This window comes from Capricornis sumatraensis, chromosome 15 (assembly GCF_032405125.1).
Source record: "Capricornis sumatraensis isolate serow.1 chromosome 15, serow.2, whole genome shotgun sequence".
NCBI classification, from domain to species: Eukaryota; Metazoa; Chordata; class Mammalia; order Artiodactyla; family Bovidae; genus Capricornis; species Capricornis sumatraensis.
In genome coordinates, this window is record NC_091083.1 from 35,280,961 (window position 1) to 35,335,745 (window position 54,785).

At 40.0% G+C, this 54,785-nt stretch overlaps 1 protein-coding gene across 1 annotated transcript; it reads left to right on the top strand.

Annotated features, from left to right (window-relative positions):
* Nucleotides 1-6,547: 6,547 nt before the first annotated feature.
* TMEM236 (transmembrane protein 236) lies at nucleotides 6,548-44,872 on the top strand. Its single transcript, XM_068986680.1, has 4 exons — nucleotides 6,548-6,804; nucleotides 17,582-17,654; nucleotides 24,297-24,438; nucleotides 44,292-44,872. The coding sequence occupies exons 1-4, from the start codon at nucleotides 6,548-6,550 to the stop codon at nucleotides 44,870-44,872; spliced, it is 1,053 nt and encodes a 350-aa protein (XP_068842781.1).
* The last annotated feature ends 9,913 nt before the right edge of the window (nucleotides 44,873-54,785 follow it).

Genomic DNA, 54,785 nt, shown 5'->3' on the forward strand with positions numbered 1-54,785 from the left:
CTCAAATCCTTAAGAATATAGGTTAAATTATTCTTGTGAATTTGGGGATGTACTGTAATGAATTAGGGCTGCATCTTCTCTTAAATGGATTTTATTTCTTTGCTTAAATTTGTCATTTTGGAATGCTGAAAGGCTAACTAGATTATTGCAGTCCCTTAAAAAGTAAAATCTGAGAATTATTGTAAAGAATGAAGTGACTTTCTGTTTTCTTTAATGTTCTAATTCTTAACTCCCATTTATATATCACTATGCACATTTGTGTGATGATTATATAGTGCAGTGGAAAAGTGAAAGTGAAATTCACTCAGTCGTGTCCGACTCTTTGCAACCTCATGGACTATACAGTCCATGGAATTCTCCAGACCAGAATACTGGAGTGGGTAGCCTTTCCCTTCTCCAGGGGATCTTCCCAATCCAGGGATCAAACCCTGGTCTCCTGCATTGCAGGTGGATTCTTTACCAGCTGAGCCACAAGGGAAGCCCAGTGGAGTGGGAAGGTTTTTTTTTGTTGGTTGGTATGTTTGTTTTTGCAGTGCCAAGTAGCATGTGAGATCTTAGTTCCCTGACCAGGGATCGAACCCAAGCCCCCTACCTTGGAAGCATAGAGTCTAAAGCACCGGACTGCCAGGTAAGTCCTGGAGTGGCAAGTTTTCTTTCTTCCTTTCTTTCCTGCTTTTTTTTGAGATCTGGTACCATTATTTTAAAAAAGTAGGGACATTCTATACATTTTGTTACTTTGAAGAACAGAGTCACTAGATACCAGATAGGTATTCAAAGGGTTACAAGAGTGGATATGCTGTGGTTTTTACTCTGACAAAGTTGCTTGTTTATAAATAGCCAGAGAGCTGAAATTAATCCTTTCCCTATAATATGAATTCAGTATAGTCTGGACTATGACAGCCTAACATTAGTAAGAAGGAGTTTATATCACGTGGGGCATAATCTTAGTGAGTTTACTTCAAGTTATTTATTTGGTGACCTCTTCTTGTTAGGATCAGTAATGTATTTTGGAAATACTCTTTGGAAATGATAAATAATCAGTAAATTGGGCGGGGACACTCTTTTGCCTCTTGTCTGGGCTCCTCGCAGATCCCACTTGATCCCGGAGCAGTCTCACTGCCACCAGAGCCTGCCTTGCTGCATATCAACACCACAGATCACAGGAAACCAGCCATGGACATGCCAGAACATTCCTGGCAGCTTGTACATTTTGTTTCACAGAACAAAACGCCGAAAACAATGAGAAAACCTTGAGATTACAAATGATCTTGCTAACAATTTAAGAAACTTTCAATTTTTGACTTCCTGCCTGCAGGAAGGAAATGACAGTTGGAAGTGTGGAGAACAGGTGTCACCCTGGACAGCATGATATCTTCTGCTTACTAAAATAAAAACCCCTGCATCAACACTCCTACATGGAAGTGAGTTCTAACCACAAGACTCAGTCTTTCCACCACAGACCCCGCTTCAGAAAACCAAATCTGTTTCCTACCAGGAAGTTGTTAAACCCAGCATTCAAGAGCAGACTCAGGGGCAGAATTCCTCGAATCAATCTGTCATAATTCCAAGTTAAGAATTAAGGTGGTTTGAAAATGTCCCCCTCCGTGTCCTTCCAGTGACTGGCAGTACAGTTGCATGGCGGACTCGCCAGGGGACTTAGAAGGGACAGAATTAGGACTGACAGAAACTGGTCCCAGCTGAGGGGGAGGGGGGGGTAGGGATCCCAAACCCTTTCTTATATCCCTTTGTGTTTGTCAGGGGTGTGGCATTGTTTTTTACCCGTAGCTTCACACTGGCATCGAAGCTTTCTATTTTCCCTTTGACAAACAAGCTAGTTACTCTATCCCTCACGAAGGAGATTTCCATGCCTCTCAGTCTGTTGCAGAAAATTTGGACAAATGATACTTAAGAGGGACTGAGGACCCTGAAATGATTGAAGACTATGCCTTGGCCCAGATGGTTACCAGACAGTCCTCTCCAACCACCTTTGTTAACAATGCAAATCCATCATGGGATATGCCTTCTTGAGGGCACATGTGTTGGAAAATGTTGGGAAAGACATTTTAACCTTGGGATGTGGAAAGTCTTTGTGAATGCTTGCAAGGGAGATAGTTTTGTTTTTCCAAACATGCGTTGTGGGTTTAAGAAGCTTTGTAATCCCCAGGGTCTTTGACTTTGAAGCCATGGCTAGTGAGGAAGGAGACATGGCCGCTGTCATTGGGGCCACTCAAGGACAGTGAACCTCATGGGCTGAGTGAACAGATTGTATGGGAGCTCATAGTATGTCATTTCTCCCCCTGCAAAGTCAGTTTAGAAACAGCGTTCCCCTGAAATAAAAACAAGGCAGCCATTTTCACAATCCAGCACATTCTCCCTGCTGCCCGCCACTTCTCTTACATGTCATCTGTCCCTTCCTTCCTTCCCCAAATGTACACTAAGGGCTGATTATGTACTGAGTGTTGTGCCAAGAGATGATGGTACAAAGACAAAAGCACAAGCTGTCTGCCTTCAAGGAACTTTCAGTTTCATAGGAACCCAATGTGCAGACATCTTAGGGAGACAAGTAAGAGTATTCAAAAGGTGTTTTATATGTAGCTTTAATCTGTTGGTCTTTTTGTTTTTTGGCTGAGTTATGCGGCATCCAGGATCTTAGTTCTGACCAGGAATAGAACCCAGGCCCCCTGCAGTGGACATGCAGAGTCCTAACCACTGGACGGCCAAGGAAATCCCCTCAAAAAGTGTTTTACACCCAAGAGGAATTACTCGCTTCTACTTGAAGAAGGAGAGTAAAAGATTTCTGAGAGATGGAAATCCTTAATCTGGAGCTGAGGGGTGAAGATGGCACTTATTCACATTCTCCTGTGAGATCAGGAGAAAATATCTGAATTCAACCCCAACTGCTAGCCAGAAAACAATCCTTCACAGCCTCCCTCCACTGCCCCATCTCCTGCTTGCCTCTTAGCTACGTCCCTGCTTAGTTCAGCCACTGTGGGGGTAGGCAAAAGTAAAATTTGTTCATTCTGCTTCTGCTTGGAAGTAGGGGGGAAAATTGTATAGGGAAGATTTTAAAAGAGCACAACATTTTAAATAAGTTTAAATTTCTTTGTTCAGTTGACTATTTACTAAAGTTGATTTCTAATTTTTATGCTTTTGAAATATTCCAACTATGCAAATATTTAAAAATGCAAAAACCCTCTCTGCCCCACCTCACCCATTCCCCAGGGATAATGCTGTTAACAGTTTGATTGCTATCTTCCTGGATTTTAAATTTACGTTTAAATCTACAACTACAATATTTCAAAACCAAAATCCATTGTTTTTCTCTGCCACCCCTCTCCCCAACTCTGAATCATGAAAATTCTTAGAACTATTTTTCAAATAAGATATACCATAAAGAGAAAATTGCTGTAACAATATAGAGATATTATCATGCATCAATTTATAAATGAATACGGGCCAAAATTCACCTTCTCTAGTCAACTTGACTTCAATGTTTTCAATCCTGTCCTCTGAATCATCCAGTAATTTTACATATTGTTTCTGTATATTTGGCCCCTGATCATAAATACCTTTTTCCCTCCTTATACTTAAGCCTTTTGGTTGCAAAGAACAAAGGCCCCCTTTTGTGAGAATATAGGTGAGCTGGAGAGTCAAGCAACTAGGGGGCTGGTCTTCCTTGGTGTGCTTGCATAGCCCCATAGATCTGTCCTGACTGTTACTGTCTGGATTGGCCTCCCTGCGCTGCTCACTCTTCTCTCACCATTTGGCTTCCATTTGTTCATTCATTCAACCAATTACAGAATTCAACCACAAGCCAGAGATGGTTCTGGCACATACAGTTTGAGTTGCTCTGATTCTGACTCAAAAATCATGGCCTCCTCTAACTCCACTTGTCAATTTCTCCACATGTGTTTTAGTTCAAATTCCTAAGGATGAGAAAGTGATTGGCCCAGGTCATGCCAGGCTACTCTTGGACGGCTGGACATTTTGTGGCCAGAATGTTCATCCAGACGTGTCTGGTGGAGTGGGTGGAGGCCTGGGCAGGGTAGGGCTGTCCAGCTCACTCCACACACCTTCTTGGGTCCTACCTGTGCATCTGGTCATCTCCCCAGTCACAGGGTCAGTCCGTCGCTATGCCTCTACCATGACCTGTGGTCTGTTACAAGGGTAACCCAAGCAGTCTTCCCTTTACATGGAGTTGGGCTCCTTGTGAACAGAGGACAACAGCCATAAACTCTCCTGCTCAAGAGAAGCACAGCTAGTTATCAGGGCGTTCCCTGTGGTGGAGAACAGTAGGTCCCATCCCATGAATGTAACACCGCTTAGTGTTATCTTTGAAGCTAAAGTTAGAGAACAGGAACTGGAGGAAGATGATAGGTGAGAAATATAAAGTGAGTGTCAGTTTTCAATTCCCATATATATGGAAATAAATGGAATTCCAGTCCAGGTAAGAGCCAGACTGTTTTTATTCAACTATCTTCAAATTCTCAGATCACAATTCCAGTTAGTAACAAAATTTGTGGAAGAAATTATAATACATTGTAGTGCTAGATGACCCAAGACCCAGGGTTAGGAGGTTAAAATCTAGTCTGTATCCAGTATCATTTAAATAGAACATTTTTCAGGGATGATAACAGAGAATTGATGTCAGTGGTATGCTGTCAGAAACAGTTGCCAACACAACTGCTGCTTAGATGGTTTACTGCTCCATCCTTTTTTATTTTTGCCGCCTTTCTTCCAGGTGTCTTTTTTCATATAGAGGACTTCTGCTGCACTTTATTATTATTGTTGTTGGTGGTGCTGTGCAGCATGTGGGATCCCAGTTCCCCAACCAGGGATCTAACCTGTGCCCCCTGCAGTGGAAGCGTGGCGTCTTAACCACTGGACCACCACGGAAGTCCTCTGCTACACTTCAGTGGCTGTGAGCTCAAAGAGAATCACCTGGCAGCTCAAGGAACCTTGTATCTGATTATCCTGCTGTGGGAGGGCAGGAGGTGTGAATCCTCAGAGCCACCCCCCCAGAATCCTAGGTGCATCCCAAGAACCAGGCAACTATGGGATCCCTTCTGAAAAGGGCCTTGAGACACAGAAGCCAAGAGAAATACGACGTGTCTCAGACACAGGCGCGGGGGAGCCATCTGATGAAGCCAGCAGACGGGAGGGATTGGACCAGCCCGTGTGGGTGCATTGCCCCCGAACCACTTGTGGTAGCCAAGGCTCTGTCTTGCGGAGGCTCCTCTGTGGCTCCCAGGTGGCTTCCCCATCTCTAGGTCCACACCACTCTAGCCCTGCCTTCACATCAGCACTGTCCCTCCTTTCCAAGTAGTCAGCTGATTCCCCTGCTTAGAAAATGCCTTTTCACACACACATTTACATGTGCACACACACACACATCCTTCTTGGGGTGTGGGTATTCTGAGTCCAGGTGATTTTCCTAGCATCACCTCCCCTGTGTCCTGCCATGCCACACCAGACTTCATCATCATGCCTCTCTCCCAGTTGTTTTTTCTTTCTGAAATGTCACTGACACCCCAACACCCACCATCTGCTCACATCATCATTATCTTTCCCTCCCCTTCCCAAAACCAAAGAGGAAGCTCTCCTCTGTTGTATCATGGCATTTAGGTTATACTTCTGACTCCAGTTATTTTTTGTTGCCCGTAGGTTTGTTTCCTCTATGGATTGTGAGGGTTTGCAGGGAAGGACCCTTTGTCACACGCATATTGAACCACCCCACACCCAGTGGAATGCTGATCGCAGCTGCTCAAAAGTGGCTTGTGCGAAGGAAAGATATTCATGGGGACAATTGTCTTTTAAATATTGGATATGCTTTTAGACTAGATATAGATAACTCTACATGTATTGATCCTGATAACAGGTTTCTCATATCATCGTTAGTTTCCTGACCTGCAAAATAAAAATAACGTTAATCTGTGTTGCATAGCAATTAATGTGCAAGAACAAATAAATACTTCAAGTACCAGGAAGAAGTCTGGTTGGGAAATTGGCAAAGTGAATCCAAACTCCCTTTTCATGCACTTTGAAGAGAAATGAGAAGTCACTCTCTTAGACAAATACTCAAGCTTTGAGTATTTCTCTTTGCCTGGATCTGCTCAGTTATAAAAATAAGGGGTTGGATTATGTCTTTTCTTCTTTTTAAACTAAAGTTGTATTATTGCAATGGTTCTACTTAACAAGTGTTAAATATTAAATAAATGTTTTCTTGTGCTCAAATTCACAATAAAGACTACATTAAAAGACCCCACTTTTACTGATGCTCTGAAGCATATTGTGAAATTCATTTGACTTCTAGTAACAGATCTGCAAACACATTAAGTGATCACTTCCATGACGGCTCTGTTTCTTTAAGAGACCTCGGTTGTTAAGTTGGAAGATCACTGAACCATACGAGGGTCAATAAAAGAATAAAGTCACTGGTGAGTGATTCGAGTACAAGGAACTTGACTCCAGTTCAGTATCTGTGCGTCCATATGCTGTTCACAGTCAGAGGAGGAGAGTGTGGTCCCCGGGTGCTCGGCCTTCCAGGATGGCTTCGGGAAAACTAATCAAGCTGCTGGTGTTTGAGCTGCTTGAGTTTACTGCTTTCTGTGTCCCCACGTTGGTGATAATGGAACAGTTTGCTGTTGCCTATTCCACCACGAGGCGTCCGCCTGACAAAACACGTTATTGGCTGATTGTTTCCTGTTCAATTGCCTATGTAGCTTCAGTGACTCTCTTGATTTGGATTCCTGTGAAAGTTCTCTTGTACAAGAAACGTTATCTTTACCAAAAAATCAAAGGATGGTGAGTAAAAAGAATTCTTTCGCAGGGACCCCCTGGGATGCTTTCAAAGAGATTGTCTCATGTTCTCTGGGCAAGGATGCTAGCATAACACACAGGTGTGTAATGTTAGATTAAGGAGAAGTAATAACCACTGTTTCAATCAATGTATTCATAGTTGTTTAAACTATGGAAGTATCTTCCATATTTTTTAAAAATATTTTTTTGATGTGGAATATTTTTTTAAAGTCTTTTCTGAGTTTTCTGTAATATTGCTTCTGTTTTATATTTTGGCCATGAGATATGGGATCTTAGCTCCCTGACCAGGAATTGAACCCACACCCCCTGCATTTGAAGGCAAAGTCTTAACCATTGGACCACCAGCGAAGTCTCCTTCCATATTTTTTTTTAAAAAGAGTCATTTTTTTGCTGACTGATAATTGCAATTTACATGTATTCCTAAGACTCTGATACTCTGAGTAGTGATTGTTTTTGTACTAAATCCTCTGTACACTAAAGTGCACAAAGTTATCATAGTTAATTTACAGAAATCATAATCATGATTCTAATATAGAATTTTTCTGTTGTATAAAGCTGAAAGTAATGTCTAAAGCTGAAAGTAATGTCTAAATGTTTACCTTGCAATGTTTTGTAACTCTAAGGCATCCTTTGATCATTAACCAACTAAGATTTTTAAGCAAACTGGTTCCTTTATTTAGATTAAAAAAAAATACTTTGATTGTGTTGATAAATTCTGTTACCTTGGTGGTGAGAAGGGTAAGTATTCGAATAATAATACAGAAATATTTTAAATAAATCATGGCTTAATAAGGATTGAACTCATAGGTTAATGACTATATTGATCCATGTAAAGGTATTGAGAACAAATAATCTCTGGTCCTAATGTATTTTTCCTTTTAAATCTTCAGATCTGGTTCTTGTCATCTGAGATACATAGAAACATTTGAAAAACAAGGAACTGGGAATTTTAATTCAAGCAAGTACAGAAATGTAAAAATAATAGATAGAGCTATACAGCTGTATAGTGAGAAACACTGTAGGGAGAGTATGGCCAGGGAGGGTGGGGCCCAGGACCTACTTGTTAGCGCCTGATACTTGATGTCATCCCCTAACCCACTAGGAGACTTTCAGTTCCTGGAGGACAGATGTCCTGAGTGGTTTCTGAAAATAAATCCTGTGGTTGGCAGTGCTTTCATCAGTGGGGTTTAGGTGTTTTCCAACCCTTGACCCAAATCCTCAAGATCAACTAAGCTGAGCTGGGCCCTCCACCCCTCATATCTGCTAGGAGTTGCTTCAACTGTTCAAGACTCCTGACCAGGCCAGGAAGTGTTTGAGGGGATAAGGAGGGTCTAAATGACAACATGAGTAAACCAGTAGGAAGCTGGCCACACCAGCCCAGGAAGGTGCTCTCTGATCTTTTTCTGCATTGGCTTAATCCCTAGGACCTTTTAGGTCTGAATATCATTTAGGCGGGAAACCTTCCCATATTGCTTATTATTATTATGTGGGAGCTAAGATCCCACATGCCTCATGGTCAAAAAGCCAAAACATAAAACAGAAGCAATATGGTAACAAATTCAATAAAGACATTGAAAATGGTCCACCTAAAAAACTTGAAAAAATATTATTATTTTAAAATAATGTATTTAATATATATTATTATTGCTATAACTACTTCTTTACTGATTACTTATTATGTACTATAAAATGAACTTATCAGTTTCATTTCATTGCATACCATCTTGTGAAGTATGTTGTTTTTTGAGTTTATTATTCCCAAGAGAAAACTGAAGATTGGAGAGGTTAAGAAACTTCTATGGTCAGCTGACAAGTGAGTGGAAGGACTGTACTTTGGACCCAGGTCCGTCTGATTCTGTGGTTGGTCCTTCTAACCACTGCCCTAAACTGCTTCTTTGAAGGGTGAGGTCCCAGTCTCTGGGGGCCACTGAAAGGAAAGAAGGAGCAGTCTTTCTACTCCTTAGGGTCTGTGTTTTTGTTTGTTTGTTGTTTTTGTGTGTACATCTGGTCCAGCTACTTCCTTTGTGCTAAGTGGTCTTGGGCTGTCACAATAATTACATCTTTCAGTGATTCCTTTTGGAAAATACTCTTCCAGTTTTTTATTTCTGTTTGTAGGTGTGGTTGGTCATAAGTATTCTAAATAGTTTTAGGTGGATGGCATGTTATCTATGATTTCAGTGAAACTGTTCCCTCCATGACCTCTTTTACGAGCCATTGTTATCGCTTACTGGCCTAGAAAAGAAGAAATTGTTACTGAGTACTATTCAAGGAACCTTACACATTCCATACTGTTAGACTTTATGCCAGTGAGGTATCCACTAATAGTCTTGTTGTATAGATGAAGAAATGGAAACTTGAAGAAGTGATTAACTTTGGCTAGTGATATAAGTTTATAACTGGTGGAGCTGGAATTTGTGAGGCCAGTGTGGTCTGATTCTCTGCTGTTTCTTCCACCTTATGCAACTTTTAAAATGTTCTTTCTGACTTTGAATGCTAAGTATGTTTAAAAAAAATGCAGTTTTTCTAGTGTCATTACGATACATCTTCCCTAAAGATATATATTTGGATATTATATGTGATCCCCAAAAATGTGTATAGAATATTTTAATATATGTGGTAATACAGTGTGTGTCATATAACTTGATTTCTAGAGGAAGATGATGCAAAAATAATTGCTATTACAGAAAGTAGGAATTGAAAGTATGAGTTATTTTTGAAGAATACTTAAATAGGTGTTTATGTGAGATCTCATAGATTCTTAGCTTTCACAGCTACATTGTTGATGGGCCTATTTGAGAATCTCTCTGTACATCCACACTGGTGCCATGGGTCCTGTGTGGCTGGTATTCAGGAGAGAGTGAGTCATCCAGCTAGTGAATTCCTGACATTGTGGCTGAGGGGTGCAGACCTGAATTGAAATTCCAGCATCGGCCCTGATTGTGAGATCATCCTTTAAATTCTTTAAGTTTTAGTTTTCCTATGAGCAAAATGGGGACATCCTGGTTTCTTTATTGGGTTGTTTTAAGAAATTGAGTAAGATTATGCATGAAAACTTCTGAGCACAATGCCTAGCACATGGTAAGGACTTGGTGAATGTTAGTGTTATTATCTCAGGCTGAATTTAGTATCCATTGAAAACATGATCTGGTTTAACCCTCCGAATGACTCTGAGAAGTGATGATAAAACTGAAGAAAATTCTAGAAGTGATACTCTGTGTATCCAGAGAATCTTCTCAGTTTCTTTTATCCTTTGAGAGTAGTGAAGGTCAATAGAGTGAAATGATGAATATCTTATATTTTGTGATTCTATTCTATACATAGCGTGATTCCATTTATTTTTTAGAATTGAAGAATGGTGGCTCAGATGGTAAAGAATCTGCCTGCAATGCAGAAGACCTGGGTTTGATCTCTGGGTCAGGAAGACTCCCTGGAGAAGGGAATGACTATCCACTCCAGTATTCTTGCCTGGAGAATTCCATGGACAGAAGAGCCTGGGGGGCTAAAGTCCATAGGGTTGCAAAGAGTTGGACATGACTGAGTGACTAACATTTTCACTTTTCATGGTTGATTTATAATATTGTGTTAATTTCTGTTGTACAGCAAAGTGATTCAATTATATGTGTATATATATATATATACACACACATATTTTTATATTGTTTTCCATTATGGTTTGTTTCAGGATATATATTTTATTTAATTTGGCTCTGCCAGGTCTTAGTTCTGGCATGTGAAATCTTTCTATTATTGCAGCATGCAGGATCTAGTTTCCTGTCCAGGGATCCAACCTGGGCCCCCTGCACTGAGAGTGTGGCGTCTTAGCCACTGGACCACTAGGGAAGTCTCTGTCTCAGGATATTGAATACAGTTCCTTGTGGCATACAGCAGGACCTTGTTGTTTGTGCATACTGTATACGGCAGTTTGCAGCTGCTAATGCCATGTTCCCGATTCAGTCCTCCCCCAGTCCTCCCCTTCTTGGCAACCACCAGACTGTTCTATACTAGGGTGTGATTTTACATTTCATGTTCTCATTTGGCCTGCACTCAGTGTTGTAAAGTTGAGGGAATGGATATAATTGTCATTTTATAAGGGAGGAAACAAGGTCAGAAAGTTTAGGACACACTCTTAACCGACAGAAGTCTGAACTTTAATCCAGTGTTCTTCCTTTTACTCTTGTTAAACACTTCCTCATTCTTTTGGAGTGACTGTTCTTTTTAGGGATGCCTGTCATAATTTATAATAAACTAGAGACATGGTTTGAGGAAAAGAAGAAAAACTATTTATATCCACCCCAAATTTTATATCCCAGTAAATAAGAGGAAACTTTGCCTAGGATATCACAGAATGGGTGAAACCATTGAGCTATAGACCAATCAGTGAATGGGTGAAACCGTTGAGCTACAAACTAACCTGGAACTGAAGTAGATTTCCTCGGAGAGGGTACCTTGGGGAAGGATAATCCTAGAAGACTTTTGGGGGTTCCCAGACTGGATTGGGTGATATTTTAGGAATTTATCGAGTCTTGCAGAGTATATGATTCCTTTAGTCAGCCATCCCCAACCTTTGTGGCACCAGGGACCGGTTTCATGGAAGACAATTTTTCCATAGACTAGCATGGTGGGGTATGGTTTTGTGATGACTCAAGCACATTACATTTATTGTACACTTTATTTCTATTATTATATCAGCTCCACCTCAGATCATCAGACATTAGATCCTGGAGGTTGGGGACCCCTGCCTCAGACCATGACATGTCGACCATCCTGGGCAGTGCCAAGTTGGAAAGACTCCAATTGGAACATTTTCCTTTGTTGAGATCCTTAACTTACACTGCAAAATTTGATGTTGATTTATTTCTGGTGGCAGTGGGAGTCATAGCAGCAATAGTTCTAGCTGTCATCACAGTAAAATAAGAGTAAATATTGATTGAACAATTACTATGTACCAAGAAGAGTTGTAAACACACTGCCTGTGTTATTTTAGTTAATTCTCTTTTATGAAGAAGAACCTTTACAGTGTTCATTTTATGAGTGAGGAAATTGGGGCACAGAGGTTAAAAGACCACCTGGCCAGTGAGTAGGGAGTCAAGACCGACCCCATTTGTCTCGAGTCTGAGCGCCTTAATGGTGCGCAGCAACACACACGAGTGACCAGCTCACCCAAGGAGGCAGAGCTCACTCTTTCCAGCACCTCCGAGAAGGTCATGGGTGAATTGCCAGGAGATAGCAAGTGGTATTTAACAGTTACTTCTTCCCAGAGAACCCTCTTTCTCTCAGTCTGTCTGTCATCTTCTGAAAACCTCAAGACTGATCACTTTCTTGTCCTTGACCACAGGCTTTCTCTGCTTGTCCCACCTCCAGTCAGTCAGCAGGAGTGGATTCACTTTTGCTTTTCTCTCCTGCATATGCAGTCAGTCACCAGATTCCATGAGTTCTTCCTCTTTCATCTCTATCGACTCAGCATCTTGTTCTCATGACTGTTTTCCTCACCCCAGTCAGGCACTGATTTCCAGGGCCACTGTGCACTTGAGTCTCTGGCATGGCTCACCAACTTTTGATCTATTCACGTCCAGCGTCAGATCCCTTGTTCTGATCGCTTTTGCTCAAGGAGGCACAGAGAGAGTTTTATGAAACTCCTGGGGCTCTGGAGACCTTCACCAACAGCTGTCCTTGCCTTTTGCCTCTCTGTCCCTCTCATGCCCTCCATGTCCTTGTTGACAGAGTAATAACCTTGAAAAATGTTGCCTGCATTTCAGTTCCACCTCTAAAACTCTACTCTTCCCCTTGCTTTTAGAATTCAGTGTTGGAATCATCTGAAAGCTGAAGACACCTTAGTGTCCATCTATCACCTATTTCTCACAATACAGACAGTCTGCCTCTGATTTTAAAGGAGCTTCATGACTTTTTCTGTCTCTAATTATGAGAATGTGTTGTGTTGTGCTCACTCGCTCAGTTGTATCCAACTCTTTGGGCCCCATAGACTGTATCCCACCAGGCTCCACTGCTCTTGGAATTTTCCAGGCAATAATACTAAAGTAGGTTGCTATTTCCTTCTCCTGAGGATCTTCCTGACCCAAGGATTGAACCCACATCTCTTGCATCTCCTGCATTGGCAGGCATATTCTTTACCATTAGTGGCACCTGGGAAGCAATTATGAGAATAGTCTTCCTTATGTCCTTGTATTGAAATAAACTTTGCATGTGTAGCTTCCGTCCCATCTTCTTTGTAGATGTCACATCCTATGCCTTGCCTTAGATGCCAATGAATTTGGCCATGGCTGGGAGTCCTAACCATTGCCCCCTGATTTTCTCTTTTTATTGCTTTTCTTTTTTATATGTCAAGCATTTTAATTTGGAGGTTGCATATTTTAATTTGAATAGAAAAGTTTGGCTTCTGGGATACCCTGTCCAGTGGTTTGGACTCCATGCTGTAACCACAGGGAGCCCATATTCATATTCAATCCCTGGTTGGGGAACTAATATCCCAGATGCTGCATGGTGGGGCTAAAAGATTTTTTAAAAAGAAGAAGAAAAAGAAAATTTTTGCTTCAATCAGTCAATCAGCCAATTTTCAGTGATTCAACACTCACCAATTTCAGAGTACTGTCCTTGTAATGAAATTATGCTGGCATGGCTACCAGCAATGAATTAGCCACATGTAATGGTCACTCTCAGTAGCATGACACTTTTTTCTTCCTTTTTTTTTTAAAAAAAATTATTGGAGTATAGTTGATTTACAGTGTTCTGTTAATTTTCAGGTGTATAGCGAAGTGATTCAGCTATACGAATACATATGTCCCCTTTTATTGCTTTTCAAGCTCTCTCGTCGGCTCTCATAAACTGTCACTTGTGTGATAACAGCTCTCCACATTGTGTCTCTGAGGGTGACTTCCTGTCTGAGCTCACTGTGTCTATACTGAAGCTTTTCAAATATTTGAAGATGGAATCATCACAGCTATTTCAACCACATCCCATTTAGTCTGCTAAGAAGTTTTCTCCAGTGTCCAAGTCCCATCAGTTATTCTCTGCGTCCTGTGCTTTCTGGACCTTTTACTCTCTGTGATGTCTCCTTGGGATGCTAGCTGACTTGTTAATGTCTGAGTGTACTCTCCATGATACTACAGACCTTCAATTTATTACAGAGCACAGTAATGCGAAATGCAGCGAAACATGTATGTTGGTTTTAGAAAGCAGTTCTAAGGGTTAAGGCTTGAAAACCAACCTGTGTGTGTGGACGCTCTGTCTTCTGGACCTATCAGAGTAAGGGTTCCACCCTCTGGGCCACGGGTAGCAGGCCTGCTCTCTGCATCTGAGGAGGGAACCCCTGGGCCCATGGTAGAAGTGGAAGCTTCCCTGGCCTCTGTGGCATCATCAGAGTCATTCTTCCCTTTTCTTAATGATGGTACATCTTTGCAGCCAGATGGCTCTGTACTGGGCTTACCAGATGGCTCAGTGGTAAAGAATCCACCTGCTGATGCAGGCGATGTGGATTCAATCCCTGGGTCAGTAAGATCCCCTGGAGAAGGGAAGGGCAACCCACTCCAGTATTCTTGCCTGGGAAATCTCATGGTCAGAGGACTGGGTGGGCTACAGTCTGTGGGGTCTCAAGGAACTGAACAGAACTGAGCATGCACGCATGGCACGGCACGGCTCTGTATTCGTCCATTTCCTGCCTATCGTATCCTGGAAGTCTCACAGCCTTTCTTCATTTTGTCCTGTCTCTGTCGCCCTTCAGTGCAATCTGTTAGTGTTTCTGCTGAGATTGTTGATTGGATTCACAAGCCACAACCTAATTGTTTTCTCAAGAATGTGCTCTCTCATCTTTTCTGCATCTTTAGCAATATGAATATGAGTATGTCAAAGAAAATAAGACAATATGTTCTTCAGTTCAGTTCAGTTCAGTCGTGTCCGACTCTTTGCGACCCCATGAATCGCAGCATGCCAGGCCTCCTTGTCCATCACCAACTCCCAGAGTTCACCCAAACTCATGTGCATCGAGTCAGTGATGCCATCCAGCCATCTCATCCTCTGTCGTCCCCCTCTCCTCCTGCCCCCAATCCTTCCCAGCATCAAGGTCTTTTCTAATGAGTCAACTCTTCACATGAGGTACCCAAAGTATTGGAGTTTCAGCCTCAGCATCAGTCCTTCCAATGAACACCCAGTACTAGTCTCCTTTAGGATGGACTGGTTGAATCTCCTTGCAGTCCATGGGACTCTCAAGAGTCTTCTCCAACACCACAGTTCAGAAGCATCAATTCTTCAGCGCTCAGCTTTCTTCACAGTCCAAATCTCACATCCATGCATGACCACTGGAAAAACCATAGCCTTGACCAGATGGACCTTTGTTGGCAAAGTAATGTCTTTGCTTTTTAATATGCTGTCTAGGTTGGTCATAACTTTCCTTCCAAGGAGTCAGCGTTAGCTAGGTGTGTATATTGCCTGTGTGCTCAGTTGCTTAGTTGTGTCTGACTCTTTGCAGCCCCATGGACTATAGCCTGCCAGGCTCCTCTGTCCATGGAATTTTCCAGAAAAGAATACTGGAGCGGGTTGCCGTTTCCTACCCTGAGGTCTGTAAATTACTAAATCAAAATTTTAAAAGATTGTGGATAACTGTCTTTCAGCCTCATTACTTTGTTGTAGAAGTCTATGTATTTTATGCACTTGAAAATTCTGAGAAGGGTCCATAGGATTCACAAGATTGCCAGAAAGTTTACTGTATAAAAATGGTTTGGAAATATTGTTCTAAATGCTGGAGATAAAGTAATGAACAACTCAGATAAGGTACCTTTTCCCACGGAACTTACCTTGGAGTTAGACATGAAAGATCTATGATCTAGACTAGGTCTATCATCCAGAGACTCCCTGTCAGAAAAGAATAACCAGTGTAAATCTGGCAGATGGGGCAAGGTTGGTATGATCGCAGAATAACAAAATGTTATTAGTATGTTATTAGTATAGGTACGTGGATGTTGGGGAAGGGGCAGATCATTCTAAGTGAAGAGAGTAAAAGAAATAAGAGAAACCACCTCATGGAGAACATGTAGACAGTGGTGCTAGGTTTCCATTTGATTTTAATTACTTATCCACTGGAGATTTTTAGAAAATTCATTAAATCCACAAATAAATATATTTTGTGGTAAAATACACCTATCATAAAACTTACCATCTTAATGATTTTTAAATGTAGAGCTAGCTCATGGGCATTAAGTACATCCACACTGGTGTTGCTACCCATCCATCCACAGAAACTTCTTCATCTGGAAAAACTGAAGCTCTATAGCCATTAAACATTAACTCCCCATTCCCCACTCCTCCCAGCCCTGGTGATTTTGAGCTGAGTATTAAGATGTGTGTTACATTTACAAAATTAGACGTTTGCTTTATGGGAAAAATATTGCTTGGCAAGAATAGAAACACTAACAGGAAACTGGTTACGAAGCACTGCAGATAAGAGATGACAGTGGGTGAGCTACTGTGTTAGTGGACGATGATTTGAAATGCACTTTGGCAGTAAATCATGCAGGATTGGATGATGACTGGAATGAGTATGGGTTCCTTTTCAGGCCTGTTAAGCCTGAGTTGTCTATTAGACATCCAATGGAGGTAACAAATAGATAGGTGGGTGTCCAACTCCAGAGGTCAGGACAGAGGCCATAGTATATATTCTAGAATCTGTTTGCAAGTCCTGGGCGAGTGGGTGATGTTTAAATGATGGGATTGGCCGAGATAGTCAAGGCAAATACACAGATAAAGAAGAGGTGCTGGAATAATTCCTGAGGTACTCTGAAAGGTGAAGCTGAGAAGAGGACTCTGTGAATGCCCTTGCCAGCCTCAGAGAGCTGAGTGCTTCAGGAATCTCCATCTGGGCTCAGAGAAAGAGGCAAAGCTACCAATTTTAAAATTTCATCATACCTCTGGTTTTAGCAGGTTGATCTGGGTCTGTCTATAAGAGTTGGGCTATCTCACCCCTACCTTATGTCTATACCTAGAAAGTCTAGGATGAGGCTGGAGTAGAGGGACATAGCAGGCAGAAATTCTTAGTCTTCTGAAAGACTCCAATACTGTGTGCTTAAACAGACACTATCCTATAAACGTAATTAGTATATATTTAACTAAGGAGAGAGGAGGTAAATAGTTCATTATAGAAAAATTTGAGTGTATTTTACAGTATCTTCCTGTAAATTGATAATGCTAAATATATGTGTTAATTCTCTGTCATAAAATATTTATATGTTATATCTCAATAACTGTTTGATTGCTTGATCATGCAAGGCTTAAAAAGTGAAAGTGTTAGTCACTCAGTTGTGTCCGACTGTTTGTGACCACATGATCTGTCCATGGAATTCTCCAGGCAAGGCTTAAAAGGGGGTCCAAAAACAAATATGAAAAACGATGTATCCCTAGAGAGAGTCATGCTGTTCTTTTATTTTCAACTGGTCACGAGAGCCTGACGTGTTGGACAGGATTCTAATGAATGAATTATGAAAATACTGAACGTCATTTGTCTTGCACTGTGATGCTTTTAGCCATTGATGGTTTGTTAGTTATTTGGAAACCTTTCACCCTCTTGTTCTAAAAAAACATCCTGGCTTTTTGTGTGTTCCCCTTTGCCATACTCAAACATTTGGGAAATGGAAATAGGGAAGCAGTGGCTTCTTAGAAAAACTATAAAGGAGTGCAAGAACTGCACAATTGGCAAAATGTAACAGGAACTGTTGATCTTGTACATTATTGCTTTTGCTTATTTTTTCTCCTTTGCTAGGAGACCTGTTATGATGATGTGTGTAGTACTCACCACGCTTCCCAGCTTCAGCTTTTCTATAGCAGTGACTGAGGTATGGAATTTTGATTTCTTCTGCCTGTAAGATTTTGAGATTTTAGAATGTCCCCCTGTTCTTAAAATTTCACAGAATGGTATGCCCAACAAGTTTCTTAAAGTTGATTTTCTCCAGTCTTAGATCATTGTTATCTCTGTGATTGTGGAGGAAGGTCTAAGCCAATTTTTAAAAAGCTACTGTGTTTGTGTAGAGGGGTGGGGAGAAAGGAATATCACTTGAAAATAATAAATAAGCAAGGAATTTGAGAGAAGATCCACATTTTGTTTCTTCTAACCTGATGTTTTTCATGAGTGTTCTTGGTTCTAAAGAGAATAAAACAGTATCTCAGCGAACAGCCACTCACATAAGACCTTTGATAAGATATCTGTTGCCAAATAATTTGCATGTGATGTTTATTTGAAAATAAATTTGAATTTATTTCACCCAAAGGCAGCTCCCAAGAGACTCTGATGGATGGGTGTCTGCAGAATAGGAATATTATAGATACAACTTTCAGGCCGTGAGAACTCTTATTACCCAGATACTAATTCAAAGCAGAATGCCCTCAGGATGGGGAACACGTGTACACCCGTGGTGGATCCATATTGATGTATGGCAAAACCAATACAATATTGTAAAGTAATTAGCCTCCAATTAAAATAAATAAATTTATATTTTAAAAAAAGCAGAATGCCCTGCTGATCTTATTATTTATAAGGTGCTTAAAAGATGTAATTTTTTAATTTATTAATAAAATTTTTATTTACATGTTGAGTAGATTGTCACTAAGTGCATATTACATGAAATTAGATCCTGAGGATAGAGCACTCAGAAAATTTGACAGTCTCTAGCCTTCAGTGCGGAGAAGGCAATGGCACCCCACTCTAGTACTCTTGCCTGGAAAATCCCATGGATGGAGGAGCCTGGTGGGCTGTAGTCCATGGCGTTGCTGAGAGTTGGACACGACTCAGTGACTTCACTTCCACTTTTCACTAACATGCATTGGAGAAGGAAATGGCAACCCACTCCAGTGTTCTTGCCTGGAGAATCCCAGGGACGGCGGAGCCTGGTGGGCTGCCGTCTGTGGGGTTGCACAGAGTCGGACATGACTGAAGCGACTTAGCAGCAGCAGCCTTCAGTGAGCTTCCCTGGTGGCTCAGCAGTAAAGAATCTGCCTGCAATGCAGAAGCCTCAGGAGACGTGGGTTCGATCTCTGGGTCAGGTAGATCCCCTGGAGAAGGGAATGGTAACCCACTCCAGTATTCTTGCCTGGAGAATTCCATGGGCAGAGGAGCCTGGTGGGCTACAGTCCATGGGGTCACAAAGAGTTGGACACAACTGAAGCGACAGCACACCCGCGCAGCCCTCAGTAATTTTTTAACTGATGGTAGAAAGCAAAAAAACAGGCAGTAAGAGTAGGTCTGCTTAGTGCTATGAGAGAGATGTATACCAGGTAATGGATGGCATCATTAGAAATTACATGACTTTGGAACGTGTCCTAGATGCACCATTAGGACAATATATGAACACACAGAATATCCTCAGAAGGCTACAGAGATGGACTTTGCGTCAAACGGCAACACGTAAATATTTTAATCTTGATTTGTCATTTTATCTTCCTTCCCCACCACTGACCTTGTAAAGCACTTGGGAGGTTCCTATGAGCTTCAGAAATTCAGGGTATGACCTTTCAAGGAACACTACTGTCACAGTGATGCACTATCTATGGTTTCCTCTTTTGGGCCAACTTTCCCATTATGTTTCACCCATTGTTGCATACTTTTGTTTACTTTTTTCTTATTTTTCACTGAGGTGTAACACACAAACAGAAAAATTAACACAATATAGAAAATATTAATGGAATACTACAAAGTAGTATGGAAACATTCAGTTCAGTTTAGTCGCTCAGTCGTGTCCGACTCTTTGCGACCCCATGAATCGCAGCACGCCAGGCCTCCTTGTCCATCACCAACTCCCAGAGCTCACTCAGATTCACGTCCATCGAGTCAGTGATGCCATCCAGTCATCTCACCCTCTGTCGTCCCCTTCTCCTCCTGCCCCCAATCCCTCCCAGCATCAGAGTCTTTTCCAATGAGTCAACTCTTCACATGAGGTGGCCAAAGTACTGGAGTTTCAGCTTTAGTATCACTCCTTCCAAAGTAATCCCGGGGTTGATCTCCTTCAGAATGGACAGGTTGAATCTCCTTGCAGTCCAAGGGACTCTCAAGAGTCTTCTCCAACACCACAGCTCAAAAGCATCAATTCTTCGGCGCTCAGCCTTCTTCACAGTCCAACTCTCACATCCATACATGACCACAGGAAAAACCATAGCCTTGACTAGACGGAGCTTAGTTGGCAAAGTAATGTCTCTGCTTTTGAATATGCTGTCTAGGTTGGTCGTAACTTTTCTTCCAAGGAGTAAGCATCTTTTAATTTCATGGCTGCAATCACCACCTGCAGTGATTTTGGAGCCCCCCAAAATAAAGTCTGCCACGGTTTCTACTGTTTCCCCATCTATTTCCCATGAAGTGATGGGACCGGATGCCATGATCTTTGTTTTCTGAATGTTGAGCTTTAAGCCAACTTTTTCACTCTCCTCCTTCACTTTCATCAAGAGGCTTTTTAGTTCCTATTCACCTTCTGCCATAAGGGTGGTGTCATCTGCATATCTGAGGCTATTGATATTTCTCCTGGCAATCTTGATTCCAGCTTGTGTTTCTTCCAGTCCAGCATTTCTCATGATGTACTCTGCATAGAAGTTAAATAAGCAGGGTGACAATATACAGCCTTGACGTACTCCTTTTCCTATTTGGAACCAGTCTGTTGTTCCATGTCCAGTTCTAACTGTTGCTTCCTGACCTGGATACAGATTTCTCAAGAGGCAGGTCAGGTGGTCTGGTATTCCCATCTCTCTCAGAATTTTCCACAGTTTATTGTGATCCACACAGTCAAAGGCTTTGGCATAGTCAATAAAGCAGAAATAGATGTTTTTCTGGAACTCCCTTGCTTTTTCCATGATCCAGCGGATGTTGGCAATTTGATCTCTGGTTCCTCTGCCTTTTCTAAAACCAGCTTGAACATCAGGAAGTTCACGGTTCACGTATTGCTGAAGCCTGGCTTGGAGAATTTTGAGCATGACTTTACTAGCATGTGAGATGAGTGCAATTGTTCAGTAGTTTCAGCATTCTTTGGCATTGCCTTTCTTTGGGATTGGAATGAAAACTGACCTTTTCCAGTCCTGTGGCCACTGCTGAGTTTTCCAAATTTGCTGGCATATTGAGTGCAGCACTTTCACAGCATCATCTTCCAGGATTTGAAAGAGCTCAACTGGAATTCCATCACCTCCACTAGCTTTGTTCATAGTGATATTTTCTAAGGCCCACTTGACTTCACATTCCAGGATGTCTGGCTCTAGATGAGTGATCACACCATCGTGATTATCCAGGTCGTGAAGATCTTTTTTGTGCAGTTCTTCTGTGTATTCTTGCCACCTCTTCTTAATATCTTCTGCTTCTGTTAGGTCCATACCATTTCCGTCCTTTATCGAGCCCATCTTTGCATGAAATGTTCCCTTGGTATCTCTAATTTTCTTGAAGAGATGGCTAGTCTTTCCCATTCTGTTGTTTTCCTCTATTTCTTTGCATTGATCGCTGAAGAAGGCTTTCTTATTTCTCCTTCCTATTCTTTGGAACTCTGCATTCAGATGCTTATATCTTTCCTTTTCTCCTTACTCAGTTCAAAAAAAAAAAAAAAGACTTTGCCAGCCCCCTACAGGCCATCTCTGTTGGCTACCTTTCCTTTATCCCAAAGGTCACTTCTGCCTTACCTCTGATATCACAGGTTAGCTTATCTGTTTTTGAAACCTTTATAAAAGGAAATCAAATTGTTGTCTATCTATCTATGATCTTTCTGTCTTTGCATCTTTTATTCAAAATATGGGCTATTCTTGTTTTTCTGTTTAGATGTAGTTCATTCATATTCATTTTTTATTCCTGTACAGTATTTCATTTTACAAATATATCACACTCTTTCAGTTCAACTCTATGTTATTTTATTTTCTGGCCATGCCAACTGGCTGGTGGGATCTTGGTTCCCTGCCCAGGGACTGAACCTGCACTGTAGCAGTGAAAGTCTGAAATCCTAACCACTTGGCTACCAGGGAACTCCCATCAGTTATACTTTTGATGGTCATTTCAGTTTCCAGTTTTTGCTGCTGTGAACATCCTTAAAGATGTGTCTTTTTGCCATATATAAGCGTTCGGGTTGGTTAAATGTGCAGGAGTAGAATTGATGGATCACAAGATGTTCAAGTACTTAATTATAACTAACAGTGTCAGTTTTTCAAAGAGATTACATTAATTTAGACTTCCACTAGTAGAGAATGAGCAATCTTTGTGTTCCCCATCCTCAGTAGCACTTGCGTTGTCAGCCTTTTTATTTTAACCATTCTGGTGAGAATATTCTTGAATTTCATTATAGTTTTCAATTTCATTTCCCCAATAATTAATGAGATTGAGCATATTTTTCATTCCATTTTTCCCCTAGTGTGTTGCTTATCTTTTAAAAATTGATTTGGAGGAATTATTTATATATTCAGATTTCAGGCTCTTTGTTGATTTTATGCATTGCAGACATCTTCTCATTCTGTGACTTCATGCTCTTAATTGTATATTTTGATGGAGAAGAGCTTTTAATTTTAAAATAGTCCACTGCGTCACTTTATTTGCTGTATTTTCTTTTGGTTACTTGTTTGAAACAATTTTGTCATATTGTGAATCTGAACCTTAAAGTCCTAAAAACAGTGTCCTATATAACATTTTGAAATTCTCTTTGAACTTCACAATCTACCCATAACTAATCTTTGTGTGTGTTGTGCAGTAAGGGATTGTTTTTTTTTCCCCAAATAATAGCTAATAGACTGAGCACCATTTATTAAAATGTCTGTCCTTGTCACATTTCTCTGTAGTTAATAAATCAGATGTGTGTGTCCATAGTCTATTCTGAGTTTTCTGTTCTGTTCCATGGCCTACTCTTCTATTCAATTCTTACATGTTTATAATAGCTCTTTGTATCCAGAAGAGTAAACCTTCCTGTTTTCCTTTTCTTCTAGAATGTCTTGCTCTTTGTATTTTCTTTTTTTCCCCACTTTTTAAAATTGAAAGATAATTTCTTTACAGAACTTTGTTGTTTTCTGCCAAATATCAACATGAATCAGCCACAGGTATACATATGTCCCCTCCCTTTTGAACCTCCTTTCCATCTTCCTCCCCATCCCACCCCTCTAGGTTGTTACAGAGTCCCTGTTTGAGTTCCTTGAGTCATACAGCAATCCCATTGACTATCTATTTTACATATGGTAATATAAGTTTCCGTATTATTCTCTCCATACATCCCATCCTCTCCTTATTCCTCTCCCCGCCATGTCCATAAGTCATGGACATGTTCTCTATGTTTCTCCATTGCTGCCCTGAAAATAAATTCATCAGTACCATCTTTCTAGATTTCATATATATATATGTTAGTATACAATATTTATCTTTCTCTTTCTGATTTACTTCACTCTGTAATAGGCAGTAGGTTCATCCACCTCATTAGAACTTACTCAAAAGCATACCTTTTTCTGGCTGAATAATATTCCACTGTGTATATGTCCCTCAGCTGCTTTATCCAGTCACGTGTTGATGGACATCTAGGTTGCTTCCATGTTCTAGCTATTGTCAGTAGTGCTGCAGTGAACATTGGGGTACATGTATCTTTTTCAATTTTGGTTTCCTCAGGGTATATGCCTAGGAGTGGGATTGCTGGGTCATATGGTGGTTTTATTCCTAGTTTTTGAAGGAATCTCCATGTTCATTTTAGAATCAGCTTATCATTTTCCACAGAAAAGTTGGAATTTTATTGAGGTTGTAACAAATTGTATCACTTTTTAAAAATCTTATTTTATAACTTCTGTTTTGGGCATGAGGAAATAATTTATACTTTTGGGGGAGATTTGTCCATTTATAATCATATAGTCTATGAATAATGTCATTTTGCTTCTCTTTTTTCCTAATACTTAAACACCGTTTCTTTCTCTCGCTTCATTATACTGGCTAGGACTTCAGTACAGTCTTGAATAGAAATGGTAATGGTGTAACCTTTGGTTTATTCTTGTCCTCAGAGGTATTAAAAATTCTTAATGTACTGTGGTTAACTTGATATTGCCATAGGTTTTTTGTGGATACCTTAAACTGATGAAGCAAGTACTCCAAAGCCTAGCTGGGTTTACCCAGCTCTCTCTTCTTACAAGACCCTACACTCTAATATTTGTCTCCCTACATCTTTGAGCTAGGACTCTCAGAGGCTCTGTATAGCTGTTGGATTGGGAGAGATTCCTTGTTCCACTATTTCAGGAGCCTACTGTTAAATTTTAATGCACATTTACTTAACTCTGTCTTTAACTGATAGAGTTCTCTCTTCCATTAATATGGATCCTAATGACATCTTTAGAAATGGTTCAAAACTTTGTGGGACTGAATACCTAAAAAGCTGAAAACCATGCTTCTAATCTTTTAGCAAATGTATGTATAATTAATTTAGCACTTCTTTCAGACTCCTCAAAGAACTGTGAACAAAGAAAGTGCAAAAATTTAATGCTTCTTAATGGTCTTCTGAAAACAGGTTCAAAGGAATATTAATGGTTCCACTGATATGTTGCCGGATATGTTACCTGACCTGCCAGTCTCCCTAGTTCTGACTTGCTTGATTGTGGTTGATATTATTGAAAAACTCAGGATATATCCTCTTAGAGGGAGGCAAAAGAGTAAGTATTCTTTTATTTTATTTTATTTTCAATGCCATTCTCCCAAATCATCCCACCCTCTCCCTCTCCCACAGAGTCCAAAAGACTGTTCTGTACATCTGTGTCTCTTTTGCTGTCTCGCATACAGGGTTATCGTTACTATCTTTCTAAATTCCATATATATGCATTAGTATACTGTATTGGTGTTTTTCTTTCAGGCTTACTTTACTCTGTATAATAGGTTCCAGTTTTATCCACCTCATTAGAACTGATTCAAATGTATTCTTTTTTTTTTTTACATTTGAATCAGTATTCTTTTAAATACAAATATTTTTTAAAAGTTTAACATATAATTCAACTTTCTCCCTTTCTGTTATCTGTTGACATGTTTCATGATATTTTTTAAGAGCTAACATTGTAGTTAGAAGATTACAAATGAAGATATCTAAATATCATTATTTTTAAACCTACTTTGATAGCTATACAGTTCTTTTCTTTTTTGATTTTGATAGTACTTATAAATGAATAAACTTACTAAATATTGACTACTAAATCTTTAATGTTTACTCTAACAGGAAAATTACCTAAGTAAATTATTATACATTTGTATTTTAGGAACTCTCTCAAAACCTGAAGTTTAGATGAATATATAAGAAGTTTAGTTTGGACACAACTGAGTGACTAATACACTTTTTAGTCTGGATACTTTGATATGGGAATTAATATGACTACTGCAGATATTTCCTGGAGATTTATGTATTTTTTTAAATTTAGTTGCTTCATAGTTGTGAATTGTCAAAATACTGAAGATTACCAAGATATGCCGCATTTTTCCAAAGGGAACAGTTGAAACAAAATATCAATTGCCCTTTTTAAAAAAGTATTTTGTTAACTGAATATTTTGTTTGGTCAAATCATAAGTCCCCTCCACTTTTGTTTTACGTGATAGTATCTGTGTTCAATGTACAATATTTGCATGGTGTGGTTATTGGATGGCAAAGATTTTGCATTTAAAATTGGTACATTTTGTTCATCACTTCCTGACTGATGGGGTGGATGAGGGTAAATTGAGTGAGTCATAGGAGAATGCTTTGGGGTAATAAGGTGACTACTACAACCAGGAAGGAAAACACTAGACAGTCATTTCTTATGACTGAGGGGTGAGCCACCACCCCTTCCTTATGGAAGAGTGAGCCACCACCGCTCTAGCCACTCTTGCTCCTCAGTTTGAAAAGCAGAACTGAATTGGAGGCCACCATGAAATCTGAGACTCTGAGCTTCATATTTTGCACTTTGTCCTTTGGTGGGGGCCGAGAGGCTGTTAAACGTTTAAAATGACACAGGTGATAAGGCGGAGAAGATAACAGTGGCAGCCAGTGAGTCTGGAGGAAAAGGTACTCCCAAGGCACACCTGCCTTCCAGAGCTGAGTGTTTTGTCTTAAACTGAGGTGGTTTGAGAACTGTCAAACCCTTGACTACTTTTCTAGACTCCTTAATGACACAAGCCTACTTTGAAATTGGACTGTTTTTAATGAGTCTGTATTTTCCATGTGAATGTGATCTAAGTTTTTAGTGAAAATTCTTTTTTTTTAATGCACATGTATATTTTTGACCATAAGTTATTGGTATTTTATATTTTAAGTGATGAACTGGTTTTTTAAAGGGAAATTTTCCTTGTATTCAGAAGTAATGCTGAAAAAAGAATCAAAATAAGAGAACCCCAAGGAAGAAGTCAGTCCTGGGGAGAAGACTCTAGGACATCTTGTCCAATTGCTGCTTCTTGAAGTATAGGTGATCTACAATGTTGTGTTAATTTCTGCTGTACAGCAAAATGATTAAGTTGTACATCCATAAACATTCTTTTTTATATATTCTTTTCCATGATGGTTTATCACAAGATATTGAATATAGCCCCATGTGCTATACGTAGGACCTTGGTGTTAGCCATTCTATATATACTAGTTTGCATCTGCGAACCCCACACTCCCATTCTATCCCTTCCCTCCTCCCCAGCTGTCTTAACTCTTTAATTCCAAGCCACCAAAATTTGATCATCATTTAGCTTTTCTTTTTGTAAGTTTAAAAAATAATAAAAGCTCTATATTTGATATATGGTTAAACCAGTCTTCAATGGCCCAAGGGATCCTTTCTGCTAACTTCCTATTACCAGTTGAAATGCCAGAGTATCAAGTAATTACCACGTTATAATGTCTAAGTGAGTCATTTCCCATAGACTGTGGCTCAGTTGGGAATATCTTCTGGAACACAGATCTCCAAGGCATGTAATGTCACAGGTGCCCATAGCACCTAATAGTGTCAAGTCCTAGTCATGTGAGCAAACAATAAGAATACGAGATAGAGCCTGCATGTCTCCTCCTCTTACTAATGTTGGTCACTCAGTCATGTCTGACTCTTTGTGACCCCATTGACTGTAGCCCACCAGGCTCCTCTGTCCATGTAGCCATTCCTTTCTTCAGGGGATCTTCCAGACCCAGGGATCAAACGCAGGTCTCCTGTGGGGCAGGCAGATTTTTACTGTTTGAGCCACCAGGGAGTGGCTCTTACTAATATGTGAGTACAAATGAGCACACTTTAACATTTCCATCTGAATTTTGCTAGCTTGGTCCCAACCTCTTAGTGACTGGACTTCACCTCTCTTCTTCCTTCCGTGTTATTCTCTCTCCCATTTTTAAACTAGACCCAAGATGTATCTCCCATGTTCTCATTTGTTGGTCTAGACTGTTGACTATCCTCTGGAGTGTGTGGGCTTCAGCAGTTGTGGCACACAGGCTTAGTTGCTCCGTGGCATTTGGAATCTTCCCGGACCAGGCATTGAACCTATGTTCCCTACATTGGCAGGCGGATTCTTATCCACTGTGCCACTAGGGATGTCCCCTCTTAGTTTTTAGCTACTACAGACATTATTGTTCTGACTTTTTCAAAAGTGAAAGGGTTGGGAAGAAAAGGAAAAGGATATGGTTAAAATGAATAAGATGCTGTGTATTTGAACTGGGCAGGGGAGACGTGCCCAGTTAGGTCACAGGTGTGTGGACAGTGCAGGGGGTCTCTGTTTGCGGGGACCCTCTGCCATGTACAAGTCAGCAGCCACTCACTCCGTGATGTGTCTAGCCCAGCAGAGGTTGGAGACAGACAGAGTTAACTGCTGCTGGACGGCAGCCGAATGATATCAGTATGATGACCACAGACACTGTCCTTAGAAGACCCTGAGCATCGCACATGCCCAGACTCCTTGGCAACAGCCCTAGCCAGAAGAGAGGGACTATTATGGACTGGCTGCTCATGAGGACAAACACAGAGGGGCCACAGGGGATTGTACCAGTGGGGTGGCAAGATGGTTTGGCTCCATGAGGGGTGTCTGCAGAGTCAGACGTGACTTGCTAGAAGTGAGATCAACAGGCTATTTGAGTGGAAAACATCATAGCCCTGCAGAGGAGGCGGTTTCCACTGCCACATCAGTAAGAGGTGCCAGGTATGATGTTGGCAGTGTAAGGTTTTCAAATAAATCTGCTCTCAGTGGCTGTGCTCCAGTCCCTTCTGTGTAGTCTCTTTAATACCCAGAGACTTGGACCAGGTGCTGCAGGCACTTCAGCAGCACAGATGATCATTTCTTCAAGTGAAATGCCTCCGTGTGCAATTTCACGCTCAAAGGATATGCAAGGTTTTAAGGCTGGCATATGTAATTTATTTAAAGTTCTCCAAGCACTTCTGATGCCCACCTTGATTGAGAGCCTTTGACCATAGAAAGTATCAGGAACTGAGACCAATAGCAAGTTATCTCTGAGACCCAAGAGATAAAATCCAAATGCTGAAAGGAATTTCCTTCTCAGATTTCTTTGAAATGGAACTTATCACTCCATAACCAAAGAGCATGTTAGAGATGGGAAAAAAAATTAAAAAAAAAAAAAGGACACTGCTTTTCTCTGAATAAAATGAATGGCATCTCGAGTTCCCCCTTTGCTTCTTTTTAAGAAAAAGCTTATCACACAGTCTGAACCCAATGTGCTCACTGGTTTCCATAATGTGTTTTGCAATGTGGTTAGAGAGCACATAAGAGGAACACTGAGTCCGCAGCCATGCCAAGAAGGGGAGGGGGGCACTTCCTTTTATACTCTCCTTTTGCTGTTTAGAAGAAGGAAGTTTCAGAAAAGTATATCAGCTCTAGGATTTTTCCCCACTTCTCAAGAAACAAGTAGCCATTTACCAGACTGGGGGTGAGAGAAGGGTAGAGTTTCTGATTTATAACTTCTAATGAAGCATCAGCTGTCAGGATTAGGTCAGCGCAGACCTGGCCAGAAACTAGACTGCCGTGGTCCCTGTGCCAAACGACATGGGGCGTCAGGTGCTGTCAGGTCTGAGCTGACCCCCTTTGAGTAGGACAGCTTTATGTGATCGTAGCAATTTGGTATTTAATTGTTTTTTTTTTTTCTCTAGGAAGGAAGTAAAATGTTTGAACATTTTTAATATATAAAGTGCAGTTTTTGAGAATTGCAAGGTATTTTCAAAATAAACTTTTTCAGGGTCTAGTAAGAGAAAGAGAACATAAAGAATTCAGTGGGCAATACTTTATTTTCTTTTTAACCTGACATTATTTTGTTTTATTTTTGGCCACAGGGCATGCGGAATCTTAGTTCCAGACCAGGGATGGAACCTATGCCCTCTGTGTGGAAGCAAGTCCAGCATGCATTACTTTATAATAGCAACAAAAATTTAAGGTCCCAGCTAGAAATTAAAGGGATAGGTCATGGATTTTTGGTATCTAAATTTCCTTGCATAGGATTGAAGAGAGTGACAGGTTGTGGAGCTGATGGCCAGAGAGTCTTTTAAGTCGCGTATACATTAGTAGTGGGACACCAGCTTGCTCAGACTCTGTTGTTTAGGGTGGAGTGGGTATTGTAAAGGCTGCTTCCTATGAACTCACACTCTTCTTGGAATCACTCATTGGCATGTCTGCCACTGCTTGGTCACTCCTGTCGCTGCTGATGCCTGGGAGGCTTTGGAAAACCTTGAGTCCCCACCACCTTCGCGGGGTCCTAGAGGCTGGGCGAGCTCACTCTGCTCATGCGCATGTTCTGTAGTGGTCACGGTCACCGGAAGGTACCCAGGCTGCACTGCCAGGAATTCCAAACGCCTTCCAAAGCTTCTCATCTTTTTTCAAGGGCTGTCTTTAGGACCCTGAGGCAGAGGGCTATCTGAGTGGTAGACCACGTGCAGGACTCGAAAGTTTTCTTGTGATGTGAGATGATTGAGAGCATGGGGGAGGCGGGGTTCTGGGGAGGGGTTATTATTCAGCCTAGCTTTGATAGTTGGGTTTCCTTCCCTTAGTGCAGATTTTTTTCCCCCCCACCAGAATGCCCATGATGCCCTCATGCTTACAGAACTCCGTATCAGGAATTCCTCCTACTGTTTATGCAGCAAATTTTTATGGAGGATCTAGTCCATACCAGACACTCCACTAGGTGCTGGGGGTACACGGCAGGTGAAAGGGAGAGGTGGTGAAAGCAGAGTCCCCTTTGCATGAAGCTCACCAGCTAGCCGGGCTTCCGCGATGGCTCATTAGGTAAAGAATCCAGCTGCCAATGTAGGAGACTGGGGTTCTAGCCCTGGGTCAGGAAGATCCTCTGGTGGAATGGCAACCCACTCCAGTATTCTTGTCTGAAAAATTCCACGGACAGAGGAGCCTGTCTAGCTAGTCCACGGGGTCGCAAAAAGTCAGATGTGGTTGAGCATGCACGCACAGTCTAGTGGGTGCAATAGCAGGTTTCTAAAACTATACTAACAAATACATATAGTTAAAGCTAAGTGTTCTGAAGGCAAGGAATCAGGCTCATTCCCACTTGCGTTCGTTTTTTGTCACCCAGAATGGTCTCAGGCTGGGTTTCTAGCTCTGGTCTATATCCAAGCGCTTAACTAGTAGAGGAATATCAAACCGTTTCAAAATCTAGAGTCATTTAATGTTTATTGTATATTAATGTGTATTATGGAGAAGGAAATGGCAACCTACTCCAGTATTCTTGCCTGGAGAATCCCAAGGATGGGGGAGCCTGGTGGGCTGCCATCTATGGGGTCACACAGAGTTGGACATGACTGAAGCGACTTAGCAGCAGCAGCAGCAATGTGTATTATATGGCTTCCCAAGTGGTGCTAGTGGTAAAGAATCTGCCTGCCAATGCAGGAGATGCTAGAGGGTCAGGCTGGATCCCTGGGTTGGAAAGATCCTCTGGAGTAGGAAATCGCAATCCATGCCAGTATTGCCTGGGAAATCCCATGGACAGAGGAGCCTGGTGGGCTACAGTCAATGGGGTTGCAAAGAGTTGGACATGAATGAAAGCACACATAGACACACACACACACACAGTGCATATTAATATATTGTGTGTTTATTATGTTAATTATCAGCATAGTTAATATAATTGAATATTATAGTGTATAAATGTTATACTTAATATATATTAATTATTTATATAGAAAAGAATTTTTCTATTTATATATTGCTAATTAAATTACATTCTCTGATCTAAACACCTATCAAAGAGAAGGACCAGGCTATCTCAAATGAAAAACTGAAGATTAGAATATAAAGAAAGCTTTCACAATCTTAAAAAATGGGGTTTAAAAAAATTAATAATTTTATGTTTTTAGCAGTTCTTGTCCAGTGTTAGATGAGTCTATAGAGGGAAAGATGGTCTTTAAACTACCAAGCCTTCCTGCTGTGTCCTCAGACAAAAGAATTCTCTTAGAATTTCACGTAGCCTAAAATTAAGAAATCATACATTTATTAATATTTCTTCTCAGATTTGTGCAATGTCTAGCAGGGAGCTGAAACTGAATTGAGGGTATTGAATTTACTGAATCCAATGCCTTTTTTAAAAAAGTTGTCACCACTGTCTCACTGCTGAAAATGTATGCCCATGAGATTCTGCAGAACTAATGATGGGTTGAATTCATTATTATTATTATTTTATGAAAACTTGTATACCGTTTTGAGCAGAGAGATAGTAGTATGCTGGTCAGTATTTAAACTGTCTCTCCTGGTTGAGGAGGGGTAAAAGTCCTTATGGATGGCATTTGCCAGTTTTTCTAGTGTGAGTCCTCTCATCATGACCAACTTCCAGATACCAAGGTGGTATCACTGATCACTGATCCCAGAATTGAGAAGCAGTACATACTGTAGCTCTTGTCAGATGGTGCAAGCTGTCTCTGCCTGCGTAGGGTATATCCATGCAGCAGTTTTTTTCTTTGTGATGTGGACAGGCAAATCTAAGAATTAAAGAATCAGGCTCTATAGTGTGACACTCTGTCTCCAACTTTTTGACCTCTCCTGAGTCCCTTGGACTGCAAGGAGATCCAACTAGTCCATTCTGAAGATCAGCCCTGGGATTTCTTTGGAAGGAATGATGCTAAAGCTGAAACTCCAGTACTTTGGCCACCTCATGAGAAGAGTTGACTCATTGGAAAAGACTCTGATGCTGGGAGGGATTGGGGGCAGGAGGAGAAGGGGACGACAGAGGGTGAGATGACTGGATGGCATCACTGACTCGATGGATGTGAGTCTGAGTGAAGTCCAGGAGTTGGTGATGAACAGGGAGGCCTGGTGTGCTGCAATTCACGGGGTTGCAAAGAGTCGGACACGACTGAGTAACCGAACTGAACTGAACTGAACTGATATATGGGATGCTGGGTTGTAGTGTAACTATAACCAAAGTTGAACAAACTGTAATCACTGTTTACTGCATTCTATTTTCTATTCTCTCCTAATTCGTTTGAAACAATAGATGGTCTAGCAATGGCTACCCGTTACTTATTTAACACATAGGTAACTGTTTCTGTGTCAGGTGCTACTTTAAATGCTTTACAAACACTGATTCAATTCTTTGTCATAATCATGCTGGGAGGTTGGTGCTGGGTTTCATCATTTATTACTTGACAGTGATGGTGCTTGTCTTCCCAACCTCAGACATGCTTCTCAAAGGAGACTGTGTGTAGAAACAGATCAGTGAGTTTAGTCAGTTGCTGTTCAGTCCCTAAGTTGTGTCCACCTCTTTGCTCCCCCATGGACTGCAGCATGCCAGGCTTCCCTGTCCTTCACCATCTCCTGGAGTTTGCTCAAACTCATGTCCATTGGATTAATGATGCCATCCAACCATCTCATCCTCTGTCTCCCACTTCTCCTGCCCTCAATCTTTCCCAGCATCAGGGTGTTTTCCAATGAGTCAGCTCTTCACATCAGGAGGCCAAAGTATTGGAGCTTCAGCATTAGTCCTTCCAATGAATATTCAGGGTTGATTTCCTTTAGGATTGACTGGTTTGGAGAGGGTCAAAATAACAATGGTTATAATCTGTATTGTAAACACTTAGACATATTAAAGTGTTTATTTTGGATGCTGTGTGTTTTATTTTTTATTCTCATAAAGTACTATGACTAAAAATTCTTTGCGTGTTTCATATATTTAAAAAAAATCTTCCATAAAACTGTGGCTTTTCTTCTTTTCTGGATTTTTTTTCCCTCATCATGTTATATCTAAATTACTAGCAGTTTGCTTTCTCTAGACCATTTTTGTCTCAGGGCAAAATTAACTTTGGAAACTGTTCATTAAGACCTGTCATACTTTTTCTGAGCAAGTCTTTAATTTCATCTTCTGGTCGCTGTGAGTTGAGTAACAATCAAATGGGGCATTGGCTGCCTTGACAGCCTCAGCAGCCTCTTTACTGAATCCCCAAGTCATCTCTCCTGCCCCCCAATGTCTGCATCTTCAGTGAACTTAGGATCAAGTCCACAAACTTTATCATGACCAATAAGCTCTACATTAGCTGGCTCCACCACAGGCAATGTGGTCTAATGGTTGGATGTTTGAGTTTCCTGCTCCATCCCTCTCCTTACTTGCTGTGTGACCCTGGAAACAACTCTTAGTCTTTCCCTACCTCAGTTTGTTTATCTTTAAAATGGGAAACTAGGAGACTGACCCAGTGGTCCAGGGGTTAAGACTCCCCCTTCCAATACAGGGGATGTGGGTTCAATCCCTGCTTGGGGCACTAAGATCCCACATGCCTCATGGCCAAAAACTATAAAACAGAAGTAATATTGTAACAAACTCAATAAAAACTTTAAAAATGGTGCACATCAAAAAAAATCTTTAAAGAAAATAAATTTAAAAATAAAATGGGAAAATAGTAGTAGCTATATCATAGAGGCTTATTATTATTGAACCTTTGTTGATTTACAATATTGTGTTAGTTTCAAATGTACAGCAAAGTGATTCAGTTATATATCAATATATTGATATGTATATATTCAAATTCTTTTCTGTTATGGGTTATTACAAGATGTTGAATATAGTTCTCAGTGTTATACAGTAAATCCTTGTTGTTTGTCTGTTTTACATATAGTAGTGTATATCTGTTAATCCCGTATACCTAATTTATCCCTCTCCCCACTGTTCCCTTTGGTAACCACATGATACAGTTTTTATAAGGATTAAGTGAATGGATGCATAGAAAGAGCTTAACACAGTTCCTCGTATATAGAAAGCCCTACATAAATCATAGCTTCTCTCCTCTTCTCTGTCTGCTTCCCCCTCATCACACTCTCCTTTCAGTTCATCTTAGCTGAAGGATCTTTTTCTTTTGGGGGGCTGTGCTGGGTGTTTGTGACAGCGCGCAGGCTTCTCTAGTTGTGGTGCACAGGCTTAGTTGCCCTGCAGCATGTGCGATCTTAATTCCCTGACTAGGGATTAAATCTGTGACCCTTGTGCCCTGCATTGGAAGGTGGATTCTTAACCACTGGACCCTCAGGGAAGTCCCTTTAGCTGAAAGATATTTGCACCTGTTCTCTCTACCACCTGAAAAGTTCTTTCTCAACTCTTCACATAGTTTATTCCCATTCATTCTTTAGGTCTGTGTTTAACTGTCAATCTTCCCTGGTGGCTCAGAAGGTAAAGCATCTGCCTACAATGTGGGAGACCAGGGTTCAGTCCCTGGGTCAGGAAGATCTCTTGGAGAAGGAAATGGCAACCCACTCCAATATTCTTGCCTGGAAATCCCATGGACTGAGGAGCCTGATAGGCTACAGTCCATGGGGTCACAAAGAGTCAGACACAACTGAGTGACTTCACTTCACTTAAAACTGTCACTTCAGAGATGAGCTGTGCTTGACTGCCAATCTAATTCAGACTCCCTGGGGTAGTCTCTCATCACAGAACTTACCTTCCTTTGAGAGCCCTGCCAGTGTATTCTTCTGTGCTTGTTGATGTGATGTCAGGAGACAGGGTGATGAAGGTGGGCACAATACCTGCTGCACTGTTCTCAAAACCCAGTCTAAGCTTGGAACAGCACTCTACAGTTTGTCTGATCACAGCAGACAGCTTGGTTGTCCAATTGCTTTAGCCCTTAACCAATATCAGGAGCAGTTTTTTGGCCACACCGTGTGGCGATCTTAGTTCCCCGACCAGGGATTGAGCCTGTGTCCCTTGCAGTGGAAGCATGGAATCTTAACCATTCGACCATGAAGAGCAGTTTTGAAGCTGCTGTTTGCAGAGGCAGTATTGACACCTCTTCCCTGCCAGTGGCATGACCTAGCACTTGCCTGCTGTTGGCACTTGATCCCAGCCCCCATTTTTCTTCAAAAATGCTGTTTTACCCCTAAGCTACACAGAATGAAATCTTGGAAAGAATAAAAATATTGATTTCTTTTAAAAAGTGTAGTCTTAGTAGCAGCTTCATTCCTGCCTTGTTTTTAGCTGCCCTTTCTTGTGATCCTTCTCTCTCTTTCTCTTTTTATTTAAATAACTTTTCAGTTCAGTTCACTCAGTCGTGTCTGACTCTTTGCAACCCCATGGACTGCAGCACGCCAGGCCTCCCTGTCCATCATCAACTCCTGGAGCCTATTCAAACTCATATCCATTGAGTCGGTGATGCCATCCAACTATCTCATCCTCTGTCCCTCTCTTCTCCTCCTGCCCTCAATCTTTCCCAGCATCAGGGTCTTTTCCAGTGAGTTGATTCTTCGCAGCAGGTGGCCAAAGTATTGGAGTTTCAGCTTCAATATCAGTCCTTCCAATGAACATTCATTGAAATCTTCTTCAACACCACAGTTCAAAAGCATCAGTTCTTTGGCACTCAGCTTTCTTTATATTCCATTCTCATATCCATACATGACTACTGGAAAAACCACAGTTTTGACTAGACAGACCTTTCTCACAAAGTAATATCCCTGCTTTTTAATATACTGTCTAGGTTGGTCATAGCTTTTCTTCTAAGGAGCAAGCATCTTTTAATTTCATGGCTTCAGTCACCATCTGCAGTGACTTTGTTTTTTTTTTTTTCCCTTTTTTTTTTTTTTTAATCCTCCTCGACCTAGCTAGAATTAATGCTAGCTTTCCATTTAGTGAAGCAATACATCTATACATCTTTTTTCCTTTTCTTAAAAAAACGTATATTTGTACAATCAATATGCTGGACAAAATGAACTCATGAAATAAAACTGTAAAGCCCTTTGGAGTCCCAAAAGGTAAAGTCTATCACTATTTCCATTGTTTCCCCATCTATTTGCCATGAAATGATGGGACTGGATGCCATGATCTTAGTTTTCTGAATGTTGAGCTTTAAGCCAACTTTTTCACTCTCCTCTTTCACTTTCATCAAGAGGCTCTTTAGTTCTTCTTCACTTTCTGCCATGGGGTGCTGTCATCTGCATATCTGAGGTTATTGATATTTCTTCTGGCAATCTCGATTCCAGCTTGTGTTAGTTCCTAAAATAACATGAGTAGAGAAAATAAAGAAAATGAAGAGAAAAATAACTTTTTTTGCTTTCTCTTTCTCTTTGCAAGAGGAATACATGCTCACTGTAGAAAATTCCTCCCTACTGATTTGTTATATTGTACTTACATTTTCCCTGGAAGTGATCAAAAAAGTTTTGAGGTAAAAGTTAGAGATAGAAACACATCACCATAAAGAAATAATGAAGTAAAAGGGGTATGTTACCTACTTAAACATTTTTCTGTTATCAAAATTACATTTCTTTAATTATATATCATGCACAGTGAGGACAAAAAGTTTTGGTGACTAGCTTTAGCTGTGGGGAACTACACAGAACGGCTGCTATTTGTGCTTTTTACAGTGAATGTGAGCCTTTAAGGAAGTGAACAGATTGCTCTTTGTGTTTATATTTTTTACAGATTTTGCACAAATAAATATAGTTTCCCCCAAACAGAACCCTGACAATTAACAGCAACAATAGAAAGAATTCCAACTGTGAGTGGAAATTTAAAAAAATACTAATTTGGAGGGAAAGTGATCATGGAGCCTAAGGAAACAGTAACGAATACATGAAGGTTTACGTGACTGGAGGATAACTTTGCTGGTCTGTTCTAATGACCAGATGATTTCTTGACATCCTCAACTCTGCCCTCCCCTCTGAGAGGCCAGCAGAGCTTTCCAGCTCTTAGTTATAGTGTTTCTTACTTGGGAAGAGGACTAGTCCCCTAAGCTAGACCCCAAATATAAACTAGTCCCTAATGAACTATGGAGAAATGGGAGAATCCAGGCCTGGTTTTACCAAATACGCATGGATTGAGGCCTTCTTCTCATTTCATTAAAAATGAACCCTACCTAAAAATTCATTGCTCAAGACTTAGGGACACGGCTGGGGAGTTGGGGGTGGGGGAAGAAGAGGGTGGGAGGTATGGAGAGAGTAACATGGAAACATACATTACCATATATAAAATAGATAGCCAGTGGGAATTTGCTGTATGACTCTGGGGAACTCAAATGGGCTTGGTGATAGCCTAGAGGGGTGAAATGAGGGGGAAGTGGGAGGGAGGTTCAAGTGGGAAGGGACATGGGTTGACCTATGGCTGATTCACAACCAATGCAATAAAGCAATTATCCTTCAATTAAAAATAAATAGATACAAAAGGAATTTATTATTCAAACCAACAGCTCTTATCCTCAGATATTATGACTCTCACTGGTTAAAACTGTTAATGTGTCACTTCTTAGATGGCACTTCCTGGCCTTGAAACAATGCTGAATTTGCAGTCATCCTCAAGAGTCTGTATTATATGCTGTGTTCTTCATATTGACAAAGGAATTTGAGTTTTCACTTGAACACTTTTATCTACTAAGAGAGGTGAAGGAGTGTACTCTAAGACACAACACACTGTCTATTTTCTACATTAGTTTTTTTTTGGTAAAATAAGAGATACAACTGATGTAAGTAAGCATCTGAGTTTTAAAAGATGATTTTATGATTATTAAAATAATAACTTGCAAAAGAAAGAAGTTAGAAAAATAAGTATATTTTTCTCTCTTGAGTGTAATTTATCAAAATGATTCCTTACTCTGTCTGACTTCATTAAATATGATAATCTCTAGGTCCATTCATGTTGCTGCAAATGGCATTATTTTGTTTTTTTTTTTAATTTATTTTTATGGCTGAGTAGTATTCTATTGTCATATGGTCTCACTTATATGTGAAATCTAATTTTAAAACATGACACAGGGCTTCCCTGGTGGCTCAGTGGTAAAGAATCTGCCTGCTAATTCAGGAGACATGGGATCGATCCCTTGTCTGGAAAGATTCCACATGCCACAGAGCAACTAAGCCCATGCATCACAACTATCAAACCCGTGCTCTAGAGTCCAGGAGCTGCAACTGTTGAGCCCACTACTGAAGCCTGCAAACCCTAGAGCCTGTGCTCTGCAACAAGAGAAGCCACTGCAGTGAGAAGCCCGCTCACCACAACTAGAGAGGAGCCCCTGCCTGCCGCAACTAGAGGAGAGCCTGTGCAGCAACGAAGGCCCAGAACGGCCAAAAATAATTAAATAAAATTATTTTTTAAATGACAGAAATGAACTTATTACAGAACAGAAACAGACTCACAGATTTCGAAATCAGACTTATGGTTACCAAAGGGGAAACATGGCAGGAAGGGATAAATTAGGAAATTGCGATTTACATGTACATACTACTATATATAAAATAGATAACTAAAAAGGACCTACTGTAATAGCACAGGGAACTCTACTCAATATTTTGTAATAACTTATATGGGAAGAATCTGAAAAAGAGGAGCCTGGCAGACCATAGTCCATGGCATCACGAGTCAGACACGAATGAGGGACTCAGTCAATCACCATCAGTTCAGTTCAGTTCAGTTCAGTTGCTCAGTCGTGTCTGACTCTTTGTGAACCCATGAACCACAGTATGCCAGGCCTCCCTGTCCATCACCAACTCCCGGAGTTTACCCAAACTCACACCCATTGAGTCGGTGATGCCATCCAGCCATCTCATCCTCTGTCATCCCCCGCTCCTCCTGCCCTCAATCTTTCCCAGCATCAGGGTCTTTTCAGATGACTCAGCTCTTCACATCAGGGGGCCAAAGTACTGGAGTTTCAGCTTCAACATCAGTCCTTCCAATGAACACCCAGGACTGATCTTTAGGATGGACTGGTTGAATCTCCTTGAGTCCAGTGGACTCTCAAGAGTCTTCTCCAACACCACAGTTCAAAGCATCAATTCTTCAGTGCTCAGCTGTCTCTATAGTCCAACTCTCACATCCATAAATGACTACTGGAAAAACCGTAGCCTTGACTAGATGGACTTTGGTGACAAAGTAATGTCTCTGCTTTTTAATATGTTGTCTAGGATGGTCATAACTTTCATACCAAGGAGTAAGTGTCTTTTAATTTCATGGCTGCAATCACTATCTGCAGTGATTTTGGAGCCCCCCAAAATAAAGTCACCCACTGTTTCCACTGTTTCCCCATCTATTTGCCATGAAGTGATGGGACCGGATGACAAGATCTTAGTTTTCTGAATGTTGAGCTTTAAGCCAACTTTTCACTGTCCTCTTTCACTTTCATCAAGAGGCTTTTTAGCTCCTCTTCACTTTCTGCCATAAGGGTGGTGTCATCTGCATATCTGAGGTTAATGATATTTCTCCCGGCAATCTTGATTCCAGCTTGTGCTTCTTCCAGCCCAGCGTTTCTCATGATGTACTCTGCATAGAAGTTAAATAAGCAGGGTGACAATATACAGCCTTGACGTACTCCCTTCTCAATTTGGAACTGGTCTGTTCCATGTCCAGTTCTAACTGTTGCTTCCTGACCTGCATATAAGTTTCTCAAGAGGCAGGTCAGGTGGTCTGGTATCCCCATTTCTTTCAGAATTTTCCACAGTGTATTGTGATCCACACAGTCAAAGGCTTTGGCATAGTCAATAAAGCAGAAATAGATGTTTTTCTGGAACTCTCTTGCTTCTTCGATGATCCAGCAGATGTTGGCAATTTGATCTCTGGTTCCTCTGCCTTTTCTTAAACCAGCTTGAACATCTGGAAGTTCATGGTTTACATATTGCTGAAGCCTGGCTTGAAGAATTTTGAGCATTACCTCATTAGTGTGTGAGATGAGTGCAATTGTGCGGTAGTTTCAGCATTCTTTGGCATTGCCTTTCTTTGGGATTAGAATGAAAACTGACCTTTTCCAGTCCTGTGGCCACTACTGAGTTTTCCAAATTTGCTGGCATATTGAGTGGAGCACTTTCACAGCATCATCTTTTAGGATTTGAAATAGCTCAACTGGAATTCAAATCCCATGGATGGAGGAGCCTGGTAGGCTGCAGTCCATGAGGTCGCTAAGAGTCTGACACGATGACTTTTCACTTTCATGCATTGGAGAAGGAAATGGCAACCCACTCCAGTACTCTTGCCTGGAGAATCCCAGGGACAGAGGAGCCTGGTGGGCTGCCGTCTATGGGATCACACAGAGTTGGACACGACTGAAGTAACTTAGCAGGAGCAGCAGCAGCAACTGGAATTCCATCACCTCCACTAGTTTTGCTCGTAGTGATGCTTCATAAGGGCCAGTTGACTTCACATTCCAGGATGTCTGGCTCTGGGTGAGTGATCACACCATTGTGATTATCTGGGTCGTGAAGATCTTTTTTGTACATTTCTTCTGTATATTCTTGCCACTTCTTCCTAATATCTTCTGCTTCTGTTAGGTCCATACCATTTCTGTCCTTTATTGAGCCCATCTTTGCATGAAACGTTCCCTTGGTATCTCTAATTTTCTTGAAGAGATTTCTAGTCTTTCCCATTCTATTGTTTTCCTCTATTTCTTTGCATTGATTGCTGAGGAATGCTTTCTTATCTCTCCTTGCTATTCTTTGGAACTCTGCATTCAAATGGGTATATCTTTCCTTTTCTCCTTTGTTTTTTACTTCTCTTCTTTTCTTAGCTATTTGTAAGGCCTCCTCAGACAGCCATTTTGCCTTTTTGCATTTCTTTTTCTTGAGATGGTCTTGATCCCTGTCTCCTGTACAATGTCATGAACCTCTGTCCATAGTTCATCAGGCACTCTATCCGATCTAGTCCCTTAAATCTATTTCTCACTTCTACTGTATAATCATAAGGAATTGATTTAGGTCATACCTGAATGGTCTAGTGGTTCCCCCCTTTCTTGAATTTAAGTCTGAATTTGGCAATAAGGGGTTTGTGATTTGAGCCATAGTCAGCTCCCGGTCTTGTTTTTGCTGACTGTATAGAGCTTCTCCATCTTTGGCTGCAAAGAATATAATCAATCTGATTTCGGTGTTGACCATCTGGTGATGTCCATGTGTAGAGTCTTCTCTTGTGTTGTTAGAAGAGGGTGTTTGCTATGACCAGTGCATTTTCTTGGCAAAACACTATTAGTCTTTGCCCTGCTTCATTCCATACTCCAAGGCCAAATTTGCCTGTTACTCCAGGTGTTTCTTGACTTCCTACTTTTGCATTCCAGTCCCCTATAATGAAAAGGACATCTTTTTTGGGTGTTAGTTCTAAAAGGTCTTGTAGGTCTGCATAGAACCATTCATCTTCAGCTTCCTCACCATTACTGGTCAGTGCATAGACTTGGATTACCGTGATACTGAATGGTTTGCCTTGGAAACAAACAGAGATCATTCTGTCATTTTTGAGATTGCATCCAAGTACTGCGTTTTGGACTCTTTTGTTGACTATGATGGCTACTCCATTTCTTCTAAGTGATTCTTGCCCACAGTAGTAGATATAATGGTCATCTGAGTTAAATTCACCCATTCCAGTCCATCTTAGTTCACTGATTCCTGGAATGTTGAGGTTCACTCTTGCCATCTCCTGTTTGACCACTTCCAATTTGCCTTGATTCATGGACCTAAAATTTCAGGTTCCTATGCAATATTGCTCTTTACAGCATCGGACCTTGCTTCTATCACCAGTCACATCCACAACTGGGTGTTGTTTTTGCTTTGGCTCCATACCTTCATTCTTTCTGGAGTCATTTCTCCACTGATCTCCAGTAGCATATTGGGCCCCTACTGACCTGGGGAGTTCATCTTTCAGTGTCCTATCTTTTTGTCTTTTCATGGCATTCATGGTGTTCTCAAGGCAAGAATACTGGTTTGCTATTCCCTTCTCTAGTGGACCACATTCTGTCAGACCTCTCCAGCATGACCCGTCTGTCTTGTGTGGCCCCACACGACATGGCCTAGTTTCATTGAGTTAGACAAGCTGTGGTCCACGTGATCAGATTGGCTAGTTGTCTGTGATTGTGGTTTCAGTCTGTCTGCCCTCTGATGCCCTCTCTCAGCGCCTACTGTGTTACTTGGGTTTCTTTTACCTTGGACGTGGGGTATCTCTTCATAGTTGCTCCAGCAAAGCACAGCCACTGCTCCTTTTCTTGGATGTAGGGTAGCTCCTCTCGGCCGCCACCCCTGACCTTGGACGCAGGGTAGCTCAATCACAATATATGTACATATATTTGAATCACTTTGCTATATGCACCTGAAACTAACATAACATTGTAAGTCGACTATATTCTAATAAAAAAATGATTCTTCCTCATGCTACTGTGACATCTTAAGTTTGAAAAGGAGGTTTCTAAGGGTCATGAGTCCTAACACTTATGAATAATTCATATCAGAAGGAAATAATATCTCATCAATAATTTATTTTTTTAATTAATAAATGTATTCAATTCACACTTCCAGTTTTAAAATAATTGTATAGAAAGAAAACTGAAGTTTGTTCTTTAAATAACTCCTACTTATAGTCATCAAGCCCTTTGTTAGTCATTAATCATAATAACTTATTTGTTTTAAAATGTTTTCACTTCTGCTCAGTACATTTCAACAAATTTTATTGCTTTTGTGTCTTTAACCTTTAGAGTTATTTCATCTAATGACTCCCTTTAAATTTTATCTTATCAAGGAATGTGACAGCTCAGCATGTTGTGGCTGAGTAAACTGTGTCAAGAGCTGAGAAATTCTTAGCAGTGAAATTGGTGCCTGAGTGGTTAAATGTTTGGAAAATAATGTTCTTTTTCTTTCATAATCATCAGCAGTAAGTTCTGAGATCTGAGATTCCTTCATAATCACAATCTTAATACCCATGTGTGTATGGAGAGACACACACATTCACTTTCTCTCTCTCTCACACACACATGCACACACACACTTACTCTTGTGATGCTGACGAGGAACACCCTACTCATTCAGATGACTGACCTGTTGATCAGCCACAGCTTCGTGGTCACAAATGAGATACTTGTCTAAACAATAACACTGACTAGTTCAAAAATTTCAGGGGAAAGAACAGCTTAAAAATCTTAGATTCTCATGCTCAAAAAAAAGCCCTCTTAGCACGAAGCTCTAAATCTGGAGATCTGGGTTGTAGTCATTCCTGTAGGCTTCTTATAAAGTGACAAGACTGAACCATTGAACTTTTGATTCATTTGATTTTATGATATGTATGTGGTTTATAATTAGCACTTGATGTATTGCCTCTAGAAAGTGATTAAGTTAAGAAATTGTCAATTGGGGTCAAACAATTCTGGGTGTGAATTCCAGCTCCGTTCATTCCTAACTGTGTGTTTGAATTCAGGTGTCATTTTATCTCTTAGACTCCAGTTTCCATATTTATTAACTGGGACAGCAATCCTATTTCTCAATTTTTTTCTGAGGATTAAATGAGTCAATATGTGAAAGTGCTTACTTAGCTCAGTAATCAGTAATGGGTATTATTTTGAAATGGTAAGAATGGCTTAGGATCCATACCTCCGGAAATACAAAGACACAAAGAGCATTCTCTGCCTCTACATTTTTTGGCATTGTGCTATCAATTGCTATCTTGAAGTTCCATGTGTGACACAGACCTCAAATAAGAGATCACTTGTATTTCATTTTCAAGTTTAAATAAAATTTTAAATTTTAATAAAAATTTAAATATTTCACTTTAAATAAAAATTTAAGAATTCTGTTTAAATAAAATTTGAAATTTAAATAAAATATTTATATTTAAATTTTAAACAAATTGAAGGAAAAGTTAAATTTGAAATAAAATTTAAAATTTTAAATAAGGCTTTTAAATTTTAAATTTATTTCTAAAAATATTTATTTATTTGACTGCAACAAATATAAATAAGGTAATATTCATTTATTTATTTTATAATATTTATTCTTTTATTTGTTTATTGGAGAAGGAAATGGCAACCCACTCCAGTATTCATACCTGGAAAATCCCATGGATGGACGAGCCTGGTGGGCTACACCCCATGGGGTCACAAAGAGTCAGACACAACTGAGCCAGTAACACACACAGTCACTTATTTATTGGGTCACAGCATGTGGGCCCTTCCATCTTCCTTGCAGCTGTGCCTGACCTTTTGGTTTCAGCCTGTGGATCTAGTTCCCTGGCCAGGGATCAAACCCAAGACCCCTGCATTCAGAACGTGGAATCTTAGCCACGGGATCACCAGGGAAATCCTTGTAAGTTTAAATAAAATTGAATGAAAAGTTACATTTTAATGAAAATTTAAAATTTAAATAAATCAATTTGTTGCAGGTAACGAAGACAGGCACATCCATACGACCAATTTGCAACAAATAAGAACTGTGACATGTGAAGCGAAGCAAAATGAAGAAAACCCTACTCGCCCACAGCCAGCCAGCAGGACCCACTTGTCGCGGCCACTAGGAGGCGCCACAGGGAGCTCCTCTCCTGAGCTGGAGGGACCCCAGGAGCCCACCTTTGAATGGGGAATCCTGAGAACGCTGTCCCAACAGGACGTGCGTGCAGAGATCTTCCTCGGGAGCTTTCTACTCTGGGCTGACACCATAGAAATGGTGCGGGTGGCCGGACACCCCAGGGTGTACAAGTCAGGCTGGCTGTACGCGGTCTACATCTTCAGTTACATTTCTCTTCTTCGAATGATATTCACTCCCCGGAACCCGCTCCTGAATTCCTTTGTCATCCTTCTCCAAGATCTACCTTTTATCTTTGTTAGACTGAGTTTAATCATTGTCCTGGGAACAATCACACCCGTATTGGGTCTTTTTAAAAATGTGCTGGTGACTCTGTCTTATGTTTACTTCAATTTCTTAACCAGATTCAGGATGTTCTCTACCTTTGAGAGGTCTTTTTAAAGAGAAAATGTCCTATGGTCAAACCTCTTTTTTATGCACATGCATACATTTGTGATCTTTTTGGGGGTCAGGCATATGTTACTTTGCACTCTAGAAAGAAATCAAGAAATAGATGCTAGAGAAAAAACTAGTTTTAAAAACTATAACATGTCAATTGTTTAAATGTATGCAAATGGTGCTAAATGTAAGCAAAGTTGTAGTCTTCTAAGTTGGTTCCCCTAGATTTGTAGAAAATGTCAGTAGTTAATTTTGTTATGTATTCTGCATTTTTTCCAGAAGTACCCTTCAGTAAAAAATGAGAACATGTCTTCCTACTAAGTTAGTCCAAGAATGAGATTTTTTTATTGTTGACAGAAAGGGCATTACAAGAATTAGTTAAAATTAATTTTAGGAAATAAGCCTGTTTTTATTAAATAAGTTAGATTCTATCAATACTTTTAACAAATTGACCCTGAGGAATGGGATGGGGAGGGAGGTTGAAGGGGGATTCAGGATGGGGGACGCATGCACACCCATGACTGATTCATGTATTTTTTTTAAAAAATTGAATTGTTTTAGAGTCTCCTTCAGACATGTAATTATGTTCTTTATTCCACTGTGGCAAGAGATTTTTATGTAATTGATTTCAGCAGAGAAAACAATTTAATTTCACAGACATTTGACTCAATTTAATGTAATGAAGTTAAGGTAAGATCTAGATAAACTTTTATAACAGGAAGCCATTAATTGAAGAGGAAAATTTCAAAGTAAAAGAATATTTATTTGTGGAATTTGATACCATCATGAAAGCAAGGTGCAAGCCCTGTTTAAAGTTAGAAGTTCAACTTACAAATATAACAGCAAGTGCATTAGTGTCTTATGTGATAATATATAATAGTTATCTTGTCATTAAATAATTAAATATGGAATTATGTGATTTGATTTCATATGTTGGGATACCCTCAGATATGCATAGCAGGTGCTCTCCACTCTGTATAAATTTTCCAATGCTATAGAGATTTCTGAGAGTCTTACATGTGCAGAGTAATGTTTTATGCAGGCAATCTCTTCAGTGATCTGCGGTAACAAATAGCTTAAGGAATGAATAACTGAATTTACTGTCACTCCAACTTTCCACCAAATCCTCCAGTCTCACTCTCCCCCTAGGCTTTATGGTTTTTCCTTATACCATAAGATAAGGTCTATTCACAATTGCTGAAAGCTTAACTTCTGATTTTATGACTTGGGGCAAACATCCAAAAGTGAGTATACTACTAGTACTTTAATAAGGTTAGTAGTGTTAGTTGCTCAGTCGTGTGTGATTCTTTGCGATCCCATGGACTGTAGTCCACCAGGCTCCTCTTTCCATGGGATTCTCCAGACAAGAATACTGGAGTGGATTGCCGTTCCCTTCTCCAGGGGATTTTCTCAACACAGGAATCAAACCCGGGTCTCCTGCACTGCAGGCAGATTCTTTACTGTTTGAGCTACAAATAAGGTTAAATAGTACTTTATAGGTCTGAGAGGATTAACTAGATAGGGAGTGTTCTCATTGTATTGTCTGGCTAACTATAATAACTGATAAAAGCTAAGACTTTTAATTGGAGCAAATCCCTGCAGAGAAACGGGTAGCTTAATGCATTGTTTTAATTTTCCTATTTTTTTCTTTTCTGTGTCTTTGTTTACCCTCTGGGAATAATAATTTAAACCATACACTTGTGAAAAATAATATATGAAATCTTTAGGTTACCTCAGACTATAATTTTTCATCAAATAGTATTATGTTTAGAAGTGAGTAATCTACTGAAGATAGAGATTAAAGTTGATGTAAGCAGACTTCCCTGGTGGTCCTGTGGCTAAGACTCCATGCTCCCAAGTGCAGGCTACTAGATTTGACCCCCAGTCAGGAAGCTAGATCCTGCATGCTGCAACTAAAGACCTGGCAGAGCCAAATAAATAAATGTTTTTTGAAAAAGGTTAAAATTTTAAAAGACTTAAACGTGATATAGGTATTAATTCAAAAAAGTGTCCCTCTTATGAGTTCTTATAGAACCCTAACTATAGCACTTTTTAAGGACTTTCATTGTGTGTTTGCTTTTCTGAGTTCCTCATTAATCTTTAAATCCTTAAAGAAAGGCCTGAGAATATCTTGTTTAACAATGCATCTTATTTTCCTCTGTCAATTCCACAGAAACTTATAATGCTTGTAACTCTAAAACAAGATTATCACACAAATAATTACTCTCAATTTATACCTGATAGTTTTTTATTAAGAAAAATATATAACCATGTAGTTCATTTTAATATTCCTAAATATGAAAATATTTTATGTACATTTATATTTATCTTTGTATTGGAATGTATAGAGTGAACAATGCTCAGATAATTTGGGAAGTATTACTTATTGGAGTTTAGAATGCATTTTGCACCTAATTGAACATGAATGTGCCTGATATTTTGGAGAGTCACAACACTGTATAAATAATGAAGGCATGTACAAAACACTCCATGTAGGAGGAAAATTACAGAGTACCTAATTTAATTTAATAGTTTTAAGGGTATGTGCATGTTTATAAAGTTTGTCTATGGTATTTAACAGACATTGCAGCAAATTATGCTAATAAAACATTGGTTGTTATACACTCTGTGATTAAAAGTTAAGCTATTAAAATTACATTGCAATTCTCATTGTTTCTAATGTTTTTTTTTTTTATTAAGACCCATGTAGCTTTTGCGTCCTTATAAAAAGTTATGAACATTACATATAGATAAAAGAAAATGGATGGAGAAAAATACACCATGCTAACACTAATCAAAAGAAAGCAGCACTTACATTAACTTCAGACAGACCAGACTTCAAAGTGAGAAAATTTTTTCAAGGGTTAAGAAAGGGATTATTACATAATAATAAAGGAGTCAATTCTCTCAGGAGACATAATCTGTAGTGTATATGTGCCTAATGACAGAGCCACATAAGGCAAAAACTGATAGAACTGCAGAAAGAAATAGATGAAGCTACAATCATAGTTGGAAACTTCAACACCCATCTCTCAGAAATGGACAGTTCCAGCAGATAGAAAATCAGTAAAGACAGAGTTGAATTCAATAACACTAATCAATTAATTGGATATAATTGACTTCTGTGGTCCACTTCATCTGACAACAGCAGAATACTCATGCTTCTCAAGCTCACAAGAAACATTTACCAAGATAAGCCACATTCTGGGGCATAACACACACTTCAACAAATTTAAAAGAAGAAACAATATAAAGTCTTTTTTCATAAAGGAATTAAACTAGAAATCAATAACAGGTAATAGAAAAATTCCCAATTACATGGAGATTATGCAGCACATTTCTAAATAACACGTGGGTCAAAGAATAAATCTCACCAGAAATTAAAATATATTCTGGAGTAAATAAAAATGAAAACCTTATCCAAATGAATGGAGTTGTACAAATGTACAAGCATAAGCAGTATTTAGAGGGAAATTTATAGTAAAATAAATTTCCATCTTGGGAAGATAGAAAAAGAAGAGCAATCAAATGCCAATAAGGGGAAGAAAAGAAACAATAAGAATTTCAGCAGAAATCAATGAAATTGAAACAAAATCAATAGAGGAAAACCAATAAAACCAAAACCAATGCATGTGTGGGAACAGGGGAGGAGATGGGAAGTCTTTGTAATTTCCACTCAATTTTATTGTAAACCTAAAATTGCTCAAACAAAAAAATGTCTTCCTAAAAAAGTAGTAGTGTTGTTGTTCAGTCACTAAGTCGTGTTCAACACTTTGCAACCCCATGTACTGCAAAATGCCAGACTCCTTGATACTCCAGTATGTCCTGGAATTTGCTCAAATTCATATCCATTGAGTTGGTGATACTATCTAACCATCTCATCCTCTGATGCCCCCTCCTCCTTTTGTCTTCAATCTTTCCCAGCATCCGTGTCTTTTCCAGTGAGTTGTCTCTTTACATCAGGTGGCCAAAGTATTGGAGCTTCAGCATCAGTCCTTCAATGAATATTCAAGGTTGCTTTCCCTTAGGATTGACTGGTTTGATCTCCTTGCTGTCCAAGGGAGTCTCAAGAGTCTTCTCCAGCATAATAATTCAAAAGCAAAAAAAATAGTCTTAAATACATCAAACTTTAAAAATATGTTTTGGGAATAATATTTTCCAAAGTAATATTTGCTTGTAAACTGGCATTTATACATACACAAATCTTAATTTTTAGGATGTGCCTATGTGAGAGTTGGACTGTGAAGAAAGCTGAGCACCGAAGAATTGATGCTTTTGAACTGTGGTGTTGGAGAAGACTCTTGAGAGTCCCTTGGACTGCAAGGAGATCCAACCAGTACATTCTGAAGGAGATCAACCCTGGGTGTTCTTTGGAAGGAATGATGCTAAAGCTGAAACTCCAGTACTTTGGCCACCTCATGCGAATAATTAACTCATTAGAAAAGACTCTGATGCTGGGAGGGATTGGGGGCAGGAGGAAAAAGGGACGACAGAGGATGAGATGGCTGAATGGCATCACCGACTCAAGGGATGTGAATCTGAATGAACTCCGGGAGTTGCTGATGGACAGGGAGGCCTGGCGTGCTGCAATTCATGGGTTTGCAAACAGTCAAACATGACTAAGCGACTGAACTGCTGAGAGTCCCTTGGACTGCAAGAAGATCCAACCAGTCCATTCTAAAGGAGATCAGCCCTGGGTGTTCTTTGGAAGGAATGATGCTAAAGCTGAAACTCCAATACTTTGGCTACCTCATGCGAAGAGTTGACTCATTGGAAAAGACTCTGATACTGGGAGGGATTGGGGGCAGGAGGATAAGGGGATGACAGAGGGTGAGATGGCTGGATGGCATCACCGACTTGGTGGACATAAGTTTGGGTAAACTCCGGGAGTTGGTGATGGACAGGGAGGTCTGGCGTGCTGCAATTCATGGAGTCGCAAAGAGTCGGACACAACTGAGTGACTGAACTAACTAATTATCAATAAAAATCTCATAATTTCTCTTGCTTTGAAATTGGAATATTAATGGATATTTTTTAGAAAAGTCTTTCTTTGCAATGCATTTCGTTATTCTTCTTAAAGATTGTAGGTTCCTTAGAAAATAGGTTTTCCAGAATATTTTAGTACATAACTTAAAAAACTACCTTTTAAATTGCTTACAATTATACATAATATTGCATATTTGGTGTAATTTGAAGAAGATACCCACTGTTTTTGTGTCTTGACTTCCATCTGTAAAATCTGGGTCATTTACAGATGATAAAAATACATTTTTTTGGCCTTATTCTTAGTTTTTTTTCAAATATTAAATGGATCAAACAAGCTTTTAAAATTAATTTATTATAAATATATTAATTATATTATAACATTATTAATATAAACATTCAGTTCAGTTCAGTCACTCAGTCATGTCGGACTCTTTGCGACCCCATGAATCACAGCACACCAGGCCTCCCTGTCCATCACCATCTCCTGGAGTTTGCTCAGACTCACGTCCATCGAGTCAGTGATGCCATCCAGCCATCTCATCCTCTGTCGTCCCCTTCTCCTCCTGCCCCAATCCCTCCCAGCATCAGAGTCCTTTCTAATGAGCTAATTATTCACATGAAGTGGCCAAAGTACTGGAGTTTCAGCTTTAGCATCATTCCTTCCAAAGAAATCCCAGGGCTGATCTACTTCAGAATGGACTGGTTGGATCTCCTTGCAGTCCAAGGGACTCTCAAGAGTCTTCTCCAACACCACAGTTCAAAACCATCAATTCTTCAGCACTCAGCTTTCTTCACAGTCCAACTCTCACATCCATACATGACCACTGGAAAAACCATAGCCTTGACTAGACGGACCTTAGTCAGCAAAGTAATGTCTCTGCTTTTGAATATGCTATCTAGGTTGGTCATAACTTTTCTTCCAAGGAGTAAGCGTCTTTTAATTTCATAGCTGCAGTCACCATCTGCAGTGATTTTGGAGCCCCCCAAAATAAAATCTGACACTGTTTCCACTGTTTCCCCATCTATTTTCCATGAAGTGATGGGACCAGATGCCATGATCTTCGTTTTCTGAATGTTGAGCTTTAAGCCAACTTTTTCACTCTCCTCCTTCTCTTTCATCAAGAGGCTTTTTAGTTCCTCTTCACTTTCTGCCATAAGGTTGGTGTCATCTGCATATCTGAGGTTATTGATACGTCTCCCGGCAATCTTGATTCTAGCTTGTATTTCTTCCAGCCCAGCATTTCTCATGATATACTCTGCATAGAAGTTAAATAAGCAGGGTGACAATATACAGCCTTGACGTACTCCTTTTCCTATTTGGAACCAGTCTGTTGTTCCATGTCCAGTTCTAACTGTTGCTTCCTGACCTGCATACAGGTTTCTCAAGAGGCAGGTCAGGTGGTCTGGTATTCCCATCTCTCTCAGAATTTTCCACAGTTTATTGTGATCCACACAGTCAAAGGCTTTGGCATTATTTATTATTAATTTATTATAATTGGATCTGAAAATTACAATATTGTGGTGGGTTTTGCCATACATTGACATGTATCAGCCAGGAGTGTACATGTGTCCCCCATCCCAAACCCCCCTTTCATCTCCCTCCCCATCCCATCCCTCTGGGTTGTCTCAGTGCACTGTCTCTGAGTGCCCTGTTTCACACATCAAACTTGGACTGGTCATCTATTTCACATATGGTAATATACATGTTTCAATACTATTCTCTCAAATCATCCCACTCTCACCTTCTCTCACAGAGTCCAAAAGTCTGTTCTTTATATCTGTGTCTTTTTTGCTGTCTTGCATATCAGTTCAGTTCAGTTGCTCAGTCATGTCCAACTCTTTGTGACCCCATGAACCACAGCACACCAGGCCTCCCTGTCCATCACCAACTCCCAGAGTCCACCCAAACTCATGTCCATCGAGTCAGTGATGCCATCCAATCATCTCATCCTCTGTCGTCCCCTTCTCCTCCTGTCCTCTATCTTTCCCAGCATCAGGGTCTTTTCAAATGACTCAGCTCTTTTCATCAGGTGGCCAAAGTATTGGAGTTTCAGCTTTAACATCAGTCCTTCCAATGAACACCCAGGACTGATCTCCTTTAGGATGGACTGGTTGGATTTCCTTGCAGTCCATGGGACTCTCAAGAGTCTTCTCCAACACCACAGTTCAAAAGCATCAATTATTCAGCACTCAGCCTTCTTTATAGTCTAACTCTCACATCCATACGTGACCACTGGAAAAACCATAGCCTTGACTAGATGGACCTTTGTTGGCAAAGTAATGTCTCTGCTTTTGAATATGCTATCTAGGTTGGTCATGACTTTCCTTCCAAGGAGCAAGTGTCTTTTAATTTCATGGCTACAATCACCATCTGCAGTGATTTGGGAGCTCAGAAAAATAAACTCAGCCACTGTGTCCACTGTTTCCCCATCTATTTGCCATGAAGTGATGGGACCGGTCTTGGATATAGGATTGTCATTACCATCTTTCTAAATTCCATATATATATGTTAATATACTGTATTGGTGTTTTGCTTTCTGACTTTCTTCACTTTGTATAATAGGCTCCAGTTTCATCCACCTCATTAGAACTGACTCAAATGCATTCTTTTTAATAGCTGAGTAAGAGTCCATTGTTTATGTGTACCACAGCTTTCTTATCCATTCATCATCTGCTGATGAACATCTAGGTTGCTTCCATGTCCTAGCTATTGTAAACAGTGCTGTGATGAACATTGTGGTACAGGAGTCTCTTTCAATTCTGGTTTCCTCAGTATGTATGCCCAGCAGTGTGATTGTTGGGTCATATAGCAGTTCTATTTCCAGTTTTTTTTTAAGGAATCTCCTCCCCATTCTCCAGTGACTGTACTAGTTTGCATTCCCATCTACAGTATAAGAGTGTTCCCTTTCCTCCACAACCTCTCCAGCGTTTATTGTTCGTAGGCTTTTTGATAGCAGCCATTCTGACTGGCGTGAGATGGTACGTCATTGTGGTTTTGATTTGCATTTCTCTGGTAATGATTGATGTTGAACATCTTTTCATGGGTTTGTCTGCCATCTGTATTTCTTCTTAGGAGAAATGTCTGTTTAGTTTTTTTGCCCATTTTTTGATTGGGTCATTTATTATTCTGATATTGAGCTGCACGAGCTGCTTGTATATTTTTGAGATTAATTCTTTGTCAGTTGCTTCATTGGCTATTATTTTCTCCCATTCTGAAGGCTGTCTTTTCACCTCACTTGTAGTTTCCTTTGTTGTGCAAAAGCTCTTAAGTTTAATTAGGTCCCATTTGTTTTGCTTTGCTTTTATTTCCATTACTCTGGAGGGTTGGTCATAGAGGATCCTGCTGTGATTTATGTCAGAGAGTGTTCTGCCTATGTTTTCCTCTAGGAGTTTTATAGTTTCTGGTCTTACATTTGGATCTTTAATCCAGTTTGAGTTTATTTTTGTGTATTGTATTAGAAAGTGTTCTAGTTTCATTCTTTTACAGGTGGTTAACTAGTTTTCCCAGCACCACTTGTTAAAGAGATTACCTTTTCACCATTGTATATATTTGCCTTCTTTGTCAAAGATAAGGTGTCCTTAGGTGGATGGATTTATATCTGGGCTTTCTATTTTGTTCCATTGATCTATATTTCTGTCTTTGTGCCAGTGCCATACTGTCTTGATGACTGTAGCTTTGTAGCATAGTCTGAAGTCAGGCACATTGACTCCTCCAGTTCCATTCTTCTTTCTCAATTGCTTTGGCTATTCGAGGTTTTTTGTATTTCCATACAAATTGTGGAATTATTTGTTCTAGTTCTGTGAAAAATACCATTGGTAGCTTGATAGGGATTGCATTTAATCTATAGATTGTTTTGGGTAGTACACTCATTTTCACTATATTGATTCTTCTAATCCATGAGCATGGTATATTTGTCCATCTTTTTTTGTCATCTTTGATTTCTTTCATCAGTGTTTTATAGTTTTCTTGGTATAGGTCTTTTGTTTCTTTAAGTAAATTTATTCCTAAGTATTTTATGCTTTTCATCGGAATGGTGAATGGGATTGTTTCCTTAATTTCTCTTTCTGTTTTCTCATTGTTTGTTAGTGTATAGGAATGCAAGGGATTTCTGTGTATTAATTTTATATCCTGCAACTTTACTATATTTACTGATAAGCTCTAGTAATTTTCTGGTGTGTCTTTAGGGTTTTCGATGTAGAGGATCCTGTCACCTGCAACAGTGAGAGCTTTATTTCTTCTTCTCCAATCTGGATTCCTTTTATTTCTTGTTCTTCTCTGATTGCTATGGCTAAAACTTCTAAAACTATGTTGAAAATAGTGATGAGATTGGGCACCCATGACTTGTTACTGACTTTAGGGGAAATGCTTTCAGTTTTTCACCATTGATAATAATGTTTGCTGTGGGTTTATCATATATGGCTTTTAGTATGTTGAGGTATATTCCTTCAATGCCTGCTTTCTGGAGAGTTTTTATCATAAATGGATTTTTAATTTTGTCAAAGGCTTTCTCTGCATCTACTGAGATAATCATATGGTTTTTATCTTTCAGTTTGTTAATGTGGTGTATCACTTTTATTGATTTGCAAATATTGAAAAATCCTTGCATCCCTGGAATAAAGCCCATTTGGTCATAATATATGATCTTCTTAATATGTCAAATAATCTTATAATTAAATTATTTTGAAAGACATGTGCCTTTCTTTGTTAATTTTCTGTTTAGTTGATCTGTCCATAGGTGTGAGTGGGGTATTAAAGTCTCCCACTATTATTGTGTTATTGTTGATTTCCCCTTTCATACTTGTTAGCATTTGTCTTACATATTGCGGTGCTCCTATATTGGGTGCATATATATTTATAATTGTTATATCTTCTTCTTGGATTGATCCTTTGATCATTATGTAGTGGCCTTCTTTGTCTCTTTTCACAGCC

Excerpts from the sequence above, each read along its gene's own strand:
- TMEM236 (XM_068986680.1), top strand. The coding sequence starts at position 6,548 with ATGGCTTCGGGAAAACTAATCAAGCTGCTGGTGTTTGAGCTGCTTGAG. Across the intron at positions 6,805-17,581 it reads TACCAAAAAATCAAAGGATG|GAGACCTGTTATGATGATGT; the intron begins GTGAGTAAAAAG and ends CTCCTTTGCTAG. Across the intron at positions 17,655-24,296 it reads TTTCTATAGCAGTGACTGAG|GTTCAAAGGAATATTAATGG; the intron begins GTATGGAATTTT and ends TTCTGAAAACAG.